The sequence below is a fragment of the Rutidosis leptorrhynchoides genome, chromosome 10 (genome assembly GCF_046630445.1).
Source record: "Rutidosis leptorrhynchoides isolate AG116_Rl617_1_P2 chromosome 10, CSIRO_AGI_Rlap_v1, whole genome shotgun sequence".
Classification (NCBI taxonomy): domain Eukaryota; kingdom Viridiplantae; phylum Streptophyta; class Magnoliopsida; order Asterales; family Asteraceae; genus Rutidosis; species Rutidosis leptorrhynchoides.
Genome location: NC_092342.1, coordinates 203,344,931 through 203,417,019, shown reverse-complemented (window position 1 = coordinate 203,417,019; position 72,089 = coordinate 203,344,931). Strand labels below are relative to the sequence as shown.

Sequence of the window (72,089 nt, the reverse complement as noted above, 5' to 3'; positions counted from 1 at the left end):
TGAATTACGGTCGTCCCTCCCTTTTTGGGTACCACTTGAACAGGACTGACCCATGGTGAATCAGAGATGGGATAGATCAGACAGGAGTCTAGAAGTTTGATTACTTCTTTCTTGACGACTTCTTGAATTGTGACGATCGCTCCAAATCCATATGGACGAACACGTCATTCATCGATTTCATTGCGAGGTATTTGACCTCTATATGATACGTTTTGTAAACATTGCATTCTTTTAAAAAGGCACACCATAAATGAATATTTAAATCAAAGGTTTTCGACATCTGATGATTTCTACATATAGACAATCACCGTAAATAATAGTTTACAATAATACTTCCGTTGACAATGCAGTCAAAATAAGATACATGGTGATGATTTGGTGAACGCAACGTTTCCTTGAAAAATATGTCATGTAAGACTCCATGCACATAGCTTGTCTAACACATAAGCAAACAGCGAAAGACTTCTAGAAAACCTGAGAATAAACATGCTAACAAGTGTCAACACAAAGGTTGGTGAGTTCATAGTTTTAATGTTTTGCATAATCTGTACATAAAGGTGGATCACAAGATGTCAGTTGCTTCATCCAGAAATGTTTATCAAAATATTCTACAAGATTGAGCACCCTGGTAACTAAGCTTTAACGTTATAATAAGTACCCCTGTTTTAACATACATGCAACCAACATGTACAATACACGCAAACCAACGTGTACTAAACTCAAATAGCATACGTCTATTTTATAGTTTAGGCTAAGGTTTCTATACCTGGAACAGACGGGGATGTCAAGCCCTATGGATCCATATACCACTATTCGCGCCCACCAGTTCTTATAACTGGCAGTTACTAGTTACCAAAGCTAAGGGATTTTCGGTTCAAACTCGGTGTAGACTTTAGTATGTACTTGTATCCATTGCGTTTAAAATAAAGTGCATGTATTCTCAGCCCAAAAATATAGATTTCAAAAGCATTCAAAAAGGGAGAAAATGAAACTTACCTTAGCAGCATATAAAGTCGTTCACCAAAATGTGATCGAAACTCGGATTACCAATAGCCGTAGATCTCAACCTATAGAACATATGTTGGTCAATAAATGTCTATCAAGCTAGGTCAGGTCGTAGTGTATCACAATCCTAATGCTCGATATCGACATACAAAAGTTATCCAAAGTAGTTTCAAAAAGTCAATTTGACAGTTGTTTAACAAAACGAGACGTACCTTATATAAGGATTCATTTACTAGGTTGGTAATATTCAAAAATCCAATTTATCAATCTCGTAAACAAGTTGTTTAAATCATAATTGCATATTCAAAAGCAATTTTAATTAATGTCAATCATAATTCAACTGATCATATATTTTAATCCGTTCATCGAAACTATTCGATATCTAAATGAAAAGTCATTGATTTTTCGCCAGCTTTCCAAAAACATGTATATCATATACCTTTTACCAGTAATATATGTATTTAATTAGAGATTTATTATAAACTGTTTAACGATGAAATTTAGCATACAAGCATGCATAAATATAAATAATCGAGCACTAGACATGGATACACAATTAATATATAAAAGATAAGATATGAATACTCACGTATCAATATTGTGATTCAATATTGCAGGAAAGTACGTAGACGCAACAGAGATGATAAACACTAGGTTTGATTCACAAATATACACCCGAACATTACTCATAACCTCCTTGGCAATAACCCATAATTCCCTTAGCTCTATCCCTCTTGAAAACCATTTTGAAAGTGACACGCTCATAACCTCGTCGTAGTATTTTATATATAATACTAATTAATAATATTAATAATAATAAGATTAATAATAATATTAATCTTAATAATAATAATAATAATAATAATAATAATAATAATAATAATAATAATAATAATAATAATAATAATAATAATAATAATAATATAAATACGGAGTATGATATATGTGTGTGTAAGACAGAGACCAGAATGCTCGAGCTTTATAGTGTGGCCAGATTTCAGACTCCATGCGATCGCATGGTTTCTGTGTGTTATGGCCATGCGATCGCATGGCCTAGGATTCCAGCTCACATCTGATTTGTAATCTAGTTCGTCGACATATTAATTTATTATATATATAATATATTTAATTTATATAATTAATTATATATTATATTAAATTCACGTTCATAGTTGACTTGTAATTTTTGTTCCGATAAGTCGTACTTTGTCACTCGACTTATGTCTCGGTTCCGGTTTTTCAAATGTCCCTTCGTACGCTGAGAAAACTTATACATTACATTTTGGGACACGTACCTTAGTCAAAATATAGCCTTAAATTATCCTTAAATTATATCACTCGAAATATAATTTATACATTTGAGTGTTTTGGTCATTCACTTCTATAAATCATCGTCTCGCTATTTGTTAAAATACATTTTAAAATAGTGTTTACTGTAGCAAAATTACTGTAGCAAAGTTTTTTTACTGTAGGAAATAGTGATTTTCGAAAACACTGTAGCTTTTCGGGTACTGTAGCAATTCGAAAATACTGTAGCAAATTAGTGTTTTACTGGTTCATCTTAAACGTTTTAATTAACTTATCTAAATATCAATCAGATAATCAAACCAATAAGGTTAATGCACAGTATCATTTTCATAAGACTTTGTTACGTTTTCAAGTTATAGCATATGTATCTATTTACATATAATTGTTCGCGAATTGTTGAGAACAATCGAAGGGTAATTGAATAGTTCATAATTTTGAGATTCAACTTTACAGACTTTGCTTATCGTGTCAAAAACATTAAATCATATAAAGATTAAGTTTAAATTTAGTCAGAAATTTTTGGGTCATCACAGTACCTACCCGTTAAAGAAATTTCGTCCCGAAATTTGAGTGAGGTCGTCATGGCTAACAATAAAAATGTTTTCATGACGAATATGAGTTGATAAATAGAATTTTATCACCGTTGAATTGTAACGACCCGACCAAAACCGTTATTGATGGCGCCGTTAACTTAGGTCCCGTTGCGTGGTCGTAGTCCCTATATGAGACTCGTTTGACCAAAATTATGTCGCATTCATTTGAAAAGTACAAAACTTGCAAAGTTTAATTTAACAAGCGGATCGACAACAAGTTTAAGTTTACAAAAGTTATAAAGTACGAATGAAATATTTAGCGACATAATTAGTTTAAATCACAGTTGCTATAAATAGCGTAAATATGTAGACCAAGGTTTAAATCCAAAAGTGCTATCCCTAGCGTATGCATGCATGGTTGACTCCAATCAAGAAATCAAAGAGTGCGGAAGCATGTATCAAGTAGCCAAGTATGAACCTGAGAAAACATGTAGAAAACTGTCAACGCAAAAACGTTGGTGAAATCATAGGTTTAAGTAAGTAAGTGAGTAAAAGTAAAGTAAGTCGAACCACAAGATTTGCAAAGTTGAAATAATAGTACATTCTAAAAGTTAATATTCACGAGCACCCAATTATCAAAGCTTAATATTCCGTCCGTTGAATACCCCATAAATTAGTGCTAGAACAACACTGTTTCCCAAAAATATATTTCATCCGTAGACGGTAGCGAACCGTCAAAGATGAGGGTTGTCAAACCCATATGGCCATATAACATAAGTTCTCGCTTACACCATCTGATGTAACTAATGATAATCGGATTGAGGATTTTCGTTCTAAACTCGTATGTAGAATGTTTGTTTTCCCGTTCTTGTGTTCACTTAGTTCAAAAGAATCGTTTATGTTTTCTCATCCCAAAAGTAAGTTCAAAAGAGTAAAAAGTGGGACTATGATCTCACCTCGAGTGGACAAGTATAAAAGTACTTCACAAAGTAAACGTGTGCATGAAAGTTGCTTAGCCTTGACCTAAACAAGTAAGTTGTATCAATTAACCGGTTACGACACAAGGTCGGGCGAAATGTGTTCAATTAGTCCTATGGCTCGTTACGACTCGAATAGTATAGCATGTGAATCACGTTGTCAAGTTTCATGCAAGAATCACGTATAAAAGCATGTTAGAACGTTTGCATAAAAGTTTGGTTAAGTTTGACTAAAAGTCAAACTTGGTCAAAGTCAACGAAAAAGTCAACATGTTCGGGTCGGGTCCCGGACTATTTTTCTATGCTAGTTATTCATATACAAGTATATTAGAACAAGTTTCATGTGAATCGGAGGTCGATAGCTAGTCAAACATTTCGCGTGAAATGCGCCAAACAAAGCAGAATCTGGCCAGGCCAATCCGCGCGCCGCGCGGGGATGGGGCGCGCCGCGCCACCATCTGGGCAGACACTTTTCTGTTTTTCAAAGTATGCACGGACCAAAACATTTTCCAACCCAACTCTTGACCCGCAAACACTTATAATGCCTATCATATATCGTTGAAAAGGTATTTTGACGAGGAATACAACTAACCACATATCATCAATCAAAAACATCATTTTCAACAACCGATTTCTCGTCAAGTGATCAATAAAAGTCTATTTTCAAATTTTCAAGTTCCTCAAATGCATTTTGAGTTTCGGGAATCCAATTCTCACATATAATATGCCGTTTTGAAGGTAATGAAGCATACATTACAACTAAACACTAACAATTAACATTCCATGGCATTCAAGCATCCAAAAATTCATGTCAAGAACTATCAAACCCTAGTCAAACATCTCAAAATCAATAATCATGCTTTTGAAGTTTTCTTAATCAACCTACACATCAAATTGAAGCTAATGATGCTAGTAACACATTTAATACATGAACTTTAACAATTAAACAACATTTAATCATCCAAAATCAAAGATTAAGCACACCCATTTCAAAGTTCATACTAGTTACTCCAAATCAACAAATCGAGCAAACAAAATATATATTCATGTTATACACGAGCCATAGACACTAACTAACACAATTTCAAGTCAAAAACACGAATTTAAAGAAAATTAGTGATTTTAGAAAGTTACCCAAATGAGATAAAATTGGTATCAAAATGTAGAGGATGAAGAGAGGATCACGAAAATGTAATTTGTTTTGATGTTTGCTCCATGATTCGGTTTTAGATGATGAATTTGTGTTTGAGGGTTTTGTGTTCATAAAAGGGAAGTAGAGAGAAAAAGGGAGGAAGAAGGTGAAAGTGTTGGTGAAAATGAATGGATGAGATGGGGTTTGACTAGTTGACCTAGTCACTAGTTAGGCCCCTTTGCAACTTTGGTCCCTCGAGTTTCAAAGCGGGTGCGGGAATTAACCAAACGAATATTTTAAAAACGCTCGTGTAAACGGGTGACGTTAAAATTAAATAACGAGGGATATTATATAAAAAAAAAAGACGGTGTTAAAATAAATTTAACGGAAAAACGCTGGATGTTACATTATCCACACCTCAAAAGAAATTTCGTCCCGAAATTTAGTTGGAAGTAGTAGTTGTTGAATCTTCCTCGAGATCTTGCGTTGTAAATTCTACGGATAAGTGAAGGTACGTACTTGGGCATTTCAACGAACTTCGACGGTCGGGATTTTTACGTTGGATTGAAGTTTGGTTTCACGATTCATAATTTCAACCGGTTCTCCTATGAAGTGGAGTGTACCATCGATAGCAAGCTCATCGAAGGGAATAGCAAGTTACGTCTTCAGGTTCTATGTAGGATGAATGGAGACTCAAATGAGTCGGAAAATCTAGATGACAAGCAACGGGTACAATACGCTCCATGGTTTCAAAAAGGATTAGTATATCGCGGATTTAGCATTCCTATGTTTCCCGAAACGGTTTACACCTCCTCAAGGTGCGACTTCTAACGTGACGCGGTTTCCCATGGAATTCGAAAGGTTTACGTGTAACATCGGCATAGCTCCTGGTGATTACGAGTCGCGTTGGGTCTTGCTTGAATATGAATAAATTTTCTCGGTTGCTCATGAATAACCTCGGCCCCGGTGAATTGATCATCGTTTACTTGGTTCGACAAAGGAGAATGACGTTTCCGGCCACATGTGGTTTCAAAAGGAGTGACGTTAAAACTCGAATGAAAATCATTGTAGTACGAGGATTCGGTTAAAGGAAAATACTTTTCTCAAGTAAATTTGAAGTTGGTAATACAAACTTGTATTATGGTTTCCAAGGTTTAAATCGCATGTTTGTTCGGTCCGTCGGGTTGTGGATGGTACGCGGTACTCATGTCTAAACGCGGTCCCGAGGCTTTTTGTAAGGTACTCCAAAATCTAGAAGTGAAACGAGGATCTCGATCCGAAACGGGGTACATTTCCCTAAGGCATATTGAACAAGTTTGCTAGGAATTGAAAACGTTAGCTAGGACAAGTTTCTCAAGAAAATTCGCGTCGCGGAAGATTTATCGGTTTCCAAAAACGTTCGTCGGGGCAAGTTCTTATCGGGTTTTGAAAACGATTGTTAGGACTATCCACCCTCGCGGCGAATACTTGTATGACGTGAAGAGTCGCTCTCCATTGAGAATTTAGAATAAGGACCTCCTGAACCGGAAGTACGAGGGTGATGCAAGAGAAGTTCCCGCCCCGATGTGAGCATAACGAGTAAATTGTAGTTAGTCAATAAGACTGCGCGAGGACGAGCTAGTATACCCGTGTGACATACGGTTGAAGTCGAATGGATTCGGTAATTCATTCGGAAGCATAAATATAATTTGACAATAATTGAAGGTGTGTCCCCGGTATGGTTGTTATAAATATTCTCGGAGTTTTCGGATGTCCAAACCTGAAAAGATGAAGTCATGTACATGGCACATGGTGGTGTTTAGGTTGATCGAGTCTAACCACCATCACGTGTCACTAGAACTTTGGTATGTCTTACCGTAATATAACTACGTTGATCGAGTGTAGTTATATTACGCTAACTCATACCTCCATTCCCACATCACTCCATAGATTCAAGTTCGTGTCATCGCGAAAATCTAAAATAAACAAAATGTAACGACGTCTCAAACGTGACTCGTATTAAATCGAAAGAATTGGTGCAACTCTGAAGATGCGTTCCCCGAGGGAAGTGTATAGTTGATTGTTCACGTCAATGTGGTTCGAGTCAGACAATATTGTATTTAGGTATGAAAAGAGTAACGAGTCATGATAACAAGTAATACGCAACCGTAGCGATAAATGGTGATGACGATACTCATCTAGAGTAGTGACAGTGACTTTACAATATTCATGGATAGTAAGATGAGACGGGGGGAATAACAACCAAGGAGTCAGAGTTCCCGAACTAAAGTGGCAGGATACGAGTTCGTATAATGAAGGTTGGGTACCATTAAAAAGTTTTCCTAAGAATGATTCAAGTATAATGCACAAGTAGTCAAGTAAGTGCTATCTATAGCAAATGTATGTCAGAATGCAAATGCTAACTATCCGGTTGTAGTCTAGACTCACTAATGCGTCCTAACGACTCTGTTAGACACACTAATGCACGTCCTAGTTCCCTACAACCAACGCTCTGATACCACTTGTAACGACCCGACCAAAACCGTTATTGACGGCGCCGTTAACTTAGGTCCCGTTGCGTGGTCGTAGTCCCTATATGAGACTCGTTTGACCAAAATTATGTCGCATTCATTTGAAAAGTACAAAACTTGCAAAGTTTAATTTAACAAGCGGATCGACAACAAGTTTAAGTTTACAAAAGTTATAAAGTACGAATGAAATATTTAGCGACATAATTAGTTTAAATCACAGTTGCTATAAATAGCGTAAATATGTAGACCAAGGTTTAAATCCAAAAGTGCTATCCCTAGCGTATGCATGCATGGTTGACTCCAATCAAGAAATCAAAGAGTGCGGAAGCATGTATCAAGTAGCCAAGTATGAACCTGAGAAAACATGTAGAAAACTGTCAACGCAAAAACGTTGGTGAAATCATAGGTTTAAGTAAGTAAGTGAGTAAAAGTAAAGTAAGTCGAACCACAAGATTTGAAAAGTTGAAATAATAGTACATTCTAAAAGTTAATATTCACGAGCACCCAATTATCAAAGCTTAACATTCCGTCCGTTGAATACCCCATAAATTAGTGCTAGAACAACACTGTTTCCCGAAAATATATTTCATCCGTAGACGGTAGCGAACCGTCAAAGATGAGGGTTGTCAAACCCATATGGCCATATAACATAAGTTCTCGCTTACACCATCTGATGTAACTAATGATAATCGGATTGAGGATTTTCGTTCTAAACTCGTATGTAGAATGTTTGTTTTCCCGTTCTTGTGTTCACTTAGTTCAAAAGAATCGTTTATGTTTTCTCATCCCAAAAGTAAGTTCAAAAGAGTAAAAAGTGGGACTATGATCTCACCTCGAGTGGACGAGTATAAAAGTACTTCACAAAGTAAACGTGTGCATTAAAGTTGCTTAGCCTTGACCTAAACAAGTAAGTTGTATCAATTAACCGGTTACGACACAAGGTCGGGCGAAATGTGTTCAATTAGTCCTATGGCTCGTTACGACTCGAATAGTATAGCATGTGAATCACGTTGTCAAGTTTCATGCAAGAATCACGTATAAAAGCATGTTAGAACGTTTGCATAAAAGTTTGGTTAAGTTTGACTAAAAGTCAAACTTGGTCAAAGTCAACGAAAAAGTCAACATGTTCGGGTCGGGTCCCGGACTATTTTTCTATGCTAGTTATTCATATACAAGTATATTAGAACAAGTTTCATGTGAATCGGAGGTCGATAGCTAGTCAAACATTTCGCGTGAAATGCGCCAAACAAAGCAGAATCTGGCCAGGCCAATCCGCGCGCCGCGCGGGGATGGGGCGCGCCGCGCCACCATCTGGGCAGACACTTTTCTGTTTTTCAAAGTATGCACGGACCAAAACATTTTCCAACCCAACTCTTGACCCGCAAACACTTATAATGCCTATCATATATCGTTGAAAAGGTATTTTGACGAGGAATACAACTAACCACATATCATCAATCAAAAACATCATTTTCAACAACCGATTTCTCGTCAAGTGATCAATAAAAGTCTATTTTCAAATTTTCAAGTTCCTCAAATGCATTTTGAGTTTCGGGAATCCAATTCTCACATATAATATGCCGTTTTGAAGGTAATGAAGCATACATTACAACTAAACACTAACAATTAACATTCCATGGCATTCAAGCATCCAAAAATTCATGTCAAGAACTATCAAACCCTAGTCAAACATCTCAAAATCAATAATCATGCTTTTGAAGTTTTCTTAATCAACCTACACATCAAATTGAAGCTAATGATGCTAGTAACACATTTAATACATGAACTTTAACAATTAAACAACATTTAATCATCCAAAATCAAAGATTAAGCACACCCATTTCAAAGTTCATACTAGTTACTCCAAATCAACAAATCGAGCAAACAAAACATATATTCATGTTATACACGAGCCATAGACACTAACTAACACAATTTCAAGTCAAAAACACGAATTTAAAGAAAATTAGTGATTTTAGAAAGTTACCCAAATGAGATGAAATTGGTATCAAAATGTAGAGGATGAAGAGAGGATCACGAAAATGTAATTTGTTTTGATGTTTGCTCCATGATTCGGTTTTAGATGATGAATTTGTGTTTGAGGGTTTTGTGTTCATAAAAGGGAAGTAGAGAGAAAAAGGGAGGAAGAAGGTGAAAGTGTTGGTGAAAATGAATGGATGAGATGGGGTTTGACTAGTTGACCTAGTCACTAGTTAGGCCCCTTTGCAACTTTGGTCCCTCGAGTTTCAAAGCGGGTGCGGGAATTAACCAAACGAATATTTTAAAAACGCTCGTGTAAACGGGTGACGTTAAAATTAAATAACGAGGGATATTATATAAAAAAAAAGACGGAGTTAAAATAAATTTAACGGAAAAACGCGGGATGTTACATGAATAATATGGACAAAACAATCCGATTACTCGAAGCGTATGAGGGAAGTTATCGTAATAGAGTGAAATGGAGAATAGAGATTCGTTTTAACTCTTGATGTAGTAATGATTGATTTCCGGAATTTAAGGAATAGAAAATCTTCATAATCTAAATAAGGTTTAATTCTTCGGTAATTGCGGAAATTAGGATTTCCTTTGATTAAATGCGTAATCTGCCTCGATTGCTATGTCTGATATTTCGCTATAAATTAACCACTTCCGTTTCATTATTTTCACCACTCCTACATCTTCTTCCTTATTTCATACTTCCAAAAGATTGTGAAATGCTTCATCCAGTTCTGATTCTTGATATACTCCTAACTTTCATATATGTCATTCTTCTTTTTCATCTACCACCAGAGGAAGTTATTTTCTTCTACTATTACCTTGGGGTTATAGTGTTTTTCATTCTCCCGTGTCTTTATATTGTTATACGCATTGATATACACGGTTTGTAATTTCGGGTTTGTTTTCGGGCTTTATATTTTCCATTATATTTCAGAGCTTCATGCTTTCGTTTTCTCTTCCTAACCTTAAGTCAAGCGAATAATGGTCCAGAATTCATAGGTATGAAGTTTCAGATGAACATAACTAATGTGCTAAGAAAGAAATGGTAATCGCACGATCTTGATTTGTCAAATTACCAGAATATCCGGAAAAGACCGAATCATCAAGAAAATTATTTTCTTGATATGTTTAGAGGTTAAATATGATGGAAGAGTTATGTAACATGGTTCATGATGAGGGTGGAATCTGTGAACCTTTATCACGTTCCATTAGAAACTCAGCATGACTTACTGTAATATAATCACGTTGATCAAGTGTCATTATATTATACTAACTCATGCTTCAATTCCCAACATTACTCCAAAACATACATTTTTCGAATTTTTCAGATATTAAAAACTAAAATAGTTTCTTTTATGATGTAATACAGATAGTGCGAAGAGATGAATGATTTCAGATAAAAATAGTTATGAAAATATCTTCAGAAATATGGAGGATATTTATAATGAAAGATACGATGATATCTTAGAATATTTAAGATAAGATGATGATGAAGAATATTGTCCGCAAAGGTTTTAGAGTAAGGAGCAAGGTATTTGCTAAGGATTTCAGCAGACACTGAATCATTTGTATTCTTTAAAGGTAGATTTTGTCTTTGTGATTTGTCCACAGCCTCTTTCATGGTCTGCTCAATCCGTTTTCCATTTCCAAACCTTCTCTTTTCTCAGCTTTACCACCATACTATTATTTATCATCAAACTTTTAATTGTTAAGGTCCTTTACAGTTTTTGCTGCTTCATCAGCATTTTTCCAAAATTCGAAGAACTAGTTTCGCAGTTTGGGGTGTTTTTCAGAAACTTCATATTCGAAGTATGTAAGTCTAGGAGATAGACGTTATCTATATATAACTGTTGTCGTAGAAAATGCTGCGAGATTCAAAATACTAATTGCTAATTCCCGGTAGTTGGTATGGCAATTACCGTTATGAGATGTGGATGAGTACATGATAGGGTTTCAATGAGTATAAGAATTTTTTGAAAGGTCAAGGATTAATAAAGTTGTTGGTAAATTTACTGCTAATGTGGTGGAACATGAAAGGTTCCCCAGTAACAAGAACATATATGTCAAGGTTATAATAAGGTTAATTTGAAAAGTCGAAGTTGACTGGCTGAAAGTGTGGTAAAACTGGATACTTTGAAAAGGGATTGCAATATTATTTTCAGTAATAACAATGCTAAAGGATCTTTCACATATTTGAAGTCAAAGTATAGCTTTGAAAGATGTAGAGATCTAAGAATGATGTCACCCGTTAAATCTTGACTTGGATTCTGATCCGTCAATATCAGAATATGTAATTAAATTTGTATGGAAACGATTGTATATCGCTGTGAGAATAGTTAACAATTTTTTTTTTTTGAATCAAAGTTGAAGAATGTACAGTATAACATATTAATTGTGAACTTATATATTTCCCGGGAATTACCTACCCGTTAAAGATTTCACAAGTAATATTTTGTACAAAAGAATTTTCATTACAGTCTTTATGAAAATATATGTATGTATATTTCTTCAGATGTAATACGGATTTAATGAGTTAATATCATATTAAGCTCATTTGATTTTCGGCTTGACTTAGAAATGATTAATCTCTAAAACATTAAAGATTACATAATCTTTGCAGCGTTTTTCACTAATGAAATCAACACTTCATTATTTATTCTTATTGATATTCCTCGGTGAAGGATGTTGGTGCTCGTGGAATTTTTGTGAACCTTTCAAGGTACAAATGATGTTTTCTGGAAAGTTTCGAGTATATCGAAATTGAAAATGTAAAATCAATTATGTAATTGATTAATACACTTGGTTTATTATGAAATGGAATTCATTGGGTTGAAACAGAGATTGTAGTTAACAATGGTTAAGTTGTTAAGGAAGGATGTACATCATTGCATATTAGTAATATGAACTAACCGAGTAGTACCTACCAGTTAAGATTCACATGTAATAGCTTAGTACGAAAAGATTTATTTTGATGTCAAAATTCATATATATTAAATATACATAAAATTTCTTCAGGGGAAATGAGTTAATACTTCATCGGTTATTGTTGCTGGTATTTCTTGGTAACTACGGTGCGTATGACATTGATGCTCGTGGAACAGATTGTGAAGTTGAGGTTTACGATGCGGATGTTGTTGGTGGTGGTAATGGTACTGTTGGTGTTGTTGTCGGTGGTACTGTTGATTTCGGTGATGCTACTGGTACTTGTAACCTTTACACCATATTCTCTAAAGTCACTACCCGAGCGCGAAGCTCGTTGACTTCTTCTACTACACCGGGATGATTGGCAGTTCGGACGAGCGGATGAATAAGATCCAGAATTTGTAGTGACCCAAACTTTTCCATGTTTATAGATATATATTAAATGAAATTGTTATTTACATGTTAAGTGTTTCCAACATGTTAAGCAATCAAACTTGTTAAGACTTGATTAATTGAAATAGGTTTCATATAGACAATTGACCACCCAAGTTGACCGGTGATTCACGAACGTTAAAACTTGTAAAAACTATATGATGACATATATATGGTTATATATATAGTTAACATGATATTATGATAAGTAAACATATCATTAATTATATTAACAATGAACTACATATGTAAAAGCAAGACTACTAACTTAATGATTTTGAAACGAGACATATATGTAACGATTATCGTTGTAACGGCATTTAATGTATATATATCATATTAAGAGATATTCATACATCATAATATCATGATAATTTAATAATTTAAAATCTCATTTGATATTATAAACATTGGGTTAACAACATCTAACAAGATCGTTAACCTAAAGGTTTCAAAACAACACTTACATGTAACGACTAACGATGACTTAACGACTCAGTTAAAATGTATATACATGTAGTGTTTTAATATGTATTCATACACTTTTGAAAGACTTCAAGACACTTATCAAAATACTTCTACTTAACAAAAATGCTTACAATTACATCCTCGTTCAGTTTCATCAACAATTCTACTCGTATGCACCCGTATTCGTACTCGTACAATACACAGCTTTTAGATGTATGTACTATTGGTATATACACTCCAATGATCAGCTCTTAGTAGCCCATGTGAGTCACCTAACACATTTGGGAACCATCATTTGGCAACTACCATGAAATATCTCATAATATTACAAAAATATGAGTAATCATTCATGACTTATTTACATGAAAACAAAATTACATATCCTTTATATTTAATCCATACACCAACGACCAAAAACACCTAAAAACACTTTCATTCTTCAATTTTCTTCATCTAATTGATCTCTCTCAAGTTCTATCTTCAAGTTCTAAGTGTTCTTCATAAATTCTACAAGTTCTAGTTTCATAAAATCAAGAATACTTCCAAGTTTGCTAGCTTACTTCCAATCTTGTAGAGTGATCATCCAATCTCAAGAAATCTTTCTTATTTACAGTAAGATATCTTTCTAAAATAAGGTAATACTCATATTCAAACTTTGGTTCAATTTCTATAACTATAACAATCTTATTTCGAGTGATGATCTTACTTGAACTTGTTTTCGTGTCATGATTCTGCTTCAAGAATTTCGAGCCATCCAAGGATCCGTTAAAGCTAGATCCATTTTTCTATTTTCCAGTAGGTTTATCCAAGGAACTTAAGGTAGTAATGATGTTCATAACATCATTCGATTCATACATGAAAAGCTATCATATTCGAAGTGGTAAACTTGTAATCACTAGAACATAGTTTAGTTAATTCTAAACTTGTTCGCAAATAAAGTTAATCCTTCTAAATACACTTTTAAAATAAACTATATACATGTTCTATATCTATATTATATGCTAACTTAATGATTTAAAACCCGAAAACACGATAAACACCATAAAACCGGATTTAAGCCGTCGTAGTTACAACCGGGGGCTGTTTTGGTTTGGATAATTAAAAACTATGAAAAAATTTGATTTAAAAGCTATACTTCTGGGAAAATGATTTTTCTTATGAACATGAAACCATATCCAAAAATCATGGTTAAACTCAAAGTGAAAGTATGTTTTTCAAAACAGTCATCAAGATGTCGTTCTTTCGACGGAAATGACTACCTCTTTCAAAAACGACTAGTAACTTGTATTTTTGACTATAAACCTATACCTTTTCTGTTTAGTTTCATAAAGTCAAGTTCAATACGAAACCGTGGCGTCTTAAATCACTCAAAACGGATTAGAAACGAAGAAATTGCGAGCAAAACAAAATTGGTAAAAACTACTCATTTTAGCTACGTGAAAATTGGTAACAAATCTATTCCAACCATAACTTAATCAACTTGTATTGTATATTATGTAATCTTGAGATACCATAGACACGTATACAATGTTTCAACCTATCATATCGACACATCTATATATATTTCGAAACAACCATAGACACTCTATATGTGAATGTTGGAGTTAGCTATACAGGGTTGAGGTTGATTCCAAAATATATATAGTTTGAGTTGTGATCAATACTGAGATATGTATACACTGGGTCGTGGATTGATTCAAGATATATATATTAATTTATTCATGTACGATCAATTGTGGACTTCTAACATCGGAGCTAACTGGAAAACTAAAAATCATCAACATGTAATAAAGAAAATATTGTGAATATATTTCGATTATATTTTGATATATGTATATATTGTTATAGGTTCGTGAATCAACCCGTGGCCAAGTCAAATTCTCAACGAAGTGATATTTGGTGAAAGTGAGTTATAGTCCCACTTTTAAAATCTAATATTTTTGGGATGAGAATACATGCAGGTTTTATAAATGATTTACAAAATAGACACAAGTACGTGAAACTACATTCTATGGTTGAATTATCGAAATCGAATATGCCCCTTTTTATTAAGTCTGGTAATCTAAGAATTAGGGAACAGACACCCTAATTGACGTGAATCCTAAAGATAGATCTATTGGGCCTAACAAACCCCATCCAAAGTACCGGATGCTTTAGTACTTCGAAATTTATATCATATCCGAAGGGTGTCCCGGAATGATGGGGATATTCTTATATATGCATCTTGTTAATGTCGGTTACCAGGTGTTCACCATATGAATGATTTTTATCTCTATGTATGGGATGTATATTGAAATATGAAATCTTGTGGTCTATTGTTACGATTTGATATATATAGGTTAAACCTATAACTCACCAACATTTTTGTTGACGTTTAAAGCATGTTTATTCTCAGGTGAATATTAAGAGCTTCCGCTGTCGCATACTTAAATAAGGACAAGATTTGGAGTTCATGCTTGTATGATATTGTGTAAAAACTGCATTCAAGAAACTTCTTTCGTTGTAACATATTTGTATTGTAAACCATTATGTAATAATCGTGTGTAAACAGGATATTTTAGATTATCATTATGTGATAATCTACGTAAAGCTTTTTAAACCTTTATTGATGAAATAAAGGTTATGGTTTGTTTTAAAATGAATGCAGTCTTTGAAAAACGTCTCATATAGAGGTCAAAACCTCGCAACGAAATCAATTAATATGGAATGTTTTTAATCAATAAGAACGGGACATTTCAGTTGGTATCAGAGCGTTGGTCTTAGAGAACCAGAATTTTGCATTAGTGTGTCTTATCGAGTTTGTTAGGATGCATTAGTGAGTCTGGACTTCGATCGTGTTTACTTGAAAAATGATTGCTTAACAAATTTTGTGGAAAACTATATATTTTTAACATGTGAATATTATGTGATATATTAATCTCTTAACGCGTTTGATATTATGTGATAGATGTCTACCTCTAGAACAAGTCCCATTGACTCACCTAATAATAATGAAGAGTCAAATGTAAATTGGAATGATTCGTGGACTGATTCACAAGTTCCCGAAGAGGAACCGGAAGAAGAGTCAGAACCGGAAGAAGAATCGGAACCGGAAGAAGAATTAGAACTGGAAGAAGAAATAGAACCAGTGGGGGAAATAATAAAACGGTTAAGTAGAAGAAAATCCTCAACCAACCGACCAAAGTTAATTATGTTCAATGGTGTTTCCGCCAAGGAAGCAAAGTATTGGGAGGATTACCAATTCTCCGATGAATCAGATCCCGACAAGGATTCCGATGATGTTATAGAAATTACCCCGACACAATTTAATAAGGAAAAAGAGAACAATAAGGGAAAGGGCATAAAAATAGATAAATTTGATTCCAAACCCGATGAACTTTATATGTATCATCAACACCCGTATTTCATAAGTTGTGACAATAACCCGGGAACCTCTAAACCACCAGGTTTTTCTAAATCAATGTGGAAAACGACGGCTCGTATTAGGGGAACATCATATATCCCTAGAAACTTGGCAAAACAAACTAAAACCGAAGAAGAAGAAACGAGCGAGTCGGAATAAGATAGTTGTATTCGTGTGGTGTAATATATGTAATATAGTGTGCTTATGCTTTATGATATATGTAAAAATTGCTTGTATTAATAAGTATTTTTTTTATGAATCTAACTCTTGTCTATTTTACAGTATAAAAACACAAAATGGATAGACAACCCAATATTTTAAGAGACCTACCCGGAGACATGATTGATGAAATATTGTCTAGAGTCGGTCAGAATTCCTCGGCACAACTATTTAAGGCGAGATCAGTTTGTAAGACATTCGAAGAACGTTCCAAGAATGCCTTGATTTATAAAAGGCTTTCGTTCGAAAGATGGGGGATATCACATTGGGAAATCCATAAGTTACGATGTGTTTACTTTGACGCATATATTGCGGGGAACCCAAATGCTATTTTACGCAACGGGTTAAGAAATTATTTTGACTCAATATATCCGAATATAGGACTTCGTGATTTAGAAAAAGCGGCTAACATGCAACATAAAGAAGCATGTTATGCTTACGGGTTAGTAATGTTTGCTTCTCACCAAAGTGAGAACAAGAACATCGGTCTACAACTATTAAACAAAACGTTCCCACAAGTGACGGAGTCGGTAATTGGGGTAAGAAATGAGGTTTTTAGGTTATTAAGAGACTGTTGGTCATTACCTAACCTTCATCCTTTTGATGACATTACAACACATTGTCTTACTATCGGTCACAACGGTTATGTTCCACAAAACCAAGGATGGGAAGTGGTATTACTAAAACCAGAATGCATGACTTGTTTCTGGACGTATGAATTACGTGTCTTTATTGACTTTGCTGAACGCCTTATTTATTAACTAGAATTATCTTCGCAACTACTTTGTATCAAAGTTTTATGTGCTATATTTCATGCTATATGTAAAAAAAAGCGGTATTGTAAGTTTGCAAGTTATTGTATAAAGGTTTGAATATGATTTTTTTTTTTTTTTTTTTTTTGTGATTAGTTTTTCATATAGAATTGTAGTAGTTGAAATGGTATGTTAGCTACTAAGTATGAACTTAACGGGTAGGTACTACCCGAATTAAAGAGTATAAAACGCTAATATGAAGAAAGAGATTTTATAAATAAGTTCATATTACGCTACGAAATACTATTGACTACTCTTGATATTCTATATGATTAACTCGTTTCATTTGACTATTTTGAAGGAAATGGCACCGACTACTCGACACACCTTGAATATGAGCGAAGAGGAATTTCGTGCCTTTCTTGCTTCAAACATAGCCGCAGTACAGGCTGCGGTACATACCAACAATAACCTTGGATCTAGCAGTACAGGAAATCGTGTAGTATGCACCTACAAAGAATTCACTGCCTGCAAACCTTTAGAATTTGATGGAACCAAAGGACCGATCGGATTGAAACGGTGGACCGAGAAGGTCGAATCGGTGTTTGCCATAAGTAAGTGTACTGAAGAGGACAAAGTGAAGTACGCTACGCATACCTTCACAGGTTCTGCGTTAACATGGTGGAATACCTATCTAGAGCAAGTGGGACAAGATGATGCTTACGCACTACCGTGGTCAGCATTCAAGCACTTGATGAACGAGAAGTACCATCCCAGAACCGAGGTCAATAAGCTCAAGACAGAACTTAGAGGGTTACGAACCCAAGGATTTGATATTACCACGTACGAAAGACGATTCACAGAATTATGCCTATTGTGTCCGGGAGCGTTCGAAGATGAGGAAGAGAAGATCGACGCATTTGTGAAAGGATTACTGGAAAGAATCCAAGAAGATATAAGTTCACACGAGCCCGCCTTCATACAACAGGCATGTAGAATGGCTCACAAACTAGTGAACCAGATTGAAGAAAGAATTAAAGAACAGACCGCTGAAGAGGCCAATGTGAAGCATGTCAAAAGAAAGTGGGAGGAAAACAGTGATAAGAATCACCAATACAACAACAGCAATTACAACAATAATCGCAACAACTATCCTAACAATCGCAACATCAATCGCAACTACAACAAATGGCCCAACAACAACAACAACAACAGCAACTATAACAATCATCCCAACAACAATAATAACCGCAACAACAATAACAATAAGAAGCAGCTATGCCAAAGGTGTGAAAAGTATCACTCGGGGTTCTGCACCAAATTTTGCAATAAGTGTAAAAGAAATGGTCATAGCGCGGCGAAGTGTGAGGTCTACGGACTAGGGGTTAACAGAACGAAAGGAACAAATGGTGTCGGAACGAGTAATGGCGGAGCAAGTAGTGTCGGAGCAAGTTATGCCAATGTAGTTTGTTATAAATGTGGAAAACCGGACCACATTATTAGAAATTGCCCGAACCAAGAGAACACGAATGGACAAGGTGATAATGCTAAAAACGAACATATATTTCATAGCATTATTCCTCAAGAAAGACAAGCTTTTAGTTGAAATTGTTCTATTTACAAGTGATATTCGTTTAAATAATAAAAGGTGAACACAAAAGACAGATTCGACGAATTGAAGACGCAAACGACCAAAAAGCTCAAAAGTACAAAAGACAATCAAAGAGGTTCCAATTATTGATAAGAAACGTCTCGAAATTACAAGAGTACAAGATTCAAAACGCAAAGTACAAGATATTAAATTGTACGCAAGGACGTTCGAAAATCTGGAACCGGGATATGAGTCAACTCTCAACGCTCGACGCAAGGGACTAAAAATTACAAGTCAACTATGCACATAAATATAATATAATATATAAATAATTCTTAAAAATTATATATATATTATATTAATATTTAAAACCGTCAGCAAGAAAGACTCCAAAAGGGACTGAGCTGTAATTTCAATCTCCGCGACTCGCGGAGTTTGAAGGCCAAAAATGCCGCGAATCGCGGAGCCCCAAAATTTAAAACTCCCTATAAAAGCAACCGAATTCTGAGCATTTTATATCATCATATATCATTCTCTCTATCTATATACGTAAAATATATATATATATATAATTTATATTTTAATTTTAATTTTAATTTTAATTTTAATCCTAATAATAAGGGTATGTTAGCGAATGTTGTAAGGGTGTAAGTCGAAATTCTGTCCGTGTAACGCTACGCTATTTTTAATCATTATAAGTTATGTTCAACCTTTTTAAATTAATGTCTCGTAGCTAAGTTATTATTATGCTTATTTAATCCGAAGTAATCATGATGTTGGGCTAATTACTAAAATTGGGTAATTGGGCTTTGTACCATAATTGGGGTTTGAATAAAAGAACGACACTTGTGGAAATTAGACTATGGGCTATTAATGGGTTTTATATTAACAAAACAATACCTTGTTAATTTAATATACAAACTTATAATTCGACGTATTTATATATAACCACATACGCTTAATCGGACACGATGGACGGGATATTTATAAGTACGAATTATTGTTCATTTGACCGGACACGGGGATGGATTAATAGTCAATGGACTCATTAAAACAGGGGTGGATTACATTCAAGGGTAATTGGTGTAATTGTTAACAAAGTAGTAAAACCTTGGTTTACACGCAGTTGATAACCTGGTGTATTCATTAAACAAAGTATTAAAACCTTGTTACAATTCGAATCCCCAATTAGTTGGAATATTTAACTTCGGAAATAAGAATAATTTGACGAAGGCTTTCGCTCTTTATATTTATGACTGATGGACTGTTATGGACAAATCCGTATGGACATATTAAATAATCCAGGACAAAGGACAATTAACCCATGGGCAATAAAACTAAAATCAACACGTCAAACATCATGATTACGGAAGTTTAAATAAGCATAATTCTTTTATTTCATATTTAATTTCCTTTATTTTATATTTAATTGCACTTCTAATTATCGCATTTTTATTGTTATTATATTTTAATTGAATTTTTAATTATTGTACTTTTTAATTATCGCAAGATTATTTTATCGCACTTTTATTATTCGCAATTTCATTATCGTTATTTACTTTATGCTTTAATTTAAGTCTTATATTTATTTTTAATATTTTACATTTGATTTTAACTGCGACTAAAGTTTTAAAATTGACAAACCGGTCATTAAACGGTAAAAACCCCCTTTAAGCATAACATGCTTCTTTATGTTGCATGTTAGAAGCTCTTTCTAATTCACGAAATCCTATGTTGGGATATGTTAATTCAAAATAGGTTCTTAACCCGTAGCGAAAAATTGCATTTGGGTTCCCCGCATTTAACGCTTTAAAGAAAATACGGCGTAACTTACAGTCTCCCCAATGTGATATACCCCACCTATCAAAGGAAAGCCTTTTATAAACTAAGGCATTTCTGGAAAGTCTTTCAAATGTTTGACAAGTTAATTTCGCCATAAATAAATGTGCTGATGAATTCTGACCGACTCTAGACAAGATTTCCTCAATCATATCCTCTGGTAGGTCTTCTAAAATATTCGATTGTCTACCCTTAACGTCCATTTTGTTTTTATACTGTAAAATAGACAAGGATTAGATTCGTAAAAGTTAATTAACAAACAATACAAGCAATTTTTACATAGAACATAAAAGTACAAGCACACTACAATACATATAATACATAACATGATTACAACCCTCTAATCTGAATCACTGGTTTCTTCTTCTTCGGACTTGGTTCGTTTTCCTAATTTTCTAGGAATATATGGTGTTCCTCTAATACGAGCCGTCGTTTTTCACAATGGTTTAGAAACACCTGGTGGTTTAGAGGTTCTCGGGTTATTGTTACATTTTAGGAAATACGGACATTGCCGATACATATAAAGTTCATCGGGGTTGGAATCAGGTTTCTCTATTTTTATACCTTTTCCCTTATTATTTTCTTTTGCTTTATTAAATTAGGTCGAGGTAATTTCTATAACATCATCGAAATCCTCATCGGGATCCAATTCATCGGAAAATTGGTAATCTTCCCAATATTTTGCTTCCTCGGCGAAAACACCATTGACCATTATTGACTTTGGTCCGTTGGTTGAGGATTTTCTTTTAGGTATCAATATTTCTTCCTTCGGAACCTCTTCTTCTTCTAGTTCTTCCTCTTCCGGTTCCTCCTCTTCCGGTTCCTCTTCTTCCGGTTCCTCATCTTCCGATTCCTCTTCTTCCGGTTCCTCTTCGGGAATTTGTGAATCTTCCCAAAGTATATTCGACTCTTCATTATTATTAGGTGAGTCGATGGGATTTGTACTAGAGGTAGCCATCTATCACACAATATCAAACACGTTAAGAGATTAATATATCACATAATATTTACATGTTAATAATATATAGTTTCCAACAAAAAATGTTAAGCAATCGTTTTTGAAGAAAAACACGGTCAAAGTCCAGACTCACTAATGTATCCTAACAAACTCGGTAAGACACACTAATGCAAAAATTCTGGCTCTCTAAGACCAACGCTCGGATACCAACTGAAATGTCCTGTTCATATTGATTATAAACGTTCCATATTAATTGATTTCGTTGCGAGGTTTTGACCTCTATATGAGACGTTTTTCAAAGACTGCATTCTTTTTTTTAAAACAAACCATAACCTTTATTTTATCGACAAGGTTAAAAAGACACCACTTAGACTATCCAGAAATGATAATCTAACAAATATCACACTTACACACTACCAATACATATTGGTTTACAAATATTAATATGTTACAACAAAATAAATCTCGAATGCAGTTTTAAACAATATAATACAAGCATGCTGACACCAAATCTTGTTCATATAATAGCATGCAACAGCGAAATCTCTTAATAATCACATGAGAATAAACATGCTTTAAACGTCAACAAAAATGTTGGTAAGTTATAGGTTTAAACTATATATTTAACAAATCGTAATAATAGACCACAAGATTTCATATTTCAATATACATCCCATACATAGAGATAAAAATCATTCATATGGTGAACAGCTGGTAACCGACCTTAACAACATGCATATAGAATATCCCCTATCATTCTGGGACTCACTTTGGACATGATGAATTTGAAGTACTAAAGCATCCGGTACTTTGGATGGGGCTCGTTGGGCCCAATAGATCTATCTTTAGGATTCGCGTCAATTAGGATGTATGTTCCCTAATTCTTAGATTACCAGACTAAAAAGGGGCATATTCGGTTTAATAATCCAGCCATAGAATGTAGTTTCATTTACTTGTTTCTATTTTGTAAAACATTTATAAAACTGCATGTATTCTCATCCCAAAATATTAGATTTTAAAAGTGGGACTATAACTCACTTTCACAGATTTTTACTTCGTCGGGAAGTAAGACTTGGCCACTGGTCGATTCACGAACCTATAACAAATATGTACATATATATCAAAGTATGTTCAAAATATATTTACAACATTTTTAATACATTTTAATGTTTTAAGTTTATTAAGTCAGTTGTCCTCGTTAGTAACCTACAACTAGTTGTCCATAGTTAGATGTATAGAAAATAAATTGATATATATTATCTTGACCCAATCCACGACCCAGTGTATACACGTCTCAGGCTAGATCACAACTCAAAGTATATATATTTTTGGAATCAACCTCAACCTTGTATAGCTAACTCCAACATTACTGCATATAGAGTGTCTATGGTTGTTCCAAATAATATATATATATATATATATATATATATATATATATATATATATATATATATATATATATATATATATATATATATGGGTCGATATAATATGTCAAAACATTTGAATACGTGTCTATGGTATCCCAAGATTACATAATATATTAGAATATATGTATTATACAATATAAGTTAGCTAGGATATGATTAATATAGATTTATTACCAATTTTCACGTAGCTACAACAAGTAAAAATATTCAATCTTGTTTTACCCATAACTTCTTCGTTTTAAATCCGTTTTGAGTGATTCAAGTTGCTATGGTTTCATATTGAACTTAAGTTTATGAATCTAAACAGAAAAAGTATAAGTTTATAGTCGGAAATACAGATTAAAAGTCGTTTTTGTAAAGGTAGTCATTTCAGTCGAAAGAACGACGTCTAGATGACCATTTTCGAAAACATACTTCCACTTTGAGTTTAACCATGATTTTTTGATATAGTTTCATGTTCATAAGAAAAATCATTTTCCCAGAGAAACAACTTTTAAATCAAAGTTTATCATAGTTTTTAATTAACTAACCCAAAACAGCCCACGGTGTTACTACGACAGCGTATGTCCGGTTTTACGGTGCTTTTCGTGTTTCCAGGTTTTAAATCATTAAGTTAGCATATCATATAGATATAGAACATGTGTTTAGTTGATTTTAAAAGTCAAGTTAGAAGGATTAACTTTATTTGCGAACAAGCTTAGAATTAACTAAACTATGTTCTAGTGATTACAAGTTTAAATCTTCGAATAAGATAGTTTTATATGTATGAATCGAATAATGTTATGAACATCATTACTACCTTTATTTTAGTAGGTAAAACTACTGAAAATGAGAAAATTAGATCTAGCTTCAAAGGATCCTTGGATGGCTTGAAAGTTCTTGAAGTAGAATCATGACATGAAAACAAGTTCAAGTAAGATTTCCACTCGAAATAAGATTGTTATAGTTATAAAAATTGAATCAAAGTTTGAATATGAGTATTACCTTGTATTAGAAAGATATCTTACTGTAAATAAGAAAGATTTCTTGAGGTTGGATGATCACTTTACAAGATTGGAAGTAAGCTAGCAAACTTGGAAGTATTCTTGATTTTATGAAACTAGAACTTATAGAATTTATGAAGAATACTTAGAACTTAAATATAGAACTTGAGAGAGATCAATTAGATGAAGAAAATTGAAGAATAAAAATGTTTGTAGGTGTTTTTGGTCGTTGGTATATGGATTAGATATAAAGGATGTGTAAAAAATTGAAGAATGAAAACGTTTATAGGTATTTTTGGTCGTTGGTATATGGATTAGATATAAAGGATGTGTAATTTTGTTTACTTGTAAATAAGTCATGAATGATTACTAATATTTTTGTAATTTTATTAGATATTTCATGCTAGTTGCCAAATGATGGTTCCCACATGTATTAGGTGACGCACAAGGGCTGCTAAGAGCTGATTATTGGGGTGTATATACCAATAGTAAATACATTTAGAAGCTGGGTATTATACGAGTACGAATACGAGTGCATACGAATAGAATTGTTGATGAAAATGAATGAGGATGTAATTGTAAGCATTTTTGTTAAGTAGAAGTACTTTGATAAGTGTCTTGAAGTCTTTCAAAAGTGTATGAATACAAATTAAAACAATACATGTATATGCATTTTAACTGAGTCGTTAAGTCATCGTTAGTCGTTACATGTAAGTGTTGTTTTGAAACCTTTAGGTTAAAGATCTTGTTAAATGTTGTTAACTCATTGTTTATTATATCAAATGAGATGTTAAGTTATTATATTATCATGATAACATGATGTATTAATATATCTTAATATGATATATATACAGTTAAATATTGTTACAATGATAATCGGTACATATATGTCTCGTTTCGAAATCATTAAGTTAGTAGTCTTGTTTTTACATATGTAGTTCATTGTTAATACACTTGATGACATGTTTACTTATCATTTATCATTTTTATATATAGTGTAACAATATCTTAAAATGATTCATATGTAATTAGTAAAACGTTGTTATAACGATAATCGTTATATATATCGTTTTCAAGTTTCTTAATTCAATAGTCTCATTTTTTATGTTTATAACTCATTGTTAAAATACCTAATGAGATACTTACTTATCATAATATCATGTTAACTATATATATAACCATATATATGTCATCATATAGTTTTTACAAGTTTTAACGTTCGTGAATCACCGGTCAACTTGGGTGGTCAATTGTTTATATGAAACCTATTTCAATTAATCACGTCTTAACAAGTTTGATTGCTTAACATGTTGGAAACACTTAATCATGTAATTATCAAATTCAATTAATATAAATAAACATGGAAAAGTTTGGGTCACTACAATTATTGGCCGTCAATGTACAGAGATGCCGCAGAGGTAATACGCAAGTGTCAATCATGTCAACTTCATGCACCGGTTAGCAAGGCTCCGTGATATCCTATGATACCGGTCGCGTCTCCATGGCCGTTCTGTAAATGGGCAATTGACATAGTAGGGCCATTCTCTGCAGGACCGGGGGTGTAAAATTTCTGGTAGTGGCCATTGATTATTTCACGAAATGGGTAGAGGCCAAACCACTAAAAACAATTTTCGGCAAGCAAATTCGAAATTTTGTGTGGGAAAACATCGTCTGTCGGTTTGGAATGCCAAATGAAATAGTAAGCGACAATGGTACGCAGTTCGAAGGTAATCCATTTAGTACGGGTGCTAAGAATTAAATATAAAACAAACATTTACGTCAGTCGCACACCCTCAGGCGAATGGTCAGTGTTAGGTTACGAATAGGGATATCGTTTTAGGAATCAAAGCAAGATTGGGATTGTGTCGAAGGGGTTGGATAGAAGAACTGCCTAACGTTTTGTGGGCACACCGCACAACTCCAAAGGGCGCAACTAATGAAACACCTTTTAGTTTGGTGTACGGATCCGAGGCTGTAATACCCGTCGAAATAAATGTGCCAACCATGCGCATAGCTTCCTTCGATGAAAGTAGCAATAGCGAAGAACTACGTGAAAACCTAAACTTAGTTGAAGAACGCAGAGAAATGGCGGCTATAAAAGAAGCAATCAACAAGCAAAGAATCGTAAGCTACTATAATAAGCGTGTACAACCATTATCTTTCCAATTGGAGGACTTGGTATGGCAAAAAAACGAAGCAAGCAGAGCAGAGGACACGGGTAAACTTGGACCTAAATGGGAAGGACCTTACAAGGTTATTGGAGTAAGCGATACAGGGGCGTATCGTCTAGCAAGTTTGGATGGAAGAGCAATAGAGCGCACCTGGCATGCGCAAACACTGAAACAGTGCTACATATGAAAAACTGCAGAGGGACTGATCACCCCAAATAACTGTTTAAAGTTTTTATCATGTGAATTTTTATTTTCCATTGTAAACATGACAGCTAAGTGCTGGTCAAAAGATATGTTTGAAATAAATTGAATTATGCAATTTAAGCCAATAACTTTTGCATTTTTTACATTTGTTGATTGCATGCCCCTTAATCTGCATAGGGACACACTTCGAGTCTCAAGTGGCATAGTTTAGTTTGGTTACTAATACTATTTTTAATGCTGACAGTAGTAAAACATTGGTTTGTTTCAAACGCTTGTACACCGCGCAAGACGGAGACTTGCGCAGTCTAGACTATAAAATACAAGTTTGGTTTACTTATTTAAATAACCTGTACATTGGCGTGGCCGGAAGACTCTTGAGTATAGACATTGGTTTGTCTATAGTATGGGTAATTTGCATTGGATTGTATACGCGTACATACTTATAAAAATTTTATAAAAGTCTTGAGTATAAACTTATAAGCATTGGTTTGCTTACTTTTGCGTACAACATTGGATTGTTGGCGCAAGAATAAAAAGATCATGAAACGATTGAAGGGTAGCTCCCGTCATGAAGTCATGGCATTTATTCTACATAAGAGTTATTGAATGCATAATATTGTAACAAATCATTATACCCGCCATAGTAATTTCGTAAAAACACAATAAATGCGCCTTAACCAAAAAAATTGTCGAAATTATATTCAATCAAAAGCTAACATATTGAGGTTAGAGAATATAAAGTCAACCGCTTAGCATAAAAGCAGGGCATATACAAAAATTTGACCTAATATATGCCAATATAAGCTAAAAATAAAAAAGGGGGTGGCATTGGTTGGAACATTTTCCCTACACTAAGGAGAGTTTGACATCCTCACCCACAGCGATCAGACGCATACTCTGCTATAAACAGAAAAAGAAAAATATAATATAGGGATGCGAAACCTCCGAGGCTGCAACGCCCATCCCTCGCTGGCAAAAAACAAGCCACCAAGGATGGTTGAAAGTATCCACCCAAGGTAGCTTAACAAACTCAATTGAGTTTGTCAGTAATTATCTCCTATGCGGAGATAGTAGGATCGTTAACGAGAAATTGAAGACGGAGGATCGAGATTTGTTGAAGTTGGGAACAAGCTTCCTCACATTTTTCCTTGGCTCCGTCAACGAGCAACTCAGCAATATTGGGGGAATCACGGGGGGAACATACAGTTCCTGGCGAATAACATTCCAGAACAGGGTTCGCTCATACGCACACGCAGCAACCATGGCTGCACCAAATTGCTGCTCGACGGCTTTGCAGTCGAGAGCATGATGGACAAGGTTAGGTAAACCCTTGCGGAGAATGTCATACTCTACCTTTAAAGTGTCATGTTTCGCGACCCATGACTCCTGTGACGCAATCCAGTCACTAAAGCTTTCATTTAAAAAGATGACATGGTTCTCTGACTCTTTGAACTTTGCAGACAGCGATGTAATCTTCGACTCCATAAACCGCTTCTCAGCAATATGCCGATCCTCCTCATGTTGCCTTTTATACATCATAACATTAATTAGCTCTTTTGCCTGCATGTGCGAGGTTACTGCAACCGCAAGCTGAGAAGTTATTTTTACGTTTTCTTGGTACAAGGAAGTCTCTGTGGATGACGGCGATGGTGGATGAGCAAGCGCATTAGATTTAAGCTGCAAACGGTTTAGGTCCTTAGAAAAGTTGATCAATGTAGATTATGTGTCCATAAACAGTTCCTCGGTAGGATAAAGTGTAGAAATCTTCTGCATCAATTACTGGGGGGCGCATGATTGTAGGAAAGAAAACTGTTGGGAAAATGCTGGTAGAGAAACCTTCAGGAGTTCATCGATATTTGGAATCAGCAGAGACAAATCTTCTGGGTTTGGACACACGTGCTTTGAAGGATGAGCTGCACCACTTGGACCTGCAAAAGCAATAAGCATGGTGTATAAATATCCACACATCAAAATTCAACTGAAAGGTTGTCGGATGAAATTCATACCTTCGTCGGGTAACCTTTTTTGGTTACCTAACCCTCTTGAACTGGGAGTCTGGTATAATGAAGGCAGTGAATATGAACGACTAGCTGGTGAACTTGTCTGGTTACCAGAATCGATGGTCGGATTCGGTGTGTAAGATTCCAACTTCATCTGCAAAGACAATAATCAAAACAACAAATTAGTGAAAAATAAAATTTGTAACTAGGGTTACATCATTCAGAGCGTAAGAGTATGAGATATACCTTTTTTAAGCTTTTTTCAGAGAAGATGAAAAGGGTAGAGTGATTTAAAAAGGAAAAAGATTGTGAGATATGAAAAAGCCAAAAGGCTATTTATAAAGAAAATACGGGAGTCAAAAAGTAACGCGGGTATAATGATAGCCGTACACGTGTACCTATCTCAAGTTAAGTACCTTGTTAAGAAGTCTGGTGCACGTTAGCATTAACAGGCGGTTGCATAATTACAATCATTACATTTTCGGTAAACAGTGACAGTTGTCACCTCGGGTGCAGGAATTGCAGCCGAAAAGACAGTTTGGTGACTGCACGCATACATTACATTTAATGATCACACAGTATCCAGTTACGAATATATATTTAAATAACCTCACAATCTGTCCGGTTATATTTGATATCCAACTAGGATTTATATTAGCACTATTGAGTATGCTAATCTGATTTAAAGTGGTCGTTAAGGTTCATTGTGTATACATTTTTCCTACTAGTTCGACGTCATACACTATATTTCATTATATATAACATCGAACTGGGGGGACTTAATGATACGCATATCCGCAAGATTGTGCGGATGCGCATCCAAAACCCTAAAACCACACACAAAGGCATATGTCACGGGTATAGTCGCACATTGTGCACCTATACCATCTGATGTGAGTTTTGTATACTTGCATAAGGGTCCAGTACATTCTAGAAGAATGTATGGTATAATAAATTTGGATTCTTTTCCTTAAATAACGAAAGTTAGTTGGGACAAGATCACATTTAATTAGGGAAGAGATTCTACCAAAACCCTAATTCGTGAGCCTATAAATACATAGCTCATAAACCCTAACAGAGGGACATTCATTCGTTTACTCATACGTAAACCACAGCATACAAATCTCCATCGTACGAATAAAGTTTCTTACGATCTTAAAGACTTTCAGGTATGTCTCGAACTATAAAACCTTCATGTCTTAGGGGCACTCAACCTCGTATTCTAGGTTGTTGGTGGACTCTCAAATTGGCCACCCTGTCGAAATTGAAATGATACTGATATGGGTTATCCACGACTACGCGTCGGAGGTCCGATTGTTGTTAGTCCTTAAACCCCTTTATGCACTCAAGCGTAGGTTCACCTTGACCCCGTGAAAATATGCTTGATCACAAATGCATGATATTTATGAGAAATGAAATGAAAATCTTGTGGTCTATTAAATTAATGGAAATGATTGTTTATGATAAACTAGTGAACTCACCAACCTTTTGGTTGACACTTGAAAGCATGTTTATTCTCAGGTTTGAAAGAAATCTTCCGCTGTGCATTTGCTCATTTTAAAGATATTACTTGGAGTCATTCATGATATATTTCAAAAGACGTTGCATTCGAGTCGTCGAGTTCATCAAGATTATTATTAAGTCAATTATAGTTGGATATATATGAAATGGTATGCATGCTGTCAACTTTCGATGAAATGAAAGTTTGTCTTCTAAAAACGAATGCAGTGTTTGTAAAATGTATCATACCTCACGATGTAATCAACTATTGTGAATCGTTTATAATCGATATGAACGGAGCATTTCAGTTGGAATCAGAGCGGTGGCCTTAGCGAACCAGGTCTTGCATTAGTGTGTCTAACTGATAGTTGTTAAGATGCATTAGTGAGTCTGGACTTCGACCGTGTCTGCGTGTCAAAAGTTTTTCTTATCATTTCGTGTCGAAAATTACCTGCTTATCATTATTAGTCTAGGCACGTCTTACTGCATTTAGTGCATTTATAGTGTATAGACAAAATTCATATCTTAGCAACAACAACAACAACAACAACAACAACAACAACAAATTCATCCAGGCATAGCCTGGGTGGCCACCAGGACTTCCAATGAAGTAAGAGGTCACGGGTTCGATTCCCTTCAAGGCAAATACCTTGGGGCGAGCTCCATTTAGTGACTGATTGACTAGAGGATGCTTTGCCTGGTAGCGGTGGAGGCCTGGCTTGCCATCTACCCGGGGTTTACCAACTAGAGGGGAGCCATTATGGCTCGTCGCTGGGGGGTTCCTCGTAAAAAAAAAAAAACAACAACAACAACAATACCCAATCCTACGAGAGTAGGGTATGGGGGAGGTGGAGTGTAGACAATCATTCCTCGAACCCTAGATTAGAGGGAAGTCACTACTCCACCCGCGGAAAGTCATATCTTAGCATATCTGATAATTCATATCTTAGCGTATCTGTTACTGTATACTTTCCTGACATATTCCATAAATTCCTCGGTAATCTACGAAATCTTTTGTTCTATATATATAGATATTCTATGTAAATAGAATACCATCCGATAGCCAAAAAATCATTTCATACCGAAGAACCCATTACTCGCCACTAGTTCAAGTTCTTCGGAATCCGACAGCTATTCCGACATAGATGTTCACCTAAGCTCCGAAAGCAGCGTCACCGGAATGAATCAACCAATTAGCCATCATCAAGTTTGGATGAATTGGGGATGGGTGTGTATTCGACTTAATCAATGGAAACAAGAAGAAGGTGATCCTTTTCATCCACCACATTGCCCTCTTGGCCATGAACCTGAAGCACTTACCGGCGAACCTATTCGAGACACCATTTTCTCTCTCATTTCAGAGTATCTCGTCACGATTATATACTATCTTATATTCTAGATCTTATTCACTCACTCGTCCGAACCGACAATCATCCTGGAGTAATGGAAGAAGTCAACGAGCTTCGCGCTCGAGTAATCAATTTGGAGAATATGGTGCAAAATTTACCAGCATCAGCAACATCACCGACATCAACAGTACCACCATCATCAACACCAATAGTACCAGTACCACCAATAACAACATCCGCATCCCACACCTCGACATCACAATCTGTACCTCGAGCATTAACGTTGTACACACCATAGATACCAAGGAGTACTAATAAGAATCAACGATGAAGTATTGATTCATAACTTCATTGGAGAAACATTCTGCAGCGATTATGTAATCTCTAAAGTCTTAGAGATTATTTAATCTAGTTCCATCCGAAAAAGCAAATGAGATTAATATCATATTAACTCATTAAATCCATGATTACATCTGAAGAAAATATATATGTAAGTATATTTTCATAAAGATTGTAATTAAAAATTCTTTTGTGCAAACCGTTAATGGTGAAAATATTTTAACGGGTAGGCAATACCCGAGGAAATATTTAGCTTTCATATTAACATGTTATACTGTATAATCTTCCAACCTGATTCAACAGTCATTTACTATCCTATTTACATCCACAAAGATACGAATCCGTTCACCACAGAATAACCATTTTTATTCAATTTCATATTTGGATTTTAACCTATCAGAATCCAACAAGTGGCATAATGAAGAAAACATTGGATAAAATAAAATTTGTTAGAAACAAACAAATTAATTATGAGAAATTGTGTTAAGAATCCACGCTAACAAAATCCTAGCTAACTGTTAATTCCTTATTACATTTTATTTATCGCAATTTATTTATCGCAATTTTAATTCTCGCAATTTTATTTATCGTCATTTAATTTCTGTTATTTATTTTACGCACTTTAAATATCGGGACACGTATACAATGTTTTGATATATCATATTGATGTCATCTATATATATTATTTGGAATAACCATAGACACTCTATATGAGGTAATGTTCGAGTTAGCTATACAGGGTTGAGGTTGATTCTCAAATAATATATATTCTTTGAGTTGTGATCGAATCTGAGACATGTATATAATGGGTCACGACACGTATTAATTAATTCAAATATTATATATTAAACTATATATGAATTGTTGAACTACTAATTGTGGACTACTAACTGTGGACTAATAACATTGGGTAATTAAAATGAATTAAAATATTGATTATAACATATGAAACTAAACATTTCTTCAAGTTTGACACTTGATTTCATCTTAAACCTCAATTCTATCTTGATGATTACAATCTGCATTCAAACTTTTCATGATTCTTGAAAACACCTCAATCAAGAGGATGAACCAACCGCACTTCATATACGAAAGAAAAGATTGATGCATATAGTTATGCACCTGAAAACACTCGGAACCTGAGTAAACGTTTAACACGTAACTGTACTAATTCCTTTAGTGTTATTATTACCCAAAATAAATTGGTAATCTCTTTCAAAGTAGTAAATTTTGTCACAGCTCCAACAAGACAACTTCGACTTTTCGTTCAAAACAACCTTATTATAACCTTTATATATATGCGTACTCTTTTATTGTTATTGGAGAACCGTTTATATCCCACCACATCAGCAGTAAACTTACTAACAATTTTGTTGATCTTTAACTTTCCGAAAAATCGTTATCTATTGAAACCCTATCATATACTCATCTGCATCTTGTAACAAGAACTGCCATACCAATTACCGGGAATCAACAATTAGTATTTTGAAAACTCACAACATGTCTACATCAACAATTATATGAAAAACATTTATCTCTTAGAATTATGGTCTTCCATTCTGAAAAGCACTCAGTCTACAAATCAATACTTTGAATGTTGAAAAAGCTGAATGAAGCAGCAAAAACTGTAGAAAACCGTAAACGACCTTAACCGTCGGAAGTTTGATGATAAAGAATAGTATGTTGGCAAAACTCAGAAAAGTTGGAACTGAAATACGGATTGAGCAAACCATGAAGGAGGCTGTGGACAAAATCACAAAGACTAAACCTGCATTCAAAGAATCCAAATGATTCAGTAACTGCTGAAGTCATTAACGAATACCTTGCTCCTGACTCTGAATCTTTACGGACAAATCTTCTTTAACATCCTTTGATATTAGAAGTTCTAAGATATCATCGTATCTTTCATTATTAATATCCTCAATATTTCTGAAGATATCTTCATAAATATTCTTGTCTGATATTATTTATCTCTCCGCGTTATCCGTGTTACATCATAGAAGAAACTGTTTAGTTTCTATATTCTGTAAACTTTCGAGTTTAAATTATGAATGTTTTGAAGTAGTGTTGGAAATTGATGCATGAGTTAGTATAATACAATGACATTTGATCAACGTGATAATATTATAGTAAGTCATGCTGAGTTTCTAATGAAACATGATGATTCACAGACCATAACGTCATCATGTGCCATGTTACATGACTCTTACATTCTACCTAATCTCCAAACATATTAAGATCATATCTTCTTGATAAATATATATTTCCAGAATATTCTGGTAATTTGACAATTCAAGATCGTGCCATTTCAATTTTCTTTTTAGAACATTAGTCATGTTCATTCGAAACTCCATACCTACGAATTCTGTACCATTACTCACCTTATTAGAGGTTGAGAAAAGAATAAAAAGGCAAAGAGCTTCAAAAGATAAGGGAAGATATAAAGCCTAACAACAAATCAGAAATTTTAAACCGTGTATATCGATGCGTATAGCAATATAAAGACACGGAAGAATGAAAAACACTATAACCCTAAGGTAATAGTAGAAGTAAACAGATTACTCTGGTGGCAATTGGAAGAGAAGGATTATTGATACAATAATTAGAATAATATTCAGAATTAGAATTGGATTAAGCACTTCAAAAACTACAGAATAAGAATTGTGGAAGAAAGTTTTTAAGAGTGGTGAAAATAAAGAAACGGAAGAGGTTAATTTATAGCGAAATATCAGACGAAGCAACTGAGGCAGATAATAGTATTTAATTAAAGAGAATCCTAATTTCCTTAATCACCGAAGAATCAAATCTTATTTAGATTTCGAAGATTTTCTTTAATTTCCTTGAATTCCGAAATTCAACCATGACTACATCAAAAAGTTAAGACGAAACTTTTCACTCTTTTGTGATAACTTCACCCGCACTCTTCGAGAAATCGAATTGATTTATCCATATTACTCTATGGTAATAAAACTCTATTTATCAACTCATATTCGTCATGAAAATATTCTTATCGTTAGCCATGACGACCTCGATCAAATTTCAGGACGAAATTTCTTTAACGGGTAGGTACTGTGACGACCCGAAAATTTCTGACCAAATTTAAACTTAATCTTTATATGATGTAATGTTTCCGACATGATAAGCAAAGTCTGTAATGTTGAAATCTCAAAAACTTTGAACTGTGTTCATGTATTCATTTACCCTTCGACTATTCCCAACGATTCACGAACATTTATGTGTACATAGATATGTATATCCAATATATAGTTATAAGTAATTGAAAACATTAACAAAGTATTAAATGAACGTATTTGTTTCAATATATGTTTAACATATTTATCGAAGGAATTAAAAGATAATATCAAATGATTAAATTATCAAATATATTGTGATATGATTACGAGTCTTTGTTGTGAGGTTCACGTTGATTTGAGAAATCTTTTCATTTTAAACAATATTCGGAATAAATGGTAAAGTGATCTACAAGTAGGAACAAAGTGTCAAATAATGAAAGTTAGACAAAAGTTAGCGAAGAACTGGATTTCATAATATTCAATTTATTTAGTTCCAAACGTACGGAAACATTTCCCACTAAATAGAATTTGATTGTTAAAATGTTCTGTTTAAATAACACAATTTCAATATATACAATATATTGGAATATAAATTATTAGAGTTAATTATATAAATAACTCGCAACGTGTATTTAAAAGGTATATATGAATATTGTAATATATATATATATATATATATATATATATATATATATATATATATATATATATATATATATATATATATATATATATATATATATATATATATATATAAGGTATAAATATTAAATATTCAAAAGAGTGATATCATACAAAATATTATGTTAACATATTAAATATGATTACAAGTTAAAAATATAGTTGTATACTAATATTATTATTACTTCATTATTATTAGTAATATTAATAGTAATATTAATATTAATATCAATATTATTAATATTACAATATATAATAGTTAGATATAAAATTTGATACAAGTAATGTATTATAATTACTAAAATTATTATATTCATTATTAATAATCAAATTATTATAATTAGTAGAAAAATTATAATTATTAGAATTATTATGATTATTATTAAGATTATTACCAAAAATTATAAAATTTTATTGAAAATTATTATTATCATTATTACTTTTATTATTAGTCTTATTATTACATTATTATTATTATTATTGAGTTTAATTTAATAATATTAGTATCATTAATATATTTGGTATGTTTATTATTATTAATAATAATATCAAAATTATTATTAATATAATTATTAATTAATAAAATTAAAATGATATATATATAAACAGATTCTTACGCTATCCCTATCTGATTTTTTTTTTTTTTTTTTGGTTTCTTCCTCTTGTTTCGAATATCCTGTCGACACACTCTCAGCATAAGACAATCAATTAACTCATGTTATTTGACAAACTCACTCGACTTTACATTACCAATATCAATTATCAATTATAACTGCTCAATCTGTCGAAGTTGAATTAAAAAATCGAAGAACAACAGTAGGTACCCCTGTTCTTGAACATTTTTACCAAAACCTCGAATTTGAATAAAATTTCAAAAAGTAAAAATGCAGTTCTGTTAGGAATCGTTTATGTAAACTATCTGCAAAGTTTGAGCTCCACATTCCTCGTAACGATTTTGAATTTGTGAGTCAAAGTTTTGAAATTAAAAAGTCAACAGGCTGTTCATCAAGAAATTTGAGTTCTAAATGTTATTTCTGTTGAAATTAAAGATTCACAAAGTTTCTAGGAACAATTTTAAATCGATTTCATGTAGTAACTTTCATTTAAAACGAGCTCAAATTCAAAAATCAAATTAGAGTCGAAGGTTCATCGTGTGCAGGCTGCTGTTCGATTTTAATTATTTTTTTTTGTTGTTGTGGATCGAATTGAGTTATGAATGATGTTAAACGCTATTATTAGCTGCTAGTGAAATAAATTTTTTACAAAATAAAAAGATTCGAGCTTGAGTTCCAATTTGTGAAGCTCTGTGTTGGTGAAGATGATCTACTATTAATAGGATAAAACAAATTAAAACGGGTTATGTTTGAGAAAAGAACGAGATAGATGGATGGTTAGTGTGTGATCGTGCAAGTGAGAGGTCGGGGGCTCGAGCCCGGTTCGTGACACCATTTTTCTTTTTAAGCTTCTTTTGAGGTAGTTCCTTTTTCTTATTATTATTATTATTATTATTATTATTATTATTATTATTATTATTATTATTATTATTATTATTATTATTATTATTGTTAATAAGTTTTGTTATTAGTGTTAGGTTAATTGTTATTAATACTATCATTAATATGATTTATATTATTCTTATTTTTAGGATTATTATGAACATAAGTATTATTATTAATGTTATTATTATTATTATTATTATTATTATCATTATTATTATTATTATTATCATCATTACTCTCATTATTATGATTATTAGAAAAATTATGATTTTAAGTATTATTATAATTATTATCATTATTATTGTTAATAATATTATTACTATCATTATTATTAATATTAGTATTATCATTAAGAATGTTATTAGTATTATCATTTAAAATATTATAAAGTACTATCATTATTATTAAAATTACAATTATTATCATTATTATTATTGTTATTAGTATTAACATTATTATTAATTTTTATTATTATTATTATTGTCATTATTTTCATTATTATTATTATTAACATTATTACTATTATTACAACTATTAATTTTTGGCAAAACATGAGCTATTTATATATAAAATTATATTTATTACATAAGTATACTAATTTTACATAATACTACGCTTTAACTAATATAATATTAATTATATTGATATAATGTTAATAAATTTATATATCAAATAGGTATTATAATATATTATAAGTATTAAATCCTAATACATAACTAAATATATAAATTTGTTCCATCACGATTATATGTTTTAATAGATATACAAATGATATAGGTTCGTGAATCCGAGGCCAACCCTACACTTATTCAATGACGTCATATGTATTTTCACTACAAAATACAGTATCGTGAGTTTCATTTGCTCCCTTTTTAAATGCTTTTGCAATATATATTTTTGGGCTGAGAATACATGAACTGTTTTTTATGAATGTTTTACGAAATAGACACAAGTAATCGAAACTACATTCTATGGTTGGATTATCGAACCGAATATGCCCCTTTTTAGCTTGGTAGCCTAAGAATTGGTGTTTATTATAATTGCCACCAATTGACGCGAATTCTAAAGATAGATTTATTTGGCCCAACAATAAAAGGACCCGTTCATATACATTATAAATGATTCACAATAGTTGATTACATTGCAAGGTATTTGACCTCTATATGATACATTTTACAAACATTGCATTCGTTTTTAAAAGACAATCTTTCTTTAGATCGAAAATTGACAGGCATGCATACCATTTCATAATATCCACTATCCAACTATAAATTGATTTAATAATAATATTTGATGAACTCAATGACTCGAATGCAACGTTCTTCGAAATATGCTATGAAAGACTCCAAGTAATATCTTTAAAATGAGCAAATGCACAGCGGAAGATTTCTTTAACACCTGAGAATAAACATGCTTTAAAGTGTCAACCAAAAGGTTGGTGAGTTCATTAGTTTATCATAATCATTTATTTCCATCATTTTAATAGACCACAAGAATTTTATTTCCAGTTCTCATAAATATACGTCCCATGCATAGAGACAAAAATAATCATTCATATGGTGAACACCTGGTAACCGACATTAACAATATGCATATAAGAATATCCCCTATCATTCCGGGATCCTCCTTCGGACATGATATAAATTTCGAAGTACTAAAGCATCCGGTACTTTGGATGGGGTTTGTTAGGCCCAATAGATCTATCTTTAGGATTCGCGTCAATTAGGGTGTCTGTTCCCTAATTCTTAGATTACCAGACTTTAATAAAAAGGGGCATATTCGATTTCGATAATTCAACCATAGAATGTAGTTTCAATTACTTGTGTCTATTTCGTCAAACATTTATAAAAGCGCATGTATTCTCAGTCCCAAAAATATAAAGGGTAAAAAGGTAAATGAAACTCACCATACTGTATTTTGTAGTAAAAATACATATAACGTCATTGAACAAGTGCAAGGTTGGCCTCGGATTCACGAACCTATATTAATTATATATATTTATATGTTGGTCAATATTTGTATAGCAATTTAGGTCAGGTCATAGTGTAATCCTATCCTATAGCTCGAGTCTGACTCTACAGTATAGTAACATGTTATATTACTCATGCTCAATTAAGATTCTAGTAAAAGGTGACGTGTGAAACAACGTAACACAAATGGTTTCATAATCATAAAATAGTATTTTAGGTTTTTTTTTTTTTTTTTTTTATAGAGAAAATCAACACAAAAAGTTAACTGAAAAGTTAACAGGAAAAGTCAAAGTTCAAAGTCAAAAGTCAAAGGTCAAAGTAAAAATGAGGTCGCATGCAAATATATAATAAGTTATACAAAAATGATTTTCGGTCAAACATGACTAAAAGGCCCACTTCAGCTATTTTTAGAAAAATTATCGGAACTCCGATTGATAAACGGCCAAAGATAAAAGTTACACATTACCAAAAAGATTAAGCATAAATATTACAGAAGTAAACTAAACCTAGACAACTCGTAGTTGCCAACGCGTTTTCGGCGTTTCAAAGTTAATTTTTCAGCTTTAATAAATTTACAAAAGTGACCGAGTAGCCTACTTTGGAGATTTTTAGAAAAATTCCTCAAAACTCGTATTGACAAACGGTCAAAGCCTGCAAATTCTCGTTACCACAAAGATATAACATGATTTTTGGCAAGAGTAAACACATATCAGGCCGACCATGACAACTGATACAAAACTGACATTTTTAAATAAAAAAGTTTCAGCTCTTTTTAGAATTTTAAAATGTGACCAAACCGTCAACTTTGATGATTTTTAGAAAAATCGTCGAGACTCAAATTGACAAACGGCCAGAGTCGTTTGTTAGACCTTACATCAAAGAATTCAGTGGTATTTTTTTTTATATATGAAACAACGCAGATCAGCGAGAATTTCAGTTCCCATTTCGACATTTCATCAAAATTTGCAAAACTTCTTTTGTCCATAACTTGACAACCGTTCAACGAAACGAGACGTGCTTTATATGAAAATTCATCTACTCGACGAGTAGAATCCAAATAACCACTTTTTATAACCCAAAAAATTAGTTCACTAATTACCATCAGCAATTTTAATTACGAAATTAATTATGCAATTTGTTTATTTAATAACTTTCTAACCGTTACTTGGATTCAAGTGATTCTTAAACCAAAATTCAACTATTTTTCGCTAGCTTTCCAACGACATGCATATCTTATACATTATCTCAATCGTATATGTAACTAATTCAGGAATCAACATAACCTATCTAATGGCAATATCAAAAGTACAAGCATGCATAATCCTATATACTCGAGCACTAGTCAGGGATACACTATTAGTATGTAAAAATTAAATTATGAGTACTCACATATCAATATTGAGATTCAATATTGCAGGAAAGGTACGTAAACGCAACGGAGATGATAAACACTATATTGACCTCACGAGCATACCCATGAACCATACTCAATCACCTCCATAGCTATAACCCATCATTTCCTTAATCCTATCCCACTCGAAAAAACAACTTCGAAATCACTCGGACAGCACTCCGTCGTAATATTTTATGTATACTAATAATATCTTGAGATAATACGGAGTAAATATATGTATGTAAATCGATTGAGAGAGTTTAGAGAAAACTATTTTCAAGTTTCTATGAAATAATGAAACCTATTGAATTCTATTTATAATAGATTTTTGAATTATTAAAGTGAATTATTAAAGTATGAATTATTAAAGTGAATTATTAAAGTATGAATTATTAAAGTGAATTATTAAAGTATGAATTATTAAAGTGAATTATTAAAGTATGAATTATTAAAGTTAAAGTAAAGTAAAAATAAAGTAAAGGTAAAGTTTAAGTATAGTAAAAGTATAAAACTATGTACGTATAATACGAGTATAAATATATATAATATTAATTTAAATCGTTATATATATTTAATAAAATAAAATATAAATATCGTTATCTTTATCATACTAGTTAAGTAATGAGTTGTCAAAAGTGGTTCTAGATATTTATAAAAGTTATATACGTTTTAATAATAAAGTTCTTTTTAAATTGAAAACGTTTTTGTACGTTTGAAACTAAATAGATCAATCGAGTCTTTATGAGATTCAATCTTCCACTATCCTTTGTCTAGTTCTCAAATTTATGGACAATTTGTTCACATTTATAAATCACTTTACCATTTTCCGAATATTGTTAAAATGAAAAGATTTCTCAAATCAACGTGGGCCTTTCAACAGAGACTTGTAATCATAATTTAATATATCTGATAATTTAATCATTTGATCTTATCTTCTAATTCCATTGATAAACATTTTGAAACAGATACAATCATATAAAGTATTTAATCTAATATTTTGTTTACGTTTCAAGTTATAATATATATACACATATACATATATAATCATATTCGTTTAATGGTTCGTGAATCGTTGGAACTTGGTCGAGGTTGAATGAATGTATGAACATAGTTTAAAATTCTTGAAATTTAACTTAACAAATATTGCTTATCGTGTCGGAATCATATAAAGATTAAAGTTTAAATTTGGTTGGAAATTTCCGGGTTGTCACAATACCTACCCGTTAAAGAAATTTCGTCCCGAAATTTGAGTGGAAAGGTCGTGAATGATAATAAGTATGTTTTCATGATGCATACGGGCTGAAAATTAGAGTTTTATCATCAGCGAATAATTTGGATAAACAATCCATTTATATGAAGAGTACGAATGAAGCTAACATAGAAGAGTGAAATGAGTAAGTGTAGATTCATCTTATCATTTGACGTAGATATGATTGATTCCCAGATTTTAAGGGATTTGAAGAAAATCTTCTTAATAAGATTTGACTCTCCGGTAATCAAGGGAATTAGGATCCGCTTTAAATGCGATCATCCATTTTAATTGTTCTGTCGGAGATTTTCTTATAAATTCACCTCCTTCGTTTCCTTACAACTCACACCATCTGTTGATGCATTTTATGCAAGTCCCTAGACATCTACCCACATCCATTGCAGGTACAACAGTTTACAGGCCACCATGATTGCTCGTTATTATCCTATCCGTGTTTGTATGTGGTTACAGGAACTGCAGGAACGAGATTTAGATGTTTGACTATGTTAGACTTAGTCAGGCGTACGAGTGAAGCCTCACTAGTACGGCTGACAGGCTCATACGCATGGTTGATGCTGAGCTAAGTCACAATTACAACCTAAATGATAAGACACGAGTGAGTGATCACCCGTACGGTTGATGAAGCCAACTCGTACGTGTGATGAATGAATCGTATGGGTGTGTCAACAGCAGGGGTATATAAAGTCTTATGTTCTTCATTTTAGGTTAAGCCTCTCATTTGTTACACACACTTAGATCTAGTGAGCTCCTTCGATTCTCTCTCAGTCCAAATCACCCAGGTGGTGAATAATAGCTCTAGGTGTTGATCTAATCACACTTGATTTAGTTGTGGTTTGACTAAATTAATCAAAAAAAACTTAACCTATTCACTAGAGAGTTTGATTCACTTATTCTGCCATTGTGTGAGTTAAATCTGTTGATTTCTAAGTTCCTAGTCATGTTTCATCACCTTCTATTCTTTCCCCCTCAACTCATATTTTAAAGTATTCATCAATATGCTCCATCCAGTTCTGATTCTCGATATACTTCTAACTTTCATATCGGTCATTCTTCTTTTTTTCATCTACCGCCGGAAGAATCTATTTACTTCTACTATACTCTTGGATTTATAGTGTTCCTAGTTCTCCCGTGTCTTTATATTGCTATATCCATCGATATATATGGTTTATAATTTCTGGTTTGTCGTTGGGCTTTATATGTTCCCTTATATTTCAAAGTCTCTGCTTCTGTCTTCTATAATCATTATCATTCACAGTTAATGCTCTCTTTTATTTGCTGCAATTTATACCCCAATTTCTATTTCGGAGTTTTGTCCTTTCGTTTCTTCTTCTTGCGATTAAGCACCGCTTGTAATGGTCCAGAATTCACAGATATGAATTTCGAAATGAACATTGTTAATGTTCTAGGAAGGAAATTGTGATGGCACGATCTTGACTTGTCAAATTACTAAAATACCTTGGAAAAGGCCGAATCATCAAGAAATATTTTCTTGATATTTTAGAGGTTAAATAGAATACAAGAGTCGTATAACATGGCACATGATGATGTTATGATCTGTGAATCATCACGTTCCATTTAGAAACTCAGCATGACTTACTGTAATATAATCACATTGATCAAGTGTCATTATATTATACTAATTCATGCTTCAGTTCCCAACACTACTTCAAAATATTCCTATTTTAAACTTGAATGTTTCAGAATTTAGAAACTAAAATAGTTTCTTTTATGATGTAATACAAATAGCGCGAAGAGGTAAATGATTTCAAATAAGAAAAATTAAGAAAATATCTTCAGAAATATGGAGGATATTTATAATGAAAGATATGATGATATTTTAGAATTTCTAATATCAGAGGATGATGAAGAATATTGTCCGCAGGGGTTTAAAGTCAGGAGCAAGGTATTCGTTAATGACTTCAGCAGATACTGAATTATTTGGATCCTTTGAAGTCAGGTTCAGTCTTTGTAATTTGTTCACAGCCTCCTTCCTACTTTGCTCAATCCGTTTTCCAGTTCCAAGACTTCTCTTTTTCTGCGCTTTGCCAGCACACCTATTCATTATCATCAAACTTTTACTGTTAAGGTCGTTTATAGTTTTTTTTTTTTGCTGCTTCATCAGTATTTTTCCATTTTCGGAGAACCAATTCGTAGTTCGAAGTGTTTTTCAGAATCTTCACATTCAAATTAAGTCCAGAAGATATACGTTATATATACACATATAACTGTTGGCGTAGACATGCTGCGAGATTTCAAAATACTGATTGCTAATTCCCAATGATTCGTATGGAAATTCTCATTACAAGATGCGAAGTAGTAAATGATGGGGTTTCAATGAATAATTATAATGACTTTTTGGAGAGGCTAAAGTCAAAGGGTAATGAAGTTGTTGATACATCTGTTAATAATGTGGTGGAATGTAAAAGGTTCCCTGATAACGATGGTGTATATCTCAAGGTTATAATAAGGTTAGTCTGACTGAAAAGTCGAAGTTGACTTGCTGGAGCTGTGACAAAACTGGCTACTTTGAATAGGAGTCGCAAAGTTATTTTTGCTAATAAATGCTAAAGAATCTGACGCGGATACGTTGTTTAAACTTTTACTTTAGTTTCAAGAGTTTTTCGGGTACATAACTGTGGGTAACATGTGGTTGGATCATCATCTCGATTGCTCATCATTCGAAGTGTCTTCAGAAATTTTCGAAGGGTTTGAACACAGATTGTAATCGTTAACATACATTTGATGTTCTAACACAGTTTTGAAGTCAAAATATAGCTTGTGAAAGATGTAAGGATCTAAGAGTGATGATTTTGGTCATATCTCAAGTTGAATTTTGAGATTTCAAAATCAGAATATGTAATTAAATTTTGAATGAGTATGGTTGTTTTGATTTCTATAAAAGAATGTATATTGTTGTGAAAGTAGGGAGTATAATGGATGATTTGCTGAATCAGATTCGAAGAATGTAATATATTAATTGCGAATTTATATATCTCTCGAGTATTACCTACCCGTTAAAAAAAATTTCACAATTAATATTTTGTACAAAAGAATTTTATTACAGTCTTTATGAAAATATATATATGTATATTTTCTTCAGATCTAACATAGATTTAATGAGTTAATGTTAAATTAAACTCATTTGATTTACGGTTGAAACTAGAATTGAATAATCCCTAAAGGCTTTAAAAGGTACATAACTTTTACGCAGTATTTCTTTAATGACATTGAAATTATGAATCAATACTTCGTTATTTGTTGATGTATGATGTTCGGTTCGTGGAATTCTTGTGAATTTCGCAAAGTACGAATGATGTTATCTGAAAAGTTTCGGGTACATCGATGATGAAAGTGTAAAATCAAATACATACTTGATTTATTATGAATTGGAATTTGTTGAATTGCGACAGAGATTGTAGTTAATGCTGGTTAAGTTGCGGCCGAAGGACGTACATTATTGCATATTTGTAATATGAATTAATCGAGTAGTTAAGATTCACACACAATAGCTTAGCACGGAAAGATTTATTTTTATTTCAAAATATATAAAATATACATATAATTTCTTCAAAGGGAATGAGTTAATTCTTCATAACTCGTTGATACAATATACGGGTTATTGATTCGTAATGATGTCCATAGTGATTCTTGAGCTGACGGAGTTTGTGATGTTATAGGTGTTGTTGATTCTGATGTTGACTGTACTGATGATGCTGGTGACGCTGACGGTACTGTTGATGATGTTGGTAAAACAAGTTTAGCTTGTTAATCACACACCATTTTTGTCAGGGTTTCTACTCTTCCTTCTATCATTTTGGTTCGCTTAACTGATTTATGGTTAGGGCTAGATTAGATAATCTCTAAGACTTTAGATATTACATAATCTGCGCGGAATGTTTCTCCAATGAAGTTATGAATTAATACTTCGTCGGTTATTGTTGTTGGTATTCCTTGGTATCTACAGGGCGTATGACATTGGTGCTCGTGGGACAGAGTGTAAAGTTGAGGTTTACGACGTGGTTGTGGTTGGGATGGTAATGGTACTATTGGCGTTGATGATGGTGTTACTGGTTATGCTGCTGATGCTGCTGCTGGTGTTTGTAATCTCTGCACCATATTCTCCAAAGCCACTACCCGAGCGCGAAGCTCGTTGACTTCTTCTATTACACCGGGGTGATTGTCGGTTCGGACGAGCGGATAAATAAAATCTAAAATTTGATGTAATATATAATCGTGATGAGATACTCTGGAAATGAGCGAGAAAATGGTGTTTCGAACAGGTTCGCCGGTAAGTGCTTCAGGTTCTTCATCAAGAGGGCAATGTGGTGGATGGAAGGGATCACCTTCTTCTTGTCTCCAATGATTGAGGAGGCTACGAACCCATCCCCAATTCATCCAGAATAGGTGATGACTGATTGGTTGATCTATTCCGGTCACACTGCTTTCGGAGCTGGAGTGGGATTCCATTTCGAAATCCTAGGAACTTGAATTAATGATGAATTCCATTTCGTACGATTGAATAAGGATTTTTTTTTTTTTCGATATGAAATGATTTTCGGTTATCGGATGGTATTCTAATTACATAGAATATCCATATATATAGAACAAAAGATTTCGTAAATTACGGAGGAATTTACGGGATATATCAGGCAACGTTTACAGTAATAGATACGATAAGATATGATTTAGCAGATACGCTAAGATATGAATTTTTGTCTATACACTATTCATGCAATCAATGCAGCAAGACGTGTCTTAGACTAAAAATGATAAGCAGGTAATTTCCTGAGGATGATAAGTAGTTAATTTTTGACACAAAATGATAAGCAAAACTATTGACGTGCAGACACGGTCGAAGTCCAGACTCACTAATGCATCCTATCGACTTATCTGATAGACACACTAATGCAGACCTGGTTCGCTAAGACCACCGCTCTGATACCAACTAAAAGGACCCTTTCATATACATTATAAACGATTCACAATAGTTGATTACATTGCAAGGTATTTGACCTCTATATGATACATTTTACAAACATTGCATTCGTTTTTAAAAGACAATCTTTCTTTACATCGAAAATTGACAGGCATGCATACCATTTCATAATATCCACTATCCAACTATAAATTGATTTAATAATAATCTTTGATGAACTCAATGACTCGAATGCAACGTTCTTCGAAATATGCTATGAAAGACTCCAAGTAATATCTTTAAAATGAGCAAATGCACAGCGGAAGATTTCTTTAACACCTGAGAATAAACATGCTTTAAAGTGTCAACCAAAAGGTTGGTGAGTTCATTAGTTTATCATAATCGTTTATTTCCATCATTTTAATAGACCACAAGAATTTTATTTCCAGTTCTCATAAATATACGTCCCATGCATAGAGACAAAAATAATCATTCATATGGTGAACACCTGGTAACTGACATTAACAATATGCATATAAGAATATCCCCTATCATTCCGGGATCCTCCTTCGGACATGATATAAATTTCGAAGTACTAAAGCATCCGGTACTTTGGATGGGGTTTGTTAGGCCCAATAGATCTATCTTTAGGATTCGCGTCAATTAGGGTATCTGTTCCCTAATTCTTAGATTACCAGACTTTAATAAAAAGGGGCATATTCGATTTCGATAATTCAACCATAGAATGTAGTTTCAATTACTTGTGTCTATTTCGTCAAATATTTATAAAAGCGCATGTATTCTCAGTCCCAAAAATATAAAGGGTAAAAAGGCAAATGAAACTCACCATACTGTATTTTGTAGTAAAAATACATATAACGTCATTGAACAAGTGCAAGGTTGGCCTCGGATTCACGAACCTATATTAATTATATATATTTATATGTTGGTCAATATTTGTATAGCAATTTAGGTCAGGTCATAGTGTAATCCTATCCTATAGCTCGAGTCTGACTCTACAGTATAGTAACATGTTATATTACTCATGCTCAATTAAGATTCTAGTAAAAGGTGACGTGTGAAACAACGTAACACAAATGGTTTCATAATCATAAAATAGTATTTTAGGTTTTTTTTTTTTTTTTTTTATAGAGAAAATCAACACAAAAAGTTAACTGAAAAGTTAACAGGAAAAGTCAAAGTTCAAAGTCAAAAGTCAAAGGTCAAAGTAAAAATGAGGTCGCATGCAAATATATAATAAGTTATACAAAAATGATTTTCGGTCAAACATGACTAAAAGGCCCACTTCAGCTATTTTTAGAAAAATTATCGGAACTCCGATTGATAAACGGCCAAAGATAAAAGTTACACATTACCAAAAAGATTAAGCATAAATATTACAGAAGTAAACTAAACCTAGACAACTCGTAGTTGCCAACGCGTTTTCGGCGTTTCAAAGTTAATTTTTCAGCTTTAATAAATTTACAAAAGTGAACGAGTAGCCTACTTTGGAGATTTTTAGAAAATTCCTCAAAACTCGTATTGACAAACGGTCAAAGCCTGCAAATTCTCGTTACCACAAAGATATAACATGATTTTTGGCAAGAGTAAACACATATCAGGCCGACCATGACAACTGATACAAAACTGACATTTTTAAATAAAAAAGTTTCAGCTCTTTTTAGAATTTTAAAATGTGACCAAACCGTCAACTTTGATGATTTTTAGAAAAATCGTCGAGACTCAAATTGACAAACGGCCAGAGTCGTTTGTTAGACCTTACATCAAAGAATTCAGTGGTATTTTTTTTTTTATATATGAAACAATGCAGATCAGCGAGAATTTCAGTTCTCATTTCGACATTTCATCAAAATTTGCAAAACTTCTTTTGTCCATAACTTGACAACCGTTCAACGAAACGAGACGTGCTTTATATGAAAATTCATCTACTCGACGAGTAGAATCCAAATAACCACTTTTTATAACCCAAAAAATTAGTTCACTAATTACCATCAGCAATTTTAATTACGAAATTAATTATGCAATTTGTTTATTTCATAACTTTCTAACCGTTACTTGGATTCAAGTGATTCTTAAACCAAAATTCAACTATTTTTCGCTAGCTTTCCAACGACATGCATATCTTATACATTATCTCAATCGTATATGTAACTAATTCAGGAATCAACATAACCTATCTAATGGCAATATCAAAAGTACAAGCATGCATAATCCTATATACTCGAGCACTAGTCAGGGATACACTATTAGTATGTAAAAATTAAATTATGAGTACTCACATATCAATATTGAGATTCAATATTGCAGGAAAGGTACGTAAACGCAACGGAGATGATAAACACTATATTGACCTCACGAGCATACCCATGAACCATACTCAATCACCTCCATAGCTATAACCCATCATTTCCTTAATCCTATCCCACTCGAAAAAACAACTTCGAAATCACTCGGACAGCACTCCGTCGTAATATTTTATGTATACTAATAATATCTTGAGATAATACGGAGTAAATATATGTATGTAAATCGATTGAGAGAGTTTAGAGAAAACTATTTTCAAGTTTCTATGAAATAATGAAACCTATTGAATTCTATTTATAATAGATTTTTGAATTATTAAAGTGAATTATTAAAGTATGAATTATTAAAGTGAATTATTAAAGTATGAATTATTAAAGTGAATTATTAAAGTATGAATTATTAAAGTGAATTATTAAAGTATGAATTATTAAAGTTAAAGTAAAATAAAAATAAAGTAAAGGTAAAGTTTAAGTATAGTAAAAGTATAAAACTATGTACGTATAATACGCGTATAAATATATATAATATTAATTTAAATCGTTATATATATTTAATAAAATAAAATATAAATATCGTTATCTTTATCATACTAGTTAAGTAATGAGTTGTCAAAAGTGGTTCTAGATATTTATAAAAGTTATATACGTTTTAATAATAAAGTTCTTTTTAAACTGAAAACGTTTTTGTACGTTTGAAACTAAATAGATCAATCGAGTCTTTATGAGATTCAATCTTCCACTATCCTTTGCCTAGTTCTCAATGATTGACAATTTGTTCACATTTATAAATCACTTTACCATTTTCCGAATATTGTTAAAATGAAAAGATTTCTCAAATCAACGTGGGCCTTTCAACAGAGACTTGTAATCATAATTTAATATATCTGATAATTCAATCATTTGATCTTATCTTCTAATTCCATTGATAAACATTTTGAAACAGATACAATCATATAAAGTATTTAATCTAATATTTTGTTTACGTTTCAAGTTATAATATATATACACATATACATATATAATCATATTCGTTTAATGGTTCGTGAATCGTTGGAACTTGGTCGAGGTTGAATGAATGTATGAACATAGTTTAAAATTCTTGAAATTTAACTTAACAAATATTGCTTATCGTGTCGGAATCATATAAAGATTAAAGTTTAAATTTGGTTGGAAATTTCCGGGTTGTCACAAACAAGCCTCATCCGAGTTACGGATGCTTTAGTACTTCGATTTATCATGTCCGATGAGAGTCCCGGAATGAAGGGGATATTCTATATGCATCCTGTTAAGGTCGGTTACCAGGTGATCAATCCATATGAATGATTTTTATGCAGATGCATGATATCATGAGAAATGAAATGAAAATCTTGTGGTCTATTAAATTAATGGAAATGATTGTTTATGATAAACTAATGAACTCACCAACCTTTTGGTTGACACTTGAAAGCATGTTTATTCTCAGGTTTGAAAGAAATCTTCCGATGTGCATTTGCTCATTTTAAAGATATTACTTGGAGTCATTCATGATATATTTCAAAAGACGTTGCATTCGAGTCGTCGAGTTCATCAAGATTATTATTAAGTCAATTATAGTTGGATATATTATGAAATGGTATGCATGCTGTTAACTTTCGATGAAATGAAAGTTTGTCTTCTAAAAACGAATGCAATGTTTGTAAAATGTATCATATAGAGGTCAAATACTCGCGATGTAATCAACTATTGTGAATCGTTTATAATCGATATGAACGGAGCATTTCATGATCACGGTTGTAGGTTGAAGATTAACTATAATCGAGTGATTGACATGCAAAAACAGTGATGAACCGAACGACTAGAGGAAAATCGTCTTTGGTGCGTATTTTGACGGTGTTGGGTGTGTGTGAGGTTTAAAACTGAAATGGCCGCATTATGAAACGATCAAGAAGTATCATGCATGTTACCGGTTGGTTAGTGCGTGTATCCTTACCACGTGCGTGTTTTCCTTAGTGTTTGGTGTTCACACGGCACGCACCAAGGTACACGCATCAAGCGTTGTGCATGATGTGTGGTTATAGGGCATTTTGCAATTACCGTAATTTGAAGGCATATTGTTAAATACTTTTAAAAAAGGGGGCACATTGACCAATTTCCAGCATGAGTACCAACTCAATAATCTCTATAAAATAGTTTGACAGTCAAAGACATCCATCCAAAGATGTAAGGTTAGCTCATAAATAATTAACTAGTGAAATGACCCGTGGAACTACGGGTTTGTTTAAACGAAACAGTTTAATGTTATGTTTTAGTTATTAAGTGAGCGTAAATGCTAAAGTCATTTAGTTTAATACCACGGATTTGTTTAAACGAAACAGTTTAATGATATGTTTCAGGTATTAAGTGAACGTAAATGTTAAAGTCATTTAGTTTAATGACCCGTGGAACCACATAGTCCGACTAAGAAACTCGTCAGCTGAACATTTCATCAAACACCTAAAATGCATATTAAACAATTAACATCTAATCATAAGAGATAATATTGGTTGTCATTTTATTTTAAAAGTGTAAATTAAAATATAAATTTAGAATTAGTTTCCTTCTGTATAGCTTATATACCTTCTCGTACTCAATTCAAAATAATTAATTAAAATAATTCAATATTATTTATTTTTAATAATTAAAATAATTATTAATAAGATTTAATAATAATTAATTAATTAATAAAATTTAATTTTAATTTAAAATTATTTAGATTAATGACATCATCTACCATGCTTAAATTTTTTTCTTTTTCTTTTTGATTTTTTCTTAACAAAAGAATTAGCCTAATAATGATATCATAATTATAGAGTTTTAATATTAACTATAGATTTTATAAAATAGCAGAGGTAGATATTAGAGCCTCTTTAACTAAAATGGGTCAATTTTTAACCAACAGGTCAAATAGGTGGATTAGCCGAGGAGAAATATATCAAATAAGTAAACCGTTATTACCTTCTAAATCCCTTTACTCGAACAGTATTAGGTTAAACTCCAATACTAAAGTTCTCATCATATTTTATACCAAACAAATCTATACATTATTATAAAACGCGTGCCAATAATCCTACGTGTCAAATTCTCAATTAATCTGAATTAAATAACCCTGCGTGTCATTCTCTTAATTAAACTAAATTAAATAATAATATTCCCTAAAATAACTCCCTATTTATATGGAATGCATATCGTGTAAAAAACGTGATTATCACTTGTACACCAATCGTATAGATCTAACTCTAAAATTATATTTGATGAATGAATATTATAAATATATTTGTTTTATATATTTATTTTTATTAATGAATAAATCTAAATTGGTATACTATCAATTATAGTGTTTATTTTCAAAAAACTATTATAAAAAATAACCATCATGACCCCAATTCACGTTTCTTCTGATCATGTTTCTTCTCATATTATAACAAATTTTAATTTTGATGGGATGCTTGATGTCTTGTGTTGTATATTTGTATGGATGCATTAACTAAAGTTGTTTTATTTTTTAAAGATGAATCAAGTGCTAATCATATATTGATTACAAATGCGTATCTATTAGGTTGTATGTTTATGTTGTAATTTTATTCGGTATACATCAATTCAAATATGGATTTCATCATACTCTAAATAACGATGCATCCAAAATATCTAAATACAAAGCGGAGGATAAGTAATATGAATCAAGCTTATACACAAAAAAAAAAAAAAAAAAAAAAAAAAAAAGGATACAAACTCATTACAGTTCATCCAAAGTAAATGCATACAATATTCCTCTTAATACAATACGTTGTATACAAATTAAAATTATGCGTCTTAATTGAGATCGGTCATCTGAATTCTCATTCTCAATGAGTATTCTCATAACAAAAAAATCACCATGATTGTGTAGAATTGGAAGCAAAGATTGAGCATATAAAACTACCACTGAATGAGAGAAATTATATTTTATGTAAATTCCTACTATTTCTAGCTGATTTTGGTTTTAAAATTTCATTTTTGCCCTTTAATAAGTAATTATGTATTAAATTGGTTTGGATAAATATGTGGTTCATAATTGTTCTCACGAAAGTTAAATATAAGAACGTTCTCATATGAACTCTTTTCTCAATCAATTAATATTAATACCATACATCTTCAAGTTTTAATTATTATTTAATTATTAAAGGTTACTATATTTATATTTTTAAATAAACAATCTACCACATAAACGGGCTCATAATTTATGCGTTAATATTCAATATTAATGTTTTTGATACAAATGTTATTAGTAATAAACGGTTTTTTTATTGTAATTGTATTATACATTTGATAAATATCAATCAATACTAACCTAATCGAATATTTATTTATACAACTGTTGTGCAATGCACGAGCGCACGTTAGTATTCAATACTACTGTTTTCTATACAAATATTATTAATAGTAAATATTTTTTCATTATGACTATATATATTTGATAAATATGAATATCGATTACTAATTTGTACAATCGCCGTGCAACGCACGGGCTCATAAAACTAGTTATAGTATATAACGAGTTCCATGGGTTCTCTACTACCTTTAGTTTTTCATGGATCCTCACCCTATATATATATATATATATATATATATATATATATATATATATATATATATATATATATATATATATATATATATATATATATATATATAAGGGTAGGATCAAGAGGGAAGTAACCAATCTGGGGGAAGCGGGGGGAAGCAAAAAGTTTTTTTTTTCGTTTTTTGAAAAAACTTTGTTCACGAACATTATAGATGAGATGAAAATATGAACATTTAGTAGAGACACTTTGTGATAAATGTTTTTATTTTGGCGGAAAAACGCTCGAAGAAGTAATATATAACAATTATCGTGTTTTTCGAGCGTATTTTGAGGTTTTAACTATTGGGGTTTAGATATTAGGGTTTAGATATTAGGGTTTATAGGGTTTAGATATTAGGGTTTAGAAATTTAGGGTTTAGGGTTTAGATTTAGGGTTTAGATTTAGGATTTAGATTGAGTTTTTAACACGAACGGTTTAGAGTTTAGGGTTTAGGGTTTAGGGTTTAGGGTTTAGGGTTTGGTGTTTTAGGTTTATGGAATAAACCCAAAACACCAAACCCTAAACCCTAAACTCTAAATCGGGCTAAATTTTACTTCACAAAACAGGGAAAAAAAAACGTTCATATTCTTCACGAACAATATTATCTTGAATGTTATTTTTGTCGATCGTTTTCCCGCCTAAATAATAACATTCATCACGAAGTGTCTCTTCTAAATGTTCATATTTTCGTGTGATCTTGATGCCGGAAAAAAAAATTCAAAAAAAACGAGAAAAAAAAATTTGCTTCCCCCCGATTGGTTACTTCCCCATTGATCCTGCCCATATATATATATATATATATATATATATATATATATATATATATATATATATATATACTCCTTGGATCGTATAGAAAAGCTCAAGTTTTTTTTTTTAAACGTTAGTGCCAAAGGAACAATTTAATGAACAACAGACAGAAATTAAAATCGACATTTGGCAATGTAAATGTCCGACCCTCGAATCAATCGAAGCGTCAACCAAAAGTATATATGTAAATAAATTAATAATTAAATATTAATTAATAATAGTAACTAGTTATCGAACCCTCGCTTCGCGTCGGCGGTTCGGTTTTCAATGTATTTTATTGCGTTTAGTAAAATTATTTTGTGGCTAACGATGATGTCTTTAAAGCGCAACTCGAGTCGAACTAAAAGGTATAACCCGTAAGAGATTTAAATGTTATTTTAAATTAACAATATATTTGCATCTCCGCGTTTCGCTATGGAATTGTCGACTTTTAAAAATTTAACGCAAAATCAACGTGTAGGAAAAGTACCCCAAATATTTAGCGTTTTTTAAAAAGCGTTCGTTTTGCGTATAGCTAGTGACATTGTGTTCCTAAAATTATTTCGAGTTTAACGATGGTGTCGGAAAAATTTAACTCGTTGCGAGCGAGAAGATATGACCCGTTGAATATTTTGGTGGAGTTTATTTAAGATTTTTTATGAAAATGGTTAATTGACACTTTAACCCCCTGTTTGGGGGGTCGATTTGAATTTTTCAAAAAATTGTGGGGGGCGTCGTTGGTAAAATGAAATTTAGTTAAAATTAAAAAAAAAAAATTGAAAAGTCGAAAATGCCTCCGGTTACTGTTCATAACTTTTGTCTGTTAGTTAATATGTAAATGTAAATGTAAATTAGATACCCCTGACAAAATTAAAAAAAAAAAAAGGAAAAAAAAAATCAAAACAAAACAAAATAAAAAAAACGTATTGGCGGGTCATCCAACCCCAACCTAAAATATATTGACGAGAATAAAAACTTTGCGTTTTGACCCACTATTCAACCTACGGGAAATCATAACCTCTACATCGGACTAAAAGAGCCCCCACCCAAAAGGAAACAATGAAAGACGAGAATGAATCGGGGATCTCAGGAGTACACGGGGAGTACTTGGCAAGTACTTAACAAAAATGTCTACCGATTAGTCAGTCCAATTACTTCGATTATTGGTCAAACTCGGTCAAAACTCTGTCAAACTCGGGATTATTCGAAAATTCTGTCAGGTTGGTCAAAGTAAAAGTTGGTCAAGATCCGATCACTCCCGAAGTTGCCGAGTACTCCCAAAAAAATTTCCGACCGACTACTCCCCGAGTAGCGATACTTGCGACCTTGAATGAAACCAAACCCAACAAAATAAGTTTCTTAAGCAATGGCAATGATTGGCACAATAACAATAACAATTAACAATAATTAGAAAAAAGAAAAGTAAAACCAGCAATAATCGACTGAACTTAAGAGTTGCAATAAAGGAATTAATAGATAAATGAAAATTCATTGAGGTAGCATATAATACAAGCTTACAACTCATAAGAATTGTTGCTGATGTCCATTATCTGAGGATAACAACCCATAGGAAGAATTTTTTATTCGGTATCAGTTCAACAACTGGTTAAGGAATATTGTTCAACAACTGGTTAGCACATATACTTCCATCAATGGGCTAATGCATGTTTGAGTGCAAAATCAGCAAGTGTGTGATCATATGTAAATGGTGGAAAGCCTTCATTGAGGAGGCAGTCGAGGAAAAAAAAAATTCCTCGCGGGACGGCATTTGTTTTACAGGCAAGTTAATTCCCTAAAATAATTCCCAAATGAGCTAACAAATTAGGAATCAAAATAAACATTTTAAAAAAGAAAATTGCTATGAGTAGATCAAATTCCAAATATGATCTTGAAGTGAAAAAGAACAACATCAACTACCATTGTCTGAGACACACGAAATAAGAATACTATTAACATATGTAACTGACAAAACGTTTGTTTCTACCAAAACAAACACCACCGGTACAACAAACGATGCAAGTTGTACAGCAATAGATGAATACAGGGGGAAGCAATTACTACCTTCGTCCATAAAATTGCAGGACTCACTCTTTAGTCTGCATTTCTAGGTGCTGTAAAGCTCCTATTAATGTGCAAACCAAACAGAGATATCCTTGCAATTTTAACATGACAAGGGGGACAGTTAGAAAACTATATAACGAATTTGACAAATGAAGTTTCAAACGTTTATAAGCCTACAAGTGAATGACGTCTACTTGGCCCATGCAACTGCATCAACCTCGACTTGGGCGGATTTATACAATTCCAGTCTCTTGGCTAAGTCCATCCGCCTCTGCATTATTGCTGGATCCTCGTCTAGCAATTTAGCCAATTGCTTACCCTGTCAAAGTGGCAGATAAGGTTACCAATATAAAACATAAAAATCTGCTTTTTTTATTAAAAAAAAAAAAAACAGAAATATCCTGGCATGAACTATTTACTTGAGTCCACCATTTCCCACAAAAGCGCAATATATTATATATATCGCCTCTATGTGTTAAAAGGGCTTAATCACATCCATTTACAACATGTATTTATTTCTAAATGCATCAGGCTTTTAAGGTTTTGATAAGTATTCTAATTGATTTCGAGTCTATAACATATAACCATATTTATCCTTAGAACATAAGCTTTAAGACTCATGTTATTCAAAAGTTGTAATGTTTTCTCTGTTCGGGTTACCCGGGAAAGGCGAGTAATCCGACCCCATACTCTACTGTACGCAGCCCATCAGGAATACTCCCTGGCTGTTTTCAACCCTTCCATGACCACCCCAAGATTCGAACCTCAGACCTCATGCAACAATGTCAGGGGCCCAACCAATGGACTACCATGGGATGGTTTACAAAAAATGTAAATTCAGAATGCCCCATATAGTAAACAGAAAATTCAAATTTGAAGAAGAGAGTACAAAAAAAGTGAGACTCAAATGTGCCCCCATTATACCCATCATTTCAATAAATATAAATATAACTGTGCAAACTGATACTCACCTCCTTTGCACCCAACTCGGTGAAGAAATGGTCAAGTAAGCTACGTTTAGCCTCACGTACTTGACAAAAGACAACAGATTTGGGAATGGAGTGTCTTAAAGTCCCAACCACCATATGAACGTAAGACAATACATTTGATCCTGTTGGTAAAAGAAAAGGAGACCACACTATATGAATTCGAGATACAGACGTATGGAAAATTTTGGTAACATGTGATTCTTTGTGGCTTACCAATTCTACGAAGATAAGACTCATTATATCGATCGAAAATTGAGTGTGTTGGATTCCCTCCCTTTTCAATATCTTGTGGAAGCTTCCGGAAGAAATCAACAGTCAAGTAACTGCATTCCATATCAACTAACTGTATAGTTGCTCTCTTGCTCTCGCTTCTCATCTTATCTAATGACTCACATGCTGCATTCATGACTTCCGCTCTCAGGGACGGGTATTGCTTCAACTCCTGCACATGAGCAAGGTGAGTCAAAAGTGAAACGTCACAAAAAAAATGTACCTTCGATTATTCACAAATGGAATAGTATTTTTATTTGAATGGAGTTGAGATTTAAATACACCAACACTTTAGACCCGTTTGATCAACTTCATGGCAGAGAACATGTTAGACCCGTTTGATCAACTCATTAATGTACTTGTAATTCACTGACAGTTCTTTCTGAACTATGAATACAAAATAGTGTCGCTATGTGCACATAATAATAGCATACTAGAGTATAAATTAATCAGTGATTTTAAATAAGATACTCATGCTCGACTTTAGTACAGCACAGAGGAACGAAGTATGAGAAATGTCTCGAGACTAACCGCAGTTTCACTGATTGACTTGTGTACCAGATCCTTCAGTATACCATGAACCTGAAGCCAACAAGAAACAGATTAAATCTATTATGCTACAAAATTGGTCAACTATTATCTCTGAACCAAATTATCAAAAAATAATATCATTATATATAAATGAGTTGAATTTTGTAATCTGGGCAAGATCAAGATCATATAAAATTTAGACCAAACTGTAAACTTATTAACAATGAACTGAGGATTACCAATTACTGTAGAATATTGTTTGTCGGGCCTTTTGGTACAACTCATTCATATTTAAAAGCATTAACACATACTTCAATATAAAACCACATATAACCCCCTCCAGAGAATGTATAAACTTGGATACTTACTGCATCAACAGCTGCCTCAGCAGGACCTTTAATAGTAATCAAGGTAGATTCAATAAGACGGCGATATCCTTGTTCAGGAGCTATTAAATGAGGCTGATATCCATCAGCTTCTGTAATTAATTTCCTCACATTTTCCATTGCAAGTTGTTTGTCAAATTGTAACCGTTTCAAAGCAGCAGGAAGTTGATTATCAAATACGCTGTACACTTTGTCACCACCTGGTCGTCTGTCAAACGAAAAGTGTAAACAGTTACACAGCTGCTACAATAATCAGATCAAATGCTTAAATAGGAGAATAATAATAATATCAAGTGCATTCTATAATACATACATGCCATCGAGATGTTCTTTAAACGTTTGATCAAAAGCACGACATATTTCCATAATCATATACAACTTTCCCTACAATAAGAAAACAAAGACATACGGAATGAAATTAACATGGTGAACCAAAAGAAAAATTATAATCATAATCTTTCAGATTGATAAATGCATATTCAAGGTTGCAAAACTCGCTACTCTAGGAGTACTTGGTCTGAACTTTAAAGGGAGTAATCGGCAACTCGAGGACTAATCAAAAATTATAAATTTCAAAATTATATGTCCAAATATAAAAGAATCCAATAAACATAAACTTTAACATTTTTAACATTATTGTCTAAAAACATATTATATTATTGTTTATTTGTACAAGACTCTATAATTCTAGTTTAAATTCACATTAAATGTTGATTAATTTTGATATTGACCGACTTTGACCAACAAATCGATTTTGACCCATTAACCGACGTTGACCGATTAATTTAATGGACTTTGGAAAATCGGATCGGTCTGTTCTTAAAACGGAGTAATCGGGAATTAATGTAATCGGGATTAATCAGGAGTAATCGGGTTTTTTTACAACAGTGTACACATTAAGAAAAAGACAAGATGTATATAAATAAGGATATGCTTACCCCAGCATCAGTTGCAATCGGCTTCCCAAGACGACTTAATTCTTGTTCAATTTCAATAATTGTTTTGTTGATGAGAGATTGAAGGCCTGGAATTCGTGACTTGATGACTGTTTCCAAATGCTGCAACATGTAATGAAAAGAAAATTAGATATCTTTAAACTAAACACAGGCAGCGGTCAATGAAACACCGTGCATGTTGCAAGATCCATATTAATTTGCATACAATTGCAAGTACATTTTATCTCCCGAGTCTAAAGATGATTAAGCTTACCTTAGAAAGCACTTTCCCAAGATGTTCAGAGCCCATTTTGCTAGCAAGATGTCTGTATTCTGGAGTAGTAGCAAAGTACTCTCGTTCCCTTTTCCGAGCAGCAATCATGTCAACACTTTTGTTTATATCAGCTTGGGAACGGTTGACAACACCAATCCAAGGAAACTTCAGCTTATAAGATCTTCCCTCCAACATCTGTAAACCCAACCCCCATCTTGATTCAATTTAAGCAACGTGTTGAAAAGGATAAATAACAGCTAAACTAAGCAAGAAACCGTTGGTACTACCCTTATAGTTACAACTTCTAATTTAAATAATATATAGAGCCAGTTGATAGTGACAAATGCAATTAGGTTGCTTGCCCATAAGCGGACCATATCTCATTGTCATGTGTGACACATATGCCAACATAACCGACTTTGACCCGACTTTTTTAGTGTTGACCAACTTTTTAGGTGTTTTTGGGCGAAACGGGGGAGTTAGTCCTCAAACTGACACGTCGACTGAGTTTTACAACAGTGTATTTAGGCTTTGTATTACATAGAAGGTATTTGTTACTTAACTTAATAGTCCTAAGTACTGCTTTTCCATTTGGGACTCAAAATGGGACAGGATAACATATTATTACCTTTGACACCATATCTGAGTTACTAGTACCATGAATTAGAGGGTCAATACAGAACAAAGAATCACACATATAACAAAGTTTATAGTCAAAAGCTGGCTTACATCAACTGCATCAGTACCCTTGTCCATAAGATCAATTTTTGTCAAAACTCCAAAAGTCCTCTCCCCTGTACAAACACATTTAGCAAAGTCACTATTTACCTCTAAAACAAACATCAACGGTAGAACTGGATGCATGACATGACAATGTCAAGGAACAAACTAAACATCAACATTTAGCCAACTGAACTATCCAGATATGAAACATGTATATATACACATATTAAATATCTACATGAACGTTTACACACAATGTGCGGCATATAGCAGGTAGGAACTTCAAATTGCTCAGCGTTAGCCTCATAAAAACTAAAACAATATGAGATACATCATAATATCATATTACAGCCTGCCTAATTATCCATATGTAGAATGAGATGCAAAATTTCTCATTAAACTTATTTATAACAAATTTCAGCAGTCTCCAGTTCAATAATTCAACTATTTACCATTCTGTGATGTTAAACACTGTTCAGACAGGATAATTGTAACCGACTCAGTGTATGTCTCTTTGATTTGATAAAAGAACATGTTGAAAAGTCAAATTAGAAAAATTATCTTGGTTGGCAGGAGAAACTACCAGAATGAAACAATGATGTGCACCAAAAATATCAAAATGTAGCACATGAAGTTTGTAATAAAACAATTACCTTGTGGATCTACTTCACGAGCAATTTTAATGGCGTCAGATGTCGCAAGATCCTGATTGGCAGGAGAAACCGCCAGAATAATGCAGTTAGGCTGCAAGGCAAACAGTAAAATAAGTATGTTAATATTTAATGATCCCAAGAAATTAGTTCCAAGTAATTTATACGCTATTCAACAAGACAATCTATTATTTCAGAAACAGCATCTGTAAAATGATAGAAGTTGCTTGTAAGTGTTGCAGTGTAGCGAAATGATCATATCAAAGAAATAGAAATCAGCCTACAAGAAAATTTAGGCTAGAAGATCAACAATTTTTGTCAGATAAGTGAGAGTGAAAGTGGTAGTTGTACAAATCATATAATAAAGAGAATGCAACACTAAGCTTATATATAATACCTTCTCAATGTATGACCGCACCATGTTTTCAATGTCTTGCACAATGCTCTCTGACTGGCCCTCTATACATATAATACAGATGTAAAATGAGAGAACCATTGAAACCAAAAGTTACTCAAATATTGGAAATAGGCATGATGCGAAACTCACCAACAGCTACTTTTGTCAGCCCAGGAAGATCGATCAAGGTCAAGTTTACAACTGTCAATAGTTAAGAGTGAGTGTTTGTAACCAAAAAGTGCAATCATTTAAATGAAAGTAGAATAGAGAAAGCAGCTATAATCTCATGCGGTATCATTGTAAGAGTAGAAGTATTTTGGAAGCATAAGTCAAACTTGTCACCAAATAAATCTGGTATATAAGTATTATGTAGTCATATTGACAATTGTGATTTCATTAGTAGTCAATCCATTTGCGCTAAGTTTCGACAGTTTGTGAGTGATAGTTTGATAGTCAGGTAAGTCTTTTCATGCAATGTTTCCTTTACCCTAAATTACATGACTGATTCATGTTACAATCCCATTCACAAAGGTGTAACCTTACAAGAGTGATACTCTAAGCCAAAACATAAGTGAAACTAAACATAGCTCGATAATTGCTACAATGTTGGATAATTCCTTTTCCTTTAGTTGTATAAAATCTCGTTCACTATTATGCTCAAGCCTCAGCAAGTGTAACAAGTAATTACTTAAAACTATTATGTCAATAGGTGGATGGGATTTGTGAGTCTTTGTTATTCAAAAACAGTGTTAGTCCAGTTATCAGAAATGGTAAAACTAAGATCTACATGACAAGTGGTCCAAGAAATCTAGTAACTAGAAATAGTGTTCATTCTTTTCTGTAAGTTATCACTGATTGGGCTAGTTTTATTAGGGAAAATATACATGAGAGAGATGGCAATCGGAACAAAAAGACACAGAAGGCAGGCCATCTCACCATTGGGTGAATAGATGCTGAGATATATAGGAACCGATGAAATCTGTTTGCTTCGACCTGTCTCACGATCAGTCTCATCAGCTATCTCTTTCCTGACAGCAGCTGCACAAGGAAACAATAAGTTTGGCATCTACATTAATAAAAGAAATTACAGAAGATAAAGGAGCCTATGAATAATGAAGCTAAATGTTTTATTAAAAATAAGTGCACACAGACTGAGAACGAAACAGGTTCTTCTCTGGACATACCAAAATCAGTATATCTCTTTCTTGGTTGGTGAGCAAATTCGGCATATTCTCTTCCTTCATCAATTCTGTGAAGCTGTAGAACAAGGGGGCGTCGTGTAACAATCCCTGCATACATATATGTGTGTTTCATAAATCTTGTTGATAATTGTTAAACGGAAAAGAAAAAGAAAAAAAAAAAAAGATAGCGTGCAAGAAGAATGATGTTTATTGTTACCAGATCCACGAGGCAAAAAATCCTTGCCAACAACGCTCTCCAGTACAGATGACTTTCCAGAGCTCTAAACAGACACATGGAGGGTGAGAAGAGAAATAAGACAAGACATGAAAAGTTTATTGTTTTGGTATCCGTAGTTCCATTAGAAAGAATTATTTTAATTAATCGTGTAGCTATTTAACGCATTAGAGACACAAACCATCAATCATAGTGAATGAAAAGCATAATATCACCGATTTACAAACACATAATCATTCAAACTTTAGGTGGTGCATATACATGAATGACGATTAGAAGCAAAAGCAGATTGTTGAAAGACTTGAGGTATACGAGAAACAATCAGAGGATTGATGTAAACAATTTGGCATATTGCACACCAAAGTCAAGTAACAAATTGACATTAACTAGGTTGAACAATAGATATCTTGATATTGTATTTATAAGTATACATATACATTTAAGGAAAGTTCAATTATAGCTAGTGAGATAAAGGAGGTCGAACAATAATAGGTCTCATTAATTTGACTTTAAATCTGAATCAGGATATAAGACACAAAATACAAAAACTGTGATAAATAAAGCAATTAAAGATAAGTTAAGCTTATACATATAGTAGCAAACCTGTGGATCTATAATTGATTAACAGTTTCGATGAACAGAAGTTGTGGATTAAATCACTATAAACCAAATAATGATAGCCTAGGGTTTGCAGATGAGATTTCAGGTAACATATAAACTATCAAACGGATCTGAAGTGTTAATTATGATATAGTAGATAGATCTGGATGTATACCTGACCACCGACGACGGCGATAGTAGGAAGGGCGTCCCAAAGTGTGGGTAAAGAAGATCCTTCCCCAAAATCACCAAGTGCAGTACATGCTCTTTGTAGCTTGTTCACCATATTTATCAAATTCTCCATTTTATTAAATGATCAAACAGATCGGAGCTCCGATTAGATCGGTGGAGATGATATAGAGTCAGATGTGGGTTGGATTGATAGATTCAAAGGAGTCAAAAGCAAAGGGAAGGTTTTAACCGTAACAGAAAGTTGCAACGGGCGAAACAACTTATGAGGTGCGGTGAGGTGAGGTGAGGTGAGGTGAGGTGAAGGGGAGTTGTCAAGTTTCTACAGCTTTGACCCGAAGAAAGGCGCGCAAGTTCGATTCTCAGTCTGGGCGCCCCGCATGGAATTATTTCTCCCTCCGGGGGGAAATTTGTGAAGTGTTTCGGGGGTCTAGCTAGCTGGGGTAAAAATCGTCTTGCCGTCACTGTGGTACCTGGGAGGAGGTACTTTGCCGGCACAGGTCTCTTTCGGGGTGGGATTGGTGGGTGCTACGGCACACAGGGTTAGCGTGTCCCTGCCAACTTACACGTTTTGACCCGAAGTTTCTACAGCTTTGTAATTTTGTACTTGGTAATAGCTAGGGGTGAGATAGGTTCCCTTGTTCCAGAATCGTACCGGAATCGATTAGTACCGGTACCGAAATTGAGTAAAATGGAAAATTGAAACCGTACCGAAATTTCAGTATGCTACCTGTTTCGATAACGGTACGGAACCGGTATTTTTCGGTATTTTACCCACTTGGTAACACAATTTTTTGACAATGATCTAGATAATACGAGTGACGTGGTATAATGTATGTAAATATACATTATTATTTTTCATATATAGTATAGATTATTCGTTAAAGAACAATGATATATAAATAAGATGGAGATGAACATGCGATAAACAAATATAAGATAAATAAAAAATTTTGATAAAACAAAAATTACATACATGTAAAAATTTGGAAAAATTCATGTATAATTCGTCTAAATAAAGTTTAACAAAAAAAAATCAACTAAACTTCGGAGGTCGCCTTCTCTTCTCTGCGCTATAACTCAACCTGAAGCCCAGTTTCCTGTTTCACATTCGGGATTCAAAATACACTATGTTGCGCGGCGCGCAACAGACCTGCGTGACGCGCCTTAACAAAGAAATCGATGCTGCTGTTTGATTAAAATGCCAAAACCAATTTCAAACACTTTTTCGCAGGCACAGGTCTTATGAATTCCAGATTTGTTCATAATTTAAGCATAACACAAAATACAACAATTTTAAACGACAACTTATAAAAAACCAACCATTGGGACATTATGACTCGTTACAATTAGATTGACAATTCCGACCTAAGTACACAAAACGTCGGGTTTTGACTCGATAACTCAACCCAATATCGCGAGCATGATCCCAGGGATTTTATTTTACCAATCCCCCCACACAAATCTAAAAGGCTACAAGTCATTCCGCCAAGCTCAAGCAAGCTCCTAGCATTCTAGTCGAACTACTAAAATACTCCAATACATCCAACGGGTACCTATAAAAAGGTAAACAACAAGGGAGTAAGCAAAATGCTTACTGAGTGCAATAGTTATATGCATACATACATAACCTGCTTCATTGCACATACTCATACGAATCCGCATACAAGCTAGCATCACAATCGCATATAATCACAATATAATAAGCTACACTAAAACACACAAATATGGTTAACCATACGCAATAGTGCTAATCATCATTTGATATAAGACTATCTAGCACATGTACGTGGCCGACGAAAGCGCCTTCCGAATGGCACTACCACGTACACACGAATGTGGCTGACGAAAAGCGAAACCGTTGGGTGAGACTTACCACATTCCAACACACCGTGTGGCTGAAGAAGAGTGAGTAACACTCGCCACACTTCACAACCGCAAACGTGGTTGACGAAAAGTGAATCCTTATGGATATCACTTACCACTTTGCATCATGTGGCCAATGAAGAGTGAGTCCATACGCCCGGATGTCACTCGCCACTTCACCTACAAGTAAACAACTTATATACATACACATATAATTACTCCACTCACCTTGGAATCTCTAGCAACACGATATCGTATAAGCACGATTGCGGTCATCACATCCAAGCAAGTAGTCACCTATATACACATAGGCATACAAACACATAAAACTCATTATCTATAGAGAATCCGATAACACAATCCCATAAACGAGGGATTACACCTTGCTCGCCAAAAATCCGCCCCTTTAGACACTTAAATGAACACAACGAAATTACCATTACGGGTTGCAATTCTAACCTACACAAACAAGTACAATCTAACACCTATTGTACTTGGCCCAAAAGACCATCATACGCAATACCCTACGATTATAAACAAGATAGTGGTTATACACTAACCACTTTTCCAACACTAAACTATACAAGTCCGAATTGACCCAAATGTACAAAACCCATTTGACACAAGTCAAAACACCCATCACTAATGGCTAGTGATTATGTTTCCAAATACAAACTATTCAACCCAATTCAAGCACTTAAGTACTTAAATTGCCAACACTTGTAATAAACACTAGTTTTGACCCAAATCAAAGTCAACGCCAAATCTTGACTCACAAACATATTCTTATGAACATCTAATTCACCAAAACACTAGTTATCTAGTGATTAACACCCAATCCATGACCAAATCACTTCCAAATTCATCACCGAACTCTAAACCCATGACTTTAGGGTTTACATACCCCAAATCACACACAAAACCCCTTAATTTCATAAGAAATGGGGTTTATAACCCAACACTAACTCAAACCCTAACCTTAAATCAAAATCAAAGTAAAGAAAATCGGGTTTAGGGTTTACCTTAGCATCAAAACCGAGCTAGTTGTAAGAACACAAGAATGGCACACCAATTTGGGCAAGAATTAACACCTTCTTCTTCATCTAGGTCTTTCCCTCTCTAGGGTTTGCTTTTTCTCTCAAAATGGAGTTTGGTGGATGAAAATGGAGATAAGAATGAGCTTTGGATTATATTTTGGGGTTATAACCCGACACATGCAAAATTGCACATAAATCCCCAAATTTTCAGCAATTCCAAAACAACCTTTTTATTGTCCTGCACCGTTGTGCGTCGCGCAAGGTTAAGGCGCGTTGAGCCTTAACACTGGTTCAGAATTCAGTTTGTTACACATATGTCAGCTGAAAGAGTTCCAATAGAAGCAGTTATAACTCAAATAACTCGACTATTGGATAATCATAGTGATATATTTGTTGAACCCCTAACCCCGCCACTTAAGAGGCATTGTGATCATAGAATACCCTTGATATTGTGCAAAATGAACATATATTTAAACGCAATATCTTTCCTAAATAATAGATTTTCATATGTAATTGTATTATATTTTCATTGTAATTGTACAAATAAATAAAAGTGAAGACGGAGTTCGAAAATGGGAAACTAATCAAAAAGACGGTGAAAAACGCTCAATGTACAAGTGATACTCCAAAGATGTACAAGACCTTAATGCTTAAATGAGAGTGTACAAGTTCAAGAAGATAAAAGTACAAGATTTTGAAGCTTTCAAAATAGACCCAACCAAGGTACAAGTCAGTATTGTAGTGACCCGAACTTTTCCATGTTTATATATATATTAAATGAAATTGTTATTTACATGATTAAGTGTTTCCAACATGTTAAGCAATCAAACTTGTTAAGACTTGATTAATTGAAATAGGTTTCATATAGACAATTGACCACCCAAGTTGACCGGTGATTCACGAACGTTAAAACTTGTAAAAACTATACGATGACAAATATATGGTTATATATATATAGTTAACATGATTTTATTATAAGTATGTATCTCATTAGGTATTTTAACAATGAGTTATATACATAAAAATGAGACTATTAATTTAAGAAACTCGAAAACGATATATATAACGATTATCGTTATAACAACGTCTTACTAGGTACATATGAATCATATTAAGATATTGATACACTTGGTTAATTATGTTAAATGATAAGTAAATATATTATTAAGTGTATTAACAATGAAATACATATGTAAAAATAAGACTACTAACTTAATGATTTCGAAACGAGACATATATGTAACGATTATCGTTGTAACGTTATTTAACTGTATATATATCATACTAAGATATATTATATATCATAATATCATGATAATATAACAATTTAACATCTCATTTGTTATAATAAACAATGGGTTAACAACATTCAACAAGATCGTTAACCTAAAGGTTTCAAAACAACATTTACATGTAACGACTAACGATGACTTAACGACTCAGTTAAAATGTATATACATGTAGTGTTTTAATATGTATTCATACACTTTTGAAAGACTTCAAGACACTTCTCAAAATACTTCTACTTAACAAAAATGCTTACAATTACATCCTCGTTCAGTTTCATCAACAATTCTACTCGTATGCACCCGTATTCGTACTCGTACAATACACAGCTTTTAGATGTATGTACTATTGGTATATACACTCCAATGATCAGCTCTTAGCAGCCCATGTGAGTCACCTAACACATGTGGGAACCATCAATTGACAACTAGCATGAAATATGTCATAAAATTACAAAAATATGAGTAATCATTCATGACTTATTTACATGAAAACAAAATTACATATCCTTTATATCTAATCCATACACCAACGACCAAAAACACCTACAAACACTTTCATTCTTTAGTTTTATTCATCTAATTGATCTCTCTCAAGTTCTATCTTCAAGTTCTAAGTGTTCTTCATAAATTCCAAAAGTTCTAGTTTCATAAAATCAAGAATACTTCCAAGATTGCAAGTTTACTTCCAAGTTTTCTAAATCCATTCCAAGTAATCATCCAAGATCAAGAAACCTTTGTTACTTACAGTAGGTTATCTTTCTAATACAAGGTAATAATCATATTCAAACTTTAATTCAATTTCTATAACTATAACAATCTTATTTCGAGTGGAAATCTTACTTGAAATTGTTTTCGTGTCATGATTCTGCTTCAAGAACTTTCAAGTCATCCAAGGATCCTTTGAAGCTAGATATATTTTTCTCATTTCCAGTAGGTTTATCCAAGGAACTTGAGGTAGTAATGATGTTCATAACATCATTCGATTCATACATATAAAGCTATCTTATTCGAAGGTTTAAACTTGTAATCACTAGAACATAGTTTAGTTAATTCTAAACTTGTTCGCAAATAAAAGTTAATCCTTCTAACTTGACTTTTAAAATCAACTAAACACATGTTCTATATCTATATGATATGCTAACTTAATGATTTAAAACCCGGAAACACGAAAAATACCGTAAAACCGGATTTACGCCGTCGTAGTAACACCGCGGGCTGTTTTGGGTTAGTTAATTAAAAACTATGATAAACTTTGATTTAAAAGTTGTTATTCTGGGAAAATGATTTTTATTATGAACATGAAACTATATCCAAAAATTATGGTTAAACTCAAAGTGGAAGTATGTTTTCTAAAATGGTCATCTAGACGTCGTTCTTTCGACTGAAATGACTACCTTTACAAAAACGACTTGTAACTTATTTTTCCGACTATAAACCTATACTTTTTCTGTTTAGATTCATAAAATAGAGTTCAATATGAAACCATAGCAATTTGATTCACTCAAAACGGATTTAAAATGAAGAAGTTATGGGTAAAACAAGATTGGATAATTTTTCTCATTTTAGCTACGTGAAAATTGGTAACAAATCTATTCCAACCATAACTTAATCAACTTGTATTGTATATTATGTAATCTTGATATACCATAGACATGTATACAATGTTTCGACCTATCATGTCGACACATCTATATATATTTCGGAACAACCATAGACACTCTATATGTGAATGTTGGAGTTAGCTATACAGGGTTGAGGTTGATTCCAAAATATATATAGTTTGAGTTGTGATCAATACTGAGATACGTATACACTGGGTCATGGATTGATTCAAGATAATATTTATCGATTTATTTCTGTACATCTAACTGTGTACAACTAGTTGTAGGTTACTAACGAGGACAGCTGACTTAATAAACTTAAAACATCAAAATATATTAAAATTGTTGTAAATATATTTTGAACATACTTTGATATATATGTATATATTGTTATAGGTTCGTGAATCAACCAGTGGCCAAGTCTTACTTCCCGACGAAGTAAAAATCTATGAAAGTGAGTTATAGTCCCACTTTTAAAATCTAATGTTTTTGGGATGAGAATACATGCAGGTTTTATAAATTATTTACAAAATAGACACATGTACATGAAACTACATTCTATGGTTGAATTATCGAAATCGAATATGCCCCTTTTTATTAAGTCTGGTAATCTAAGAATTAGGGAACAGACATCCTAATTGACGCGAATCCTAAAGATAGATCTATTGGGCCTAACAAACCCCATCCAAAGTACCGGATGCTTTAGTACTTCAAAATTTATATCATATCCGAAGGGTGTCCCGGAATGATGGGGATATTCTTATATATATGCATCTTGTTAATGTCGGTTACCAGGTGTTCACCATATGAATGATTTTTATCTCTATGTATGGGATGTGTATTGAAATATGAAATCTTGTGGTCTATTGTTACGATTTGATATATATAGGTTAAACCTATAACTCACCAACATTTTTGTTGACGTTTAAAGCATGTTTATTCTCAGGTGAATACTAAGAGCTTCCGCTGTTGCATACTAAAATAAGGACAAGATTTGGAGTCCATGTTTGTATGATATTGTGTAAAAACTGCATTCAAGAAACTGATTTCGATGTAACATATTTGTATTGTAAACCATTATGTAATGGTCGTGTGTAAACAGGATATTTTAGATTATCATTATTTGATAATCTATGTAAAGCTTTTTAAACCTTTATTTATGAAATAAAGGTTATGGTTTGTTTTAAAAATGAATGCAGTCTTTGAAAAACGTCTCATATAGAGGTCAAAACCTCGCAACGAAATCAATTAATATGGAACGTTTTTAATCAATAAGAACGGGACATTTCAGTTGGTATCCGAGCGTTGGTCTTAGAGAACCAGAATTTTGCATTAGTGTGTCTTATCGAGTTTGTTAGGATGCATTAGTGAGTCTGGACTTCGACCGTGTTTACTTGAAAAATGATTGCTTAACAAATTTTATTGGAAACTATATATTTTTAACATGTGAATATTTTGTGATATATTAATCTCTTAACGCGTTTGATATTATGTGATAGATGTCTACCTCTAGAACAAGTCCCATTGACTCATCTAATAATAATGAAGAGTCAAATGTAAATTGGAATGATTCGTGGACTGATTCACAAGTTCCCGAAGAGGAACCGGAAGAAGAGTCGGAACCGAAAGAAGAATCAGAACCGGAAGAGGAGGAACCGGAGGAGGAAATAGAACAGGTGGGGGAAATAATAAAACGGTTAAGTAAAAGAAAATCCTCAACCAACCGACCAAGGTTAATTATGGTTAATGGTGTTTCCGCCAAGGAAGCAAAATATTGGGAGGATTACCAATTCTCCGATGAATCGGATTCCGACGAGAATTCCGATGATGTTATAGAAATTACCCCAACTGAATTTAAAAAGGCAAAAGAAAATAATAAGGGAAAGGGCATAAAAATAGAGAAATCTAATTCCAACCCCAATGAACTTTATATGTATCGTCAACCCCCGAAGCCCTTAAGTTGTAACAATGACCCGGGAACCTCTAAACCACCAGGTTTTTCTAAACCGTTGTGGAAAACGACAGCTCGTATTAGGAGAACATCATATATCCCTAGAAACTTGGCAAAACGAACCAAAACCAAAGAAGAAGAAACGAGCGAGTCGGAATAAGATAGTTGTATTCATGTGGTGTAATATATGTAATATAGTGTGCTTATGCTTTATGATATATGTAAAAATTGCTTGTATTAATAAGTTTTTTTTTTATGAATCTAACTCTTGTCTATTTTACAGTATAAAAACACAAAATGGATAGACAACCCAATATTTTAAGAGACCTACCCGGAGACATGATTGATGAAATCTTGTCTAGAGTCG

The 72,089-nt window shown here is 33.1% G+C and overlaps 1 protein-coding gene across 1 annotated transcript; it reads right to left on the bottom strand.

Moving 5' to 3' along the window:
• Window positions 1-56,409: 56,409 nt before the first annotated feature.
• On the bottom strand, window positions 56,410-64,279 carry LOC139871795 (phragmoplastin DRP1A-like). Its single transcript, XM_071859525.1, has 16 exons — window positions 63,965-64,279; window positions 63,172-63,235; window positions 62,958-63,062; window positions 62,710-62,811; window positions 61,924-61,974; window positions 61,774-61,835; window positions 61,380-61,470; window positions 60,733-60,797; window positions 60,004-60,198; window positions 59,733-59,852; window positions 59,108-59,178; window positions 58,777-59,002; window positions 58,409-58,459; window positions 57,821-58,049; window positions 57,590-57,729; window positions 56,410-56,937 (listed from the first exon to the last, which is right to left on the bottom strand). Exons 1-16 carry the CDS (start codon window positions 64,091-64,093, stop codon window positions 56,809-56,811), a joined length of 1,830 nt encoding a protein of 609 aa, XP_071715626.1. The 5' UTR covers window positions 64,094-64,279; the 3' UTR covers window positions 56,410-56,808.
• Window positions 64,280-72,089: the final 7,810 nt, after the last annotated feature.

What these genes read in the sequence shown, in the direction of transcription:
- LOC139871795 (XM_071859525.1), bottom strand. Translation starts at nt 64,093, where the DNA reads ATGGAGAATTTGATAAATATGGTGAACAAGCTACAAAGAGCATGTACT. An exon ending in TTTTTTGCCTCGTGGATCTG is followed by an intron (nt 63,063 to 63,171) that starts GTAACAATAAAC and finishes ATATGTATGCAG; the next exon opens with GGATTGTTACACGACGCCCC. An exon ending in CAGCATCTATTCACCCAATG is followed by an intron (nt 61,975 to 62,709) that starts GTGAGATGGCCT and finishes AACTATTGACAG; the next exon opens with TTGTAAACTTGACCTTGATC.